Source organism: Castanea sativa, chromosome 10 (genome assembly GCF_040712315.1).
Source record: "Castanea sativa cultivar Marrone di Chiusa Pesio chromosome 10, ASM4071231v1".
Lineage (NCBI taxonomy): Eukaryota > Viridiplantae > Streptophyta > Magnoliopsida > Fagales > Fagaceae > Castanea > Castanea sativa.
The window spans coordinates 39,909,868-39,981,192 of NC_134022.1; the positions used below are offsets into that span (position 1 = coordinate 39,909,868).

At 34.9% G+C, this 71,325-nt stretch overlaps 6 protein-coding genes across 8 annotated transcripts; 3 read left to right on the top strand and 3 right to left on the bottom strand.

Moving 5' to 3' along the window:
• Window positions 1-2,689: 2,689 nt before the first annotated feature.
• On the top strand, window positions 2,690-9,477 carry LOC142613575 (transcription factor UNE12). Of its 3 annotated transcripts, none has more exons than XR_012840288.1 (7): window positions 2,690-3,266; window positions 4,571-4,690; window positions 4,888-4,953; window positions 6,634-6,699; window positions 7,769-7,846; window positions 7,946-8,431; window positions 9,050-9,477. XR_012840288.1 is itself a non-coding variant. In XM_075785969.1 (6 exons), exons 1-6 carry the CDS (start codon window positions 2,934-2,936, stop codon window positions 8,174-8,176), a joined length of 894 nt encoding a protein of 297 aa, XP_075642084.1. In that variant the 5' UTR covers window positions 2,690-2,933; the 3' UTR covers window positions 8,177-8,645. The 3 variants fall into 3 exon arrangements, 1 of the variants encoding a protein (XP_075642084.1); XR_012840289.1 differs by having other exon boundaries at window positions 9,114-9,477; XM_075785969.1 differs by lacking the exon at window positions 9,050-9,477 and having other exon boundaries at window positions 7,946-8,645.
• A 4,535-nt stretch (window positions 9,478-14,012) lies between these two features.
• Window positions 14,013-17,841, top strand: LOC142612766 (protein OSB1, mitochondrial-like). The gene is made up of 5 exons (XM_075784917.1): window positions 14,013-14,556; window positions 16,638-16,776; window positions 16,887-16,971; window positions 17,050-17,153; window positions 17,384-17,841. The coding sequence occupies exons 1-5, from the start codon at window positions 14,177-14,179 to the stop codon at window positions 17,570-17,572; spliced, it is 897 nt and encodes a 298-aa protein (XP_075641032.1). The 5' UTR covers window positions 14,013-14,176; the 3' UTR covers window positions 17,573-17,841.
• A 489-nt stretch (window positions 17,842-18,330) lies between these two features.
• Window positions 18,331-20,308, bottom strand: LOC142613897 (putative carbohydrate esterase At4g34215). The gene is made up of 2 exons (XM_075786418.1): window positions 19,618-20,308; window positions 18,331-18,797 (listed from the first exon to the last, which is right to left on the bottom strand). Exons 1-2 carry the CDS (start codon window positions 20,221-20,223, stop codon window positions 18,483-18,485), a joined length of 921 nt encoding a protein of 306 aa, XP_075642533.1. The 5' UTR covers window positions 20,224-20,308; the 3' UTR covers window positions 18,331-18,482.
• Window positions 20,309-28,326: 8,018 nt separating this feature from the next.
• LOC142613767 (putative carbohydrate esterase At4g34215) lies at window positions 28,327-30,208 on the bottom strand. Its single transcript, XM_075786258.1, has 2 exons — window positions 29,528-30,208; window positions 28,327-28,811 (listed from the first exon to the last, which is right to left on the bottom strand). Exons 1-2 carry the CDS (start codon window positions 30,131-30,133, stop codon window positions 28,491-28,493), a joined length of 927 nt encoding a protein of 308 aa, XP_075642373.1. The 5' UTR covers window positions 30,134-30,208; the 3' UTR covers window positions 28,327-28,490.
• Window positions 30,209-42,622: 12,414 nt separating this feature from the next.
• On the bottom strand, window positions 42,623-44,164 carry LOC142613463 (auxin-induced protein 22D-like). The gene is made up of 4 exons (XM_075785826.1): window positions 43,733-44,164; window positions 43,386-43,594; window positions 43,183-43,282; window positions 42,623-43,099 (listed from the first exon to the last, which is right to left on the bottom strand). The coding sequence occupies exons 1-4, from the start codon at window positions 43,954-43,956 to the stop codon at window positions 43,027-43,029; spliced, it is 606 nt and encodes a 201-aa protein (XP_075641941.1). The 5' UTR covers window positions 43,957-44,164; the 3' UTR covers window positions 42,623-43,026.
• A 21,973-nt stretch (window positions 44,165-66,137) lies between these two features.
• Window positions 66,138-69,053, top strand: LOC142613393 (auxin-induced protein AUX28-like). The gene is made up of 5 exons (XM_075785735.1): window positions 66,138-66,615; window positions 67,675-67,898; window positions 68,072-68,207; window positions 68,432-68,493; window positions 68,687-69,053. The coding sequence occupies exons 1-5, from the start codon at window positions 66,332-66,334 to the stop codon at window positions 68,722-68,724; spliced, it is 744 nt and encodes a 247-aa protein (XP_075641850.1). The 5' UTR covers window positions 66,138-66,331; the 3' UTR covers window positions 68,725-69,053.
• The last annotated feature ends 2,272 nt before the right edge of the window (window positions 69,054-71,325 follow it).

Here is a 71,325-nt window from a genome sequence, read left to right on the forward strand (position 1 = left end):
GATGATTGATCTCCTTCCTTTTCCAATGGGACCCCTTATCTGAACCTAGATTGAACTATAAGCAAATCACCCATCAATAATTGTGTAGGGGTCAGGTTCAGGTCCACCTGTAACTAAGCACCTGGACTCTACTTGGAATATATATATATATAAATGTTAAAAAACATTCTGTGAATGAATCTCAGGAAGGCAAGGATTTTCTCTGCAATTGATGGAAGACTTAATTACCAAGGTAGGGTTAGTATGGCATATATATATGTTTTCATTGAATCGTTCTTGAAGTGGATTCACTACTGGTACGTATTTTCATATATGTGATTATAGCAACCTCTTTGGTCACAGCACTCATAGCAGTGTAGTTAAATAGCTATTTTAGCTATACCAAAACACAAAAATTCATACTACAGCAGTGGAGCTAAAGGTAACATTTTTACCTTCATTGCTACAGTGCACAGCTATATATGGTTGTGCACTGTAGTTGAAAGCTAAAAAAAAAAAAAAAAATTATTTTGCATTCACATTACTTTTTTTTTTTTTTTAATTCTTTCTGCATTTCATTTCATTCTCCTTTCTCCGTGTCTCTCTCCTCACTGCCTCTCTATCTCTTCTTTCTTCCTCCACAGACTCGCCTCAAATCAAAGCATTTCATTTCGCTTTGCACTCATCATCACTGTCTATGATCATTAATCGATGATATATATGCAGTGGAATTTTCGGTAGCGTTTTTCTTTGTTTTGAGCGATTGAGTTGAGATTAATTCACTGTGCTGCATTGCTCTGGTTTCGATTGAGAAGGACCGAGCCACGCTGTTGGCGGCAAAATCGGGTGGTCAGTATCAGTTAGGGCTTGATTCGTCGGTGAAGACCGTGAAACCGTGCCCCTCGACGCAAGTCTCGTCGGCCGGTACCGAATCGAACAGAGTATCGGGCATGGGTTTCGGTTTGGCTATGTTGATTTTTATGGGTTTTTGTTTTGTTCTTCTTCATTGGTTTTGATGGGCACGGCGGGGTTGTGGTTGTGCAGTGATTTTTATGGGTTTGATGGTGGTTGTGGTTGTGTGTTGGTGGTTGAATGAAATATTATTTTATTGTAGTGTTTATATTATTTTATTGAGTTAAAAGCTAAAATAGCTCCACTGCTGTAGGATGTGAGAATGTAAAATAGATAAAGTAATTTTGTGTGTAGCTAAAAAGCTAAAAATTTAGCTCCACTATTGTGAATGCTTTCAAAAACTAGTGGGTTGAGGTGTTTTACACTCTTACACGTACCAAAAAACGAATACCATGTATAGAGTGAGGACTAGAGCCTAGAGGTACGTTTTGTCATCCTCAATTTGTTTCTGCAATCCATCACTTTTTTGGGATGACATACATTAGGAAATCCTACGTATGTGTATAGATCAATCCATTGCTTGTATAAAGTTACATGTAAATAAGGAATTTTATTTTTTTTCATATATGTAATATTTATGTACACATTTACATGAGTAATGTACAATATTGTATACTATTCATGCAAATGTGTACAATTATGTGCACTTTATATGCACAGTAAACATAAACATATAATTGTCCAATAGAAAAAATAGGTCATTTGACTTAATAGTCATAATAAAATATACTCTGTGCTTGGTTTGTAAACCCCAGTATACGGGAGGAAGGTATTTTAGCTAACCAAAAATTCTCTCATTGAACCAGGTTTATACTCCCGACCAAACAAATATAAAAATAAGAAACAAAGAAGCCAGTCAATGTTGGAATACAAGTAGCTTAAATGTATATGGTGAAGTCTTCAAATATTCATTATGCTTGCGTTGAAAAGTTAAAATCTCCATTTTTTTTTTCCTTTTATGAAGTATTATAGAAAAGAAAGGAGTAAATATATAATTATTTGAAAAAAGAAAAAAAGAGAGAAAAGAAGCTCTAAAATACCTCTGCCTCAAGTTCAAATCATTATTACATAATTTAAATTAACCAATCTTCATATAAGTCTCTTGCTCAATCCATTGCTAACTTTGAATACTTTGGTTTGTGTCACTTTCCCACCTAGCTAATACCTATTTTTTTGCTAAACAACAAGCTAAAGCTAATACCTAAATATACTAGAATGCTATTATGTTTATATGTGTTAGGAAATTAATCATGTCCTTCGATAATGTTGAACATGTTGTTAGTTAAAAAAACAAAAATGTTGTCGCAAAGTAACGCAAAAGAAATAATGCTAGACATACAAAAATTTTCACTTTTTTTTTTTTTCCACAACAACGAAGATGACAAGTTTTGGTTAAAACAATATTATTTTCATGCACTAAATCACTTTCATTATGTACAAAATTAATCATAACAAAACAAGAAAATTTTTGTATGACAGGGATTATAATAGAGAGCGCACAAGTCTAAAGTTTATTTATTAAATGAATACTTTTAACTCCCTAAGAATAATTAACAATATTAAAAGTAATCCATAATAATAATTAATAAATAAAATAATTAAGAGAGCATTTCTATCTGAGAGTGGTGGTTGGCAAGTAGGGTTCCCCAAAACGACACCGTATTCAGTGAGCCAATGCAATAATAATGGCAAATTGGCAATAAAGAGAAAACGGGTAGAAGTGTAATAATGAAGAAAGACGGGCCCATTTAGATAAAGTGCAACATTTTAAACAAGGATAAAGCCACCCATTCTTTTCGTCTTTCTATGCCCTCTCTCTCTCTCAGTACTCTCTCTGTACTAAAAAAAAATTATAAACAAAAGCAAACCAAAACCAAACCAAAGCAAAGCAGAGAAAAGCAAAGCAAAACTCTCTCTCTCTTACTCTTTCTCTTTCTCTTTCTCTTTCTTTGTTATTTGCATGTAGATGCTCTTTGAAACTCGTAACTCGTCGACGCGACTCACCACGACTCGGCCGAGTCCAACTCAGGCTGTTCCTCCTCATGGCTAATAATCCGTCGGAGGCCACTAACGACGATTTTTTCGAGCAAATTCTCGCCCTGCCAAGCTTCGCTTCAGCTGAGGCCGGCTTGACCGGCGCCGATGGAGGCTTGGGCGGTTCGGGGACTGGTCCTCCTCCGATGATGCTTCAGCTCAGCTCCGGTGACCTTGGCGGTGGAGGAGGTGGCTCTGGTGGTTTTCATGGACAGGTGTTTCCGTTAGGGCTGAGCTTGGAGCAAGGGAAAGGAGGGTTCCTGAAGCCCGAGGAGGCCTCCGGCAGCGGCAAACGCTTTCGAGACGACGTCGTTGATGGTAGAGCTTCGTCTATGAAAAATGTAAGCTGGAAACTTTTTCTCTGTTCTCTGTTTGGTTAGTTAGAAAGTGACGGAGTTTGAAGGAAAATGATAGTTTTTTTTTTTTCCAAAAAAAAAAGGTTATTTTAAAATTGAGTCAAGTCTCGAGCTTGTTTTAAGGACTCTGGTTGAAAATTTAAATTTTTTATTTTTATTTTAAATTTCCTCGAATTTTCTCAGCAACCAAACGGATCACTATTTATGTGTGTTTTGTCTTTATGTGAGTGTCTGTGTTTGTGGTTTTGTAGAGTGAGTGATACAGACAAGGATATATAATAATTGATAAATTTTGTTGTAGTAAGAGAAGAGGAGAAGGACTAGTGGGGGTAAATATGTCAATTTGATTATGGTTGTTGTTTAGTTTAATAGCTGAGAAGAAAAGGAACTGTGTGAGATTGAAGTTTCTTTCTATATAAGGTCATGAGGGGTATCTGTTGGTTTTGTTTGAAAAAGAAGTAGGAACTAAAAAAAGATGGTTGTCATAATGCTTTCTGAAATACAGTAACAAGTGGATGAAGGTTGAATTTGTGGGTTCAAAACCCACTGGGTGCATGCACAACTTACCAGTCAAACACAGAAATGTAGAAGCTCTCGGGAAAAAAAATAGTGGTTGTGCTTTGCGGTTTCTAAAGTGAGGTTTTTGTTATGGTGTCTATGAATGATTAAGTAGCAATCCAAGAGGAGAATATGCTTTTCCTTGTAAGGAGTAAGACCATATTTACAAGATCTGCGAACTACCTTGTGGCTTCTTAGTTAGGTATTATTTCTAGTTGATGCCATGGTGTTTGGAGTGATTGGCCTATTTTCCTGTAGGAAATGACTTTGAGAGCTATACAACAAAATGTTTGACTTAGAAGTTTGGTTATCTTGGAAGTGTAATGCACTTACCCTAAAAAGAGGGAAACAAGTAAAAGGTTTAAAAGCTTAAATTTACTATAGAAGAAATCACTATTTAACTTATAAAAAGATAATCATCTCAGTTCCATGGAAAATGATTGGAACTTGTGTTGTTGTTTTTATTTTATTTTATTTTTCTAGGTTTGTTCATTCATGAGATAATGTAGACCTGGTTCAGACCTAAGCATTTTTTTTTTAATAAATAAAAAAAGAAAAAGAAGAAGCTGAATAAATGCTTCTTCAGTCTTTTAATACATTTTCATGATGTAGTTAACCTTCAGGCTTTCTGTTTCATCTCTCTGTTTCTTTGTGGGCGGGGGGGGGGGGGGTTATCTCTGTTTTCTCTTGTAAGTCTTGTATTTGTTGATGAAATTATGATTCTTCTGCAGGTTTTCCATGGCCAACCAATGAACAATGCTGTTGCTGGTGCACCACATCCACCAGCAATGCGCCCAAGGGTGCGGGCTAGACGAGGACAGGCCACAGATCCACACAGCATAGCTGAGCGGGTGAGCTTGATATTCATATGAATCATGCAAGAGAGCAAATTGTGTCTAATTTATAAAAATGCAAACCATGCTACTAATTAAAACTTATTTTGGGGTCATTACTTGGAATCTTTTGTTTAATTTACTTAAAGGTCCTTCTTTTATTGATCCTTAGTTTAATTTTGAGTTGGCTTTGATTTTTGACCATTTTACTACAGTTGCGGAGAGAAAGAATAGCAGAAAGAATCAGAGCATTGCAGGAACTGGTTCCTAGCGTCAACAAGGTCATTTTCTTTCTTTCATGTCAATTTTAAGTGCAAGAATGTGATAAGTCTTAGACCTTGTAATTTAGAAAAAGGCATTCTATGCTTATCACTCATGTTGAAATTCTATCCTTTTGGAAGAGAAGGGGAGTTGTTCTCATTTTCTTAAAATTAAATAAAAAGAAAGAATATAAAGGGAAAGAAGCCTGGATTTTTTTTTAACAGTTTTAATTCTTCTTGAGAGAGATAAGGAAATCAAATTGCTCTCTAGGAATTAATTAAACATATTTAACTATTGTAAGATCTTCCTATTTGGAACCTTGGTGCCTTTCCAATTGAAAAAAAAGAAAGAAAGAAAGAAAGAAAAAGAGAAGAAAGGGATAGTTAATTACTAGGAGCCACACTATTAAGTCGAGAGTCAAGAAGTAAACCTGGTGCTCTGTACACATAAGATGCCTTAATGTGAAATTGTACGTTACACTTCCTTTTTCCTTCAAGTATTTCTGTCCTTTTTGTCCCCCTGTAAACAACTGCTGTACAGTTTGTCCATGCATGACAAATACTGAGAGTTTCACTTATTTTTTACAAAAGAGGAACCAATTTCATTTGAAAACAGGGAAAGTTAATTAAGGTTGGCTATCTTATTAACAGTAAAAAGTATGGATGTTTGCCGGTGACATGTGATGTCAAATTGCTTGAAGTCTTGTTGATATTTATTTTTACAAGGTATATAGTGAGTCAAAAACATTCAAAATTCTTGTTCCATGCTGAATTCATGTCTCTATTCCCTATCAGAAATCAGCACCATCTAGTTCTGATATGATATGTTGCTGTATGAGATTGAGTTTTATATTTTATTATATGTGGATTAAAACATGAAAATATGCAATATTTTTCACCTTTTATTTTTTACTGTTTGGCCTTCTGTCGTAGCTGTTTTTTATTAATTTAAATAAAAAAGTACTTTTGGGCTTCTCATGATGGGTCAGATTAGAAGTGATTTTGTATTTTGTTTGAAACATTTCTTAAAATTGTTCAATCTACTGTATATAATTAATTCATTCACGATTAATGCAACAAAACTTTATTGGCCAAGATGGCAGGGGGAATGAGTTATTGAAATTCATGTATTTAAAGCTATTATGATTTACTCTAAATGTCCCAATATGCATTAATGTCTTACTGAAACTCAAAAATAGAGGTTTTTATTCGTTCTTAATTCTAGAGCAACATTCTTTTCTGTGTTATCATTTCTTCATATATTCTCTTTGCAACTTCAAGGCTGTTAAGAAAACACAAAGTGGAACATATTGCTGCTATTTTATTTTTCTTGATGGTTAAATATGGATAAATGAAATGGCATAAAGAGAACGTATCACAGGAACAGCAACAGCAACTGCAGAGTATAAGAAGATACTCTTGGAAATTCTAGCTTTACCTGATTGATTTTTTCATTCAACTTGTGCATTAGACTTTGGGGTACTGGTCTGTTAAGTTTGTATGACCAGTAAGTTTATAAGTAATATAATGCATTGGAATTTCTCCTTGTAATAATTGGGTGGAGTGAAGGTGTGGATTCTTATGTGACTTATCAAAGAAAAGAAAGGGCTTTACCCTGATGATGTTATACCAATTTAATTCAAGGACTTGTTTCATTGAATTTAATTGAGTCTGAGTAGTGATATATATTTGTTTCTGTAGACGGATAGAGCCGCCATGCTTGATGAAATTGTGGATTATGTGAAGTTCCTAAGGCTTCAAGTAAAGGTAAAGTAATCTATGCTCATAAATTCAATTTTTCTTAGGTAGCTATCTGATTGAATAATATAACAGGTCCCAGGAATGTTAATGTCCTAAAGTGTATCTCTTTATACATGCAAAAGAAGCTCCAGACATTATGTTATGACTTCCTTTTAACTACTCTGGTGAAATTGTATGAATTTTCATTTATCTGTTGCCTTGGGCTTATTTTGATTCAATCATCAACCGAAAATTATGCCATGTTAATATTTTTGTCAATTGCCCGACCAAAACCGGTTATTTCTAACAGTATATATTATCTAATCTGCACCCTTAACAATGCTTATCTATTTGGTGCCATCATTATAATATTCTATTTGATGCCCATTATTATAAGGTGGCTTTTCACACTAATAATGGATGGGAGATGATACTATTTTGTCCCCCATGCTTTGACCCATTCCTTCTTGCCATCTTGTCGTTTGGATCATGTCATTTTGCTTACTGTGAGGTTTCCTTTGTTGATCTCCTGTAAGATAGACAGAATATGCTTGTGAAAGACACATCTTAGACAGCCAAAATTAAACATTCTATTCATCTTGACTTTAGAACTTTTCTTTCAGGGGGTGTGGGAGGCGCACTCCAAATTGTAGGGTGGTAAATTGAAATCTTACCAAACTACAGGCACCAGTGTTAATTTCCCTAAAGGATATTTGATCTCTTGCCTATATTTACTGTTGCTCACATGCATCGTTGGCTACAAGAAAGGGCACATTGTTTGAGTCCTTGGGCTTCTAAGTCACAGAAATATTGATTGTCACTGTTGTATAATGCACACCCAGGCAGTTACAACTTCAAAGGTCATATTTGGATAGCCTCAATATGCCTGTAATGTAAACCTTCAATGATTAATAGTAGCCTTTGAGTCAATTATGTTTAAACAATGTAATTGATTTTGAGATTTCAATGATTAATCAAGTATTGTATACCCCTGTACTTGTAAAGGGGAGAGTGTCCAAGCAGTTGACTGTGTGTGATCATATAGATTTGTATTCATTTTATTTATTTATTAATTTACTCTTTATCTGCTTTACAGGTTTTGAGCATGAGTAGATTGGGCGGAGCTGGTGCTGTGGCACCACTTGTAACAGACATTCCACTATCATCAGTTGAGGTTATAAATATGAACATTATTTGGTATTTAAACATATCTTTATTAATTTTCTTGTCCCTTTAACGACACTGGGTCTGTCTTTATTTTTTTTAATCTTAGGAAGAAGGTAGTGAAGGTGGAAGAAACCAACCAGCATGGGAGAAGTGGTCAAATGATGGGACCGAACGTCAGGTGGCTAAGCTTATGGAAGAAAATGTTGGTGCCGCCATGCAGTTCCTTCAATCGAAGGATCTTTGCATCATGCCTATCTCATTGGCATCAGCCATATACCAGACACAGCCACCAGACACCTCTAGCATTGTCAAGCCTGAAAACAATCCACCTTCATAGACCTTAGGAAAAAGGTGACATATTTCTACGGTCCCATCGGAAACTCATTATATGCTCCTTGACCCCACACCTTATATATCCTTTTCAACCCCCACAAATTTAGTTGTTCCCCTTGGTTCAAATTGCAATCAAAGTCAGATGCCATAATTCTTGCTTTTCCCCCCTTTTTTTTAACTTTTGTCAAAACAGGGATTGATGTCAATGCCCTAAAAAATGCAAGCAGGCCTTTCATGTCTTGCCAAGTTCCAAGTAAAGGTGAAGAATTGTCAAAACTCACTTGATATGCTCTTCTTTTTTGTATCAATGGTGGGGATAGTGGAAAATGATGGAAGCACCTTTGTAGTGGGGCTCTCATTTTTTTTTTTTTTTTGGTAGTAGTGGGTTGTGGGACCTTCTTAAAGGGATAGAGTATGTGTCATTTTGTATATCTGTAACTTTTAATATAAAGCGCGGAATTGCGTTTATATTTTATGTGTTCCACACTTTTCCTCCCTTCTTTTTCCATTGTCCAAAATGGCCCCCTTATTTTCCAAGAAACGTGCCTTGGATAATAATATAAAAGCAATAGTTTGATACCAAAAAAAAAAACCATTCTAGTTTAGGTGGCTAAGCTTTTAATGGAACAACCGAACGTGGCTGTTTAAAGAGGATTGTAATTTGTACTTCTGAATGAGAAGCCTTAACGGCTTCTTGAGGAACACTCAAAAAGCCTTAAAAGGGGTGGAGATGTGGTTATAACTAGGCAAGATTCTATGGCTTCTCATGAAGCCAATACATCCTTATTAAAATGATTTTTTTGTGCATCTTTTTATTTATTTATTTAAAGCTTTTGCTCCTTTTTTCTCTCTCACAAGTAACATCATATAATTGCAGAATCCTTCTTGCTGGTTATTTACTTCGGAGTTTGGACTTACCCAAAAAAGGATTTTGTACTTAGGTTCCAATTGGCACATGCGTGTTTATCCTGGCCACAACATCATAAATATTCCTACAAGAAGTTTTACTGCAAAACGCAGGAAATAAAGGTCATACCTCACGGAGGGGCCGGAGTAAGATAATACATGGTGGTACACTTTCTTTTGTAATGAGTAGGAGATGCAAAGCTTCTTGGTCAAGAAGAAATCCAGTACTCTAGTACTTTCTCTTCCTTTAGTTCAGCTTTTGTGCTCGTATAATTGATTAGTTTACAAAAACACTGGTTGTGGGTTTTGTTTAACGGCTATGAAATATGTCTGCGGGGGTTGACTTAGTAATTTTTAACATCTCAAGATATTAATGAGATTCTAGGCTTAAAATCTCAATCTCATCTTGCTTAAAATCTCAATCCCATCTTGGGGCCACCCCAAGGAATTTGCCCTTGTGCTAATATGCGGTGTTTGGAATAAAAGGACTACAAATACTCGAGAGGGAATAATTAGGTACTCAAAGAGCTATAAATGCTTCATTTTATAAAAGAAGAAAAATATGACGTTTAAAATATGACGTTACTAGAGCCTAAAATTATGTGAACATAAAAAAAGACGTGCACACAAGCACAAACAATCTTCAATCATAAAAAAAGACGTGCACAAGCACAAACAATCCTCAATTACAAGAGACTACCATAAAAAATGAAGTGTGCACAAGCATAAGTAATCCTTAATCACAAGAGACTAGCTATCACAGTCTCAACTATGTGAACATCATTTTCTTTGCCACAATAGATTATTGGGAGAAAGTTTTCCCTCCTGGGCTCACTTTTTTTATCCTCCCAAATTGGGAGGAAAATGAGAAGGGAAAAGCAGTAAGAAATTCATTTTACACAAATACCCTCTCACCTACCCCTCACTCTATTATGTAACAAAGGTATAATAGTCAATTTATATAAATTACATTTTTCATCCTTCCATTTTTCTCTCCAACCAAACAAAAAAGTTTTCCACCCTCCCATTTTTCCACCACTCCAACCAAACACACAAGAGGAAAAATCATATATTTTCTATCATTCCACTTTTCCAGCCTCCCACAATTTTTCATTCTCTCACTTTTCTACTCCTCCAACCAAATGGACCCTTAGTCTCCACTCACGTGTGTCCTCACAATCCAAGCCCCATCAAATCATACGCAATTTGAAATCCAAAGCACATGAACCCAAGTCAAGATATGAGAATTTATTAGAACTGGTTTTTTTTTTTTTTTTCCATAGTTTAAAGCTGGGAAAAAAAAAACAACGTTGTTTTTAGGATCGAATTGAAATAAATGAAAGTCAAGGGACATAATTGAAATAAAAAATGAAACTTTAAGGACAAAATTGAAAACATATCAAATTTAGTGGGTGAAATTTGCAATTTAGCCATAAAACAATTTGCTTATTTGAGTTCAGGTGTAATGTAAATGTAAAATATCACATTATTTAAAGATTGTTTTATATGATTATTCCAAAAATCAAAGAATCAAATCCAGTGATTATCCGTGTTTACTTATAAAAAATATGATCTTTTTCTATACTTTCTAAGGAATAGTGCCCAATTTCTTGCTAAAGAAGCCAACCCAAGCCCCATGGGTCTAACTTGGGCTCGTGGTGGCCTGGTGGGTCGGCATCTATAAACTATGAATGCCAAACAAATAAAATAAAAGAAAAAAGCTGAAATATATTTGTCTCCACCAAACTTGGTTTATGTTTTTCTACAAATTTTTAATAAGGGGGGTTTTGTCTAAAATTTATCTGTATGACTGTATCCTTTTGTCCAACTCTGGTTTGATTTATTTTATTTCAACTATTTAACATGTGATGTTAGCACTCTATCTATAGCATATATAATTTCTTTAATATATATTTTTAATTTAAGAATAAAACTGTAATTTAAGGAAATTAAATTGCAGCATATATCTTAGTTAGAGACAAAATATTTTGGAGAAATATTGATGATTTAATTTACTTTCAATCATGTAACTTATTTAACAATTGGGATAATTACAGATTACCCACATGTGGTTTGCCTTTAATTTGACTTATCTATCTGTGGTTTCAATTTTGACACTTTACTCACCTGTGATTCCCTCTGTTACTAATCCGTAACCCACCTCTCCTTCAGCCGCTACTCTAACACATAATATGTCAAAAACAAAAGCCCAAATAGATCAAAACACTCCTCACTCCCATCCAACTTGCTCACCAAACTAAGATCCTAGATGCTACAATGCAATGCGCTTGAGATTTTCCATACTACAGACCAAAAAGTCAATTCCCTTTACACAACTGAGCCTAATCATACACCTGCTTACTTAGTTTCAGTTTCCACAGTTTTCTCAACAACCAAACAGATCTGACCTTCCCATAAATCTTGAACATGAAGAATATGAAGAACATACCAAAAAATCTGAAAAATTATAGGAAGTTGAACCCAAAAACAATATCCAACACAGGCCCAAACACTGAGCTGACGACCAGCCCAAAGCTTTTCCAAGAGCAAAATTCCTCTGCAAATGTAAAAGTGTTTTTGGGAAGTAAAAATAGTCAAAACCCCAAACACATTTGTAGCAAAACCTAGAGCACAGAAAACAAAATCCCAATTCAATGGCAAATTCACTGATTATCAAAACCTTAAACTCCATCAAAAGAAACCCAAAATTTTTCAGAACATTCTCATCCCAATCCCAAATCCAAACTCGTCTCTTCACTTCCATTGCCAACGCCTAAGAGCCCCAATCCGAGGACCCATCTTCCTCGACCTTCACATTCTCATCCGATGGTAAAACCCACAAAGACGACAATAACAACAGCATTTACATTAAGGCGCTGAGCTCCAATTCCCAAACAACGTCTTCGTTGTCCGTGACAATGACGATGTCATTTATGACTGGTTCGATAGTGGGGGAAGAGGTTCTACAATGAGGTGAAGGTCAAAGAGTCCGAAGATAGGGTTGGGTGGTCGGTGATGCTTGATTACCGAACTCTCAAGAACATACCCAAAAAGTGGTATGTTCTTCATGATCTGGGTTTTATTTTTTTGGGTATGTGGCTAGGTTTACTTCGAATATTTCTATTTCAGAGGGCTAGTTAGATTGAATTGGCTTTTTGGCTTAAGGGGTTTATTGGTTTTGTCTGTATGATGGGTTTCTTAGTTTGAGGAAATCTGGGTTTATTTCTTAGTTTGAGGAAATTTGGGTTTATTTTTTAGTTTGATCTTGTTTTCTTTTGCTTTTTTTTTTTCTTCTTGTTTTGGGATGAGAGAGACATAAAATGAGAGTAAAAAGACTCATTTACCCCTCTTTATTAACAGAGGTGTGTAACAGAGACTAAACGGAAGTAATCTTAGATGGGTAAAGTGTCAAAAATAAAACCACAGGTAGGCAAGTCAAATTAGAGGCAAACCATAGATGGATAATATGTAATTATCCCTTAATAATTTTATCACTTATTTAGATTGATGTTATAACTGTTGCAAATTTTATTACATACACAAGAATAATTGTTCTTTACCATTAGGTTAGTTAGTTGTATTCAGTATTTATTTTTTATTTTTTTGAGAAGATGTTAATTTTATTAAGTAGAATCCACCACAAATTTTATCATATATACCTTACAAACATGTAAGCTTTAAAATAAAAATTACTTCCATTAATAAAATTTATTATCTCCAGAATAAGGGATTTGAGCTGAATCACTAATTGACCATCAAAATAGTGCATATATTTTGTATCGGTTTTTCTCAAACATCAATAACAATCAATTTAACCCAGTGGGGTTGGCCAAGTGGTTGAGCACTTGGTCTCAAAGTGGCTGTCTGGGGTTTAACTAGGAGCTCCCTAGTTCAAGTCCCGGCAACAGCACTTTGAAACAAACTCCCTGGGCCAGCGATTTACCCCGTTATGGGCTCACCCGTCGCGAACAGTGATTAGTCTCTGGTTGAAAGCTTTGAGGATACACTGTGGGCAACCAAAAAAAATAACAATCAATTCTAACGTAAAAGATAATGTGATAGATTGCATAGCTTTAAACTGTAAATTTTTTTTTGTAAACAAAAATTGTGTTGGGAGGACGACCCGCTTGTTACCATAACAATACTCAACTCGCCTAGGGCGCAAATGGATAGGGCACCCACAAAGTACTAATGGGTATTCTCGAATTCATGCAATGTGTATAAAAGCATGAGTCGTTTTTCATCAGGCACCAACTGTGTGGGTTAAACTGTAAAGTTTAATATGCACATTTTTGAAATTGAGAGGATACTTGGATTCCTTGTCCTAACATCTTCAGTTTTTTTTTTTTTTTTGGGGGGGGGGGGGGGGGTGGGTATTTATTTCTATAAAAAAAAAATCATTAAAAAAAAGTGTAAATGGCGACGTTTATAAATGGACTTCTTAATTCTGATTGGGTGGGGGTAAATAAATAGAGTTGAGCTTACAAAAGAATAGGGGTGTGCAACCAACCCGTCAAAATTGACCCGACCCAACCCAACCCACTGAGTTAAATCGGTTTTTAGGGCTTGATGGATTGGATTGGGTTACAAATATTTTTTGATAGCAGATTAGGTTGAGTTTGGGTCATAAAATTCTAATATATATTAGTTCATATATTAATATATAACTGAGTTGGAATATTAGTTCATATATTAATGTATATTTAATTAATCAACTCAGGTGGCGTGTGATATATTTTTTTCTACTCAATTTAATAATAATAGTAATAAAAAAAATTGTCAAACTGATAAGTTCAACTTGATCCAACTTAACCCATGTGGGTTGAACTTGTATGACAAATTGAATTGGGCTAAATTTTTTTTAACCTACCTACTCTAATAAGTTGGGTAAAAAATTCTTCTTAACCCGACCCTGCCCGACTGATGCACACCCCCTGCAAAATAAGCCCTTAGATTTGAGGCAGCTTGGCGCGCAGACACAGACAAGAAGAGTGGTCACAGTCACAGTGAGATAGGCAGCAGGCATAGCCCATTTAAAATACATAAGAACAATTGCCACAGCCAACACTCGCAAAGATAAGATATTACCGAATCAAAAATGGCATTGAACCAAACACTGCCAACACCACCTACAACAACAACAACAACAGCCCACATTCTCTGCAAAGCCCCACTCACAAATCTCCAAATCCCCTCTCTATCTCTATCCCCATCATCAGCATCAATATCATTCAGCAATCGGTGCTTAAAGCCGCTAAAGTTGAAATGCTCGGTGGATTATAATTACAATTACAATCAGACCCAGGTGGAGTACCCTAGGCCCACTGAGATTCCCTGGACCAAGGAGCACAGTAACTCTGTGCACCTCATCGGCATCGTGGGCACCCCTGTCGAAATCAAACACTTGCCCTCTGGCAATGGCAAAGCTCTCGCTTGGACCCGCCTCGCCGTCAAGAAATCCTCCACCCTCACCTCCTGGTAACTTTTTCATCCCCTTCTACGTGTTACTTTCTGATGGTTTTTATGACATTTTGGTTTGATTGTGCAACTGGGCTTTAGTGGGAAATAGCATTAAAGTTGGGTACTTTTGTGTATGCCTCCACATTATCAACTTATTTTGGTTGCTTGGTTTAGAAACCAATTTGTTATTGTATATTTTGTGACTTATGGTTTGATATTGCAACTGGCTTTTAGTGGGAAATGGCATTAAAGTTGGGTGCTTTTAATTGGGTTTGTGTATGTGTGTGTTCATGCATGTACATCATCAACTTCTTTTGGTTGCTTGGTTTAGAAACCAAGTTATTGTAAATTTTGTGACTTTTTTGTTTGATAATACAATAGGGGTTTAGTGTGAATTGGATAATACAATTGTGATTGGTTTAGTTTGAGACATTCTAGCCTCAAAAGTTGGGTGCTTTTAAATTGGTGTGATTTTTGTTGTGTGTTTTGCTGTAGTTATGGACTCTGAGTTGTAGTTGTTATTGGTGGTTTATGGGTTTCTTGACAAGGTGGATTTTTACTTGGCATTCTATGAAAAAATTCAAACTTTATAGTTTGGGACACAAGGAAAGAGAGAGAAAGAGTTTTCAATTGAGTATCGAGGGGTTATAAACTAGGTAATTGAATGAAGGAGAAGGGAATGGAAAAAAAAGTGGGAAATTTGGATGATAAGAAATGTTTTTTGCTTGGTAAGTAACATAGAACTTGATGTATTTTGTACCCATAACCACAGGGAGAAGATGTCCCATTTGAACTACAGCTTTGTGGTCTCTTCTTCTCTGTACGTGTGGGGTTTGTTGGGTGTTGCTTAAGACTGTTGTGGAGTTATTCTTTAGTTGGAGGAATGGCTCTATATGGTATGGAATATGGCCCCCCCCCTATGCCTAATGTGGACACTTTGGAGGGGGAAGAATAATAGAACCTTTAACGGGATGCAGTGCAGTTTTTAATTATTGAGTTGAACTCTTTGTTTATGAGATCTCTGTTTGAGTGATCACATTGCACAGGTGTCGCTGATAGATGTTCACTAGTAGATTTCACAGAATCTCTTTCCCTAAACACATAAAAGTCTCTTCATTTTTTCAGTAAAAGGATTTATTTACATATATATAAAATAATATTAAAATAAAATTAATGAAGCAAACAAAGAAAAGGGGAAGACAATAGAAGTAAAGGGAGACAGTGAAAGAGATAAATAATTGCAGACTGTATTTGGCGCTTTCATATGATATTGTCATCCTATATTTGCGGTTATCTTGTACTGAGGAATTCTAGACATTTGAAGGTGATAACTGAGTGCTTTGTTAGTGTTATTAAGCACGACAAAGATGGTGAGCATCTTTAAGAATTTTGTGATTATTTTGGATTGATAATGCATATGTAAGAATTATGGTGAGATAGTAGATCATATTCTTTTACCTTGCGCAATGTGGCTAGAGAATTGTGCTTGCTATCCTTTGGCTGATGCCTCATATTGTGATAGAAGTGTTTGCTTGTTGGAAAAAGAGACTTAGTCATCATGACTAAGGATAGATTTTGGGAGCAATTCCAGCCATACCAATGGGTGGACAATTTGGAGGGAGAGGAACAAGCATTCTTTCAGGGATATAGAGCTCAATGGGCACTCTTTTAAAAGTAATTTCTTATGTTTCTTTTTGACTAGCTGCACAATTTAAGATGTACACATTCTGATTTTTTTTGGATTTCATTGTTCTTTTGAATTTGTAATTGTAACTTGATTAGAGGATGCATTATAATCATCCTGTGTATTAATTTTTTTTTACATCTAATAAATTTTTTTATTGCTGATTTCCAAAAAAAAGTTCCTGGTTTTAAAGAGAAATATAGACCAGCAAGGCAGCAATTCAAGTCAGAAAAGGACTTTGTTATACATCTTTGTCATTTGTGTGTGTGTTTGGCTAGCGTATATACTTCTTTTAAGTTAATATCCTATTCATCTGGTTAAGATGTAGCAAAATTCATCCACACATGTATACCATATCAGTGGCTCAGTGCTTATGGCATTCATCTTTCTTGAAAATGACATTAATGTTATTCAGGATCAGTTTAACATTCTGGGATGAGCTGGCACATATTGCTTTTCAACATGTAGAGAAAGGCCAACAGATATATGTCTCTGGCCGGTTGGTCTCAGATACAGTTGAAAGTGAAGATGGAAAACAGCAGACCTACTACAAGGTTATTTATTTATTTAGGTTTTCTTATATATATATATTAATCAAACTTGATCTCCTGTTTTACATATAGTTTGTCCCAAGCCAATTATGATTGTTTTAGATCTTTTGCAGGTAGTTGTTCAGCAACTTAATTTTGTCGAAAGGAGCATCTCATCCTTGCCCTCGTATGATCGTGATTCTAATTCCATGATGCCAGGCAAGACACATTCTAAAATTGAGAAGAGTTTTCTTGTGTTTGAGTGTTCCTGAAATTTGTTATCTATATTTTTTGCAGGTAAAAAGCTTGGTAATAATGCTGCAAGTAATATGTCCATAGAAGAATTATGGCAAGCCTTCTTTGCCAATCCTGTGGATTGGTGGGATAATAGGAAGAGCAAGGTGTGCAATTATGAAACTTAACTGACTTCATTGAAATGTCATGTTAATGTTGTTCCTTCTACCAAATAATAATGATATAGTTCTTTCTACTAAATAAGAATAACAGGAAAAAAGAAAAAACAGGAACCTAAACTTTTAGTATCATCCAACTAATTTCTTGTTCATGCTTGCTGCAAAAGCATATGATGAAGCCTTAAATGTTGGTGTGTTTTTGCTTTCATAAATTACAGAAGAACCCAAAGTATCCAGATTTTAAGCACAAAGATACTGGAGAAGCTCTATGGGTCGAAGGCAGGTACAATCCACCATGGGTGAAGTCCCAACTAGCAATACTGGATACAAGAATGGGGTCTCTTTATGATCAAGATGCTAGGTTGGACGCAAATTTAGTGCCCGGTGATAAATTTTTGCCTTTCTAAGTGCTCATTATGTTGAACTTTAAGTAACGGTGCCAATGGGGCAGTTTCTGTGTAGATTTCCCTCATTTTGACTGGTTCTCTGGAAGATCTTTGGAGACTTTGTTATAGAGTTTGCAGTCTATAATATGGATGTCACATGATGTGCCAATTATTAGTCACTATATATTCATTTGGCTTCAAGTTTATCTGGATCTTGAGCAACTATTGTTGGGTATATAATAGGAAAATTTGTCTTGAGATCTAAATCATTCTTATTCTTTTATGATTTATTCATCAGTCTAGAATGCTCTATCATAATTCATATGGTTCTGGCCATTATAACTTGGGCCCAAATCCAGCCAGGCTAAACTTGATGTAACTTTTTGTTTTTTTGTTTTTGTTTTTTGTGTCTAAATACTGTCTTGTACAGTTGTACTACTGGTGGATTCTAATTTCCTGGTTTCAGTAATATTTGTAACAACTTAGAACTTGTTATGTATCTAGGGCGTTGGGTATACATATACCACGCATCTGTCACATTTGATTATCTTTAGGACAAGATACTTGAAGAACATAAAAAATGGTATAGCGGGTCTGATATGATATGTCAATCAAATGCATGCACTTGGAAGTTTTGTCATGTTGTAACTGATGTGCTAATATATCAATCATTAGTAAGATCTCAATCGATTGTTTTCAATCATGTTATTTTCATTGCTAGATTTATCATGATGTTAATGAAATTGAAAATCCCATTCAAGTAGATACTTTCACTTGAATAACATCAACACATTTCAAGGGAGAAGAGTCTTTGAGCACAAATGACATTGTAACCACAATAAAAATGTACAATCTTTTTCCCTTCTCATATTTCATAAAGATCTATTTCACAATTTAGTATCTTCCCATATTTGCAAAAGCTATCTGATTGTTAGACAATGTTAGTTAGGATCATTCTGATACAAAGTAATAATGGAGCTATCAAAATGTTAAAAATAAAATTGGAAGAATTCCTTGGTGCACTACTGCGAATAGGACTCACAATAGGACCACTGGGTAGAAATTTAAGGAATGTATCAGCGAACATCTTCCCAAGTTGAACCTGCGCTGCCGTGGTTAGATGCAGGTTATCCGGTTCAAGTGGCAGACCCTTGGCATCAATGGTTCGCAGGTTCATTAGGTCAATTCCCATCTGAGCTTCTCTAACAATCTCTATAAAAGGTCCTGAACCTGATGCTAGAGCCACCTACCAAGAAACAACCTACCAACATTATTGAAGAAAGTTGAAAATGGAAGTATAACTTATTAATTGTTAATATGTCTGGTGACTGTTGTTGACATGACTTGTTTTAAACTTCGAATTAGTATATAAATACAAGTGATATGAATTAGTATATAATACATGTGATATTAGTGATTTATGCCTATGCGAAATTGACATTGCTTTATTTGAAAATAATAATAAATAAATAAAATTGACTTTAAGCCATTCATTATTTACGAAACAGATGTACTGTACTGCCTGTTGGTTGTTACCCAAAAGTCTGAACTCCTAGTCTTCCACCATATGCATTTTCTGCACTATCTATTATTTCTACCATGATTAAAAATATATAAAGTGGAGTATATTAAAAAAAATTATTTATGTTACATCAGAGGTAGGCCATCTAGCTTGCAATACAATAACTCAACCCATTACGTAGATTCTTGGAAACCACAATAGACCATTTTACATTATTATCAATTATTTCTCAGTAAACCAAACCTCGTTAGCAGATCATACAAAACTAGGTACAGTTTCTCTGAAACCAAACCTCGTCAGCAGATCATACAAAACCAGGTACAGTTTCTCTGAAATTGTCAATGTATGAGGTTTGGTAGTAATTCTATGCATAAAATGATCTATAAAATAACTAATGTACTAAACTAGAAGAAACCCCAACCAATTGGACGAAAATAAGATTTAAGTTTGGAACAAAAAAGATAGAAACCTGATCAAAAGAGAAGAAACAGTATACATGTATATTGAAAATTAATACTAAATCTAAGTGAAATCGTGTACATACCTGGATTATAGGGAGCATAGGAGACTGCAAATCATCTCGGACGTCCAAGAAAAACTTCTGCAATTTTGCTTTATAGGATTTGGCATCTTCTTGACTCTCTGTGTCACTTTCTCCCTGATACCATAGAAGCGCCTGGATTGTCCCACCATTTTGCACAGAAGCTTGAGCCCTCTTCATCATCTGTTTGTAAAGGAAAGTCCCTTTTTCCCACAGACTTATCTTAGTCCCTCCTACGGCACAAGGGACCAGACCAATGATCCCAAAATTGGGATCTTTACCCAACACATAGTTAGCAAAAGCCATGCCTGGTCCAATCCCATTAATATTTTTGAAATCAATATCCGAATGGAGAGGCTCATGGGCTAAAACCCACGTCAGGTTTGCACTGAGTTTGAGAATGGAGGGGTTTGGAGAGCACTGGGGTGGGACAATGCCATCCCATGTGGCTATGCCGGTAATGGTGTTGCTGACCACGCCTCCACGTCCGGCCATGTTGCTTTGTCCAGCTAAGATGAATATGTTTTTGCTTTGTTGTTGGAGTTGTTGGGGTCTCACTGACCCGGATTGACTTACAATGAGGAGTAAGAAGAAAATAGGAAGAACCATCCCTTTGCTCTCTCACTTTGCCGCTCAATGTGGCAAACAATGTGAGGGTCCCCTCTGAAAGTAAGATGCTTGCTTCTTATGGGTCTGTTGAAAAAGAATTTTGGTGCAATACAGAGTGTGAATCAATTACTTATTAGTCTTTTCACTATTTTTGACTTGTAAAGAAATGCCACGTCAGTATACAAGGAATAAATATTAGTATCACTGAACAGTAAATAAAAGGGAAAGAAAAGAATATTCAATAATTGGTAAAGTTTTACCGCCGCATATTTTGTGCAATGGTCACTTTATCAGTATAAGTACTTGTGGAGTATGAGAAGTAAGGACCGAGATTTAAATCTCTAAGAAAAAATTTCACACATTAGGCGGGTGGGATAGAATTTTTATCTTATATCCAAAATAATAATAATAATTGGTAAAGTCTCTTGTTTGTTGGCGTATGAGCTACATTGTTGAAGCAATTTTGTTTAACTTGGGTGGAATGTGGATAGGGCTATATATAGAGACTGTGTTGAAGCAATTTTCTCTGTATGCATGTGTACAACATTAGGCTTTTCACCTCCCTTTTTATAGAGATCGTGTTCTTTGTATCTTTTTATAGAGATTGTATTCTATGCATCAGAACGTAGTCTTCAATCCATTCAAAGTATACTTCACTTCAATTCAAAATTTCAAAGTCTTCAAGCCGATGTAAAGTAGGTTTTGTGAGAAAGTTGTTCAATAAGACCATATTAACGCTTACCCTTCCTAAAGGGTAGAGAAAACGCTTGGCCTTCAATAGGGCATTGAACAAACATATGCACATTGGTCATTTATTTATTTGCTCAATCTTTTTTCTTTTGCATCCGTAATTAATTCTGGTCTTTGTTAGCATATGCATATTGCTCATAAGGAAAATTAATATAACAAATAATGAATTGGATCCTGTATGGAATATAGGAATCTGTATATAGTAAATACAGAGAGTTAACTTGTCAATGCATTTCTGGGGTGGCCCTTCAAGTATTGCTTGCCATGGTGTTAAATAATTCATTGGATCCGTATATATCGCATGCAACTTTACTCTATTTTTTAAAGTTATATTACATTTTTCTACTTTTCTTGGTCATTGGTCATGTAACTTTTACTTGATCTTATATAATAGAAAATTGTTCTCTCTTTTTCAATCATGGTAATTTCGGTAGGTTTTGTGATAATGATAATTCAATTTGACGATAACACTTAGCCATCCAAGAGGGTGTAGAGGTATTGACCAAACATGCCCTCGGTCCTTCGTTTATTCATTTGCTGAATCTTTTTTTATAATTGCATTCATAATAGGATTTTAATTTATTGTACATCTTAAGTAGGGGGATTCAAACTCTATACATCTCCTTTAATAACATTAAAAAAAAATTGTCCATTGACCTAAAGACAAATGGTGTAACAGGATTAAGACAAAATACACTATTAGCGTGCTTTTGTGCGCTGCGTTTTGCATTTTAAGCATGAGACCCGGCACTGTTCATGCGTTAGGTAGATTATTTGCTATACAGTGCGTTTTAAGTTTCCAGTTTTAATTCTTTATTTGCTACAGTATTTTTAGTTTTTAATTTTCAAGAAAATAAGCGGTATCTAAAAAGACCCTTAGTCTCTCAAACTTACGAGCACTTTTAGTCACTATTAGTCATTTTGTCTAGTTCCACCAAGAATTGCCAATTTGGTCTTTCAATGCAATGCATGCACAGTGCGAATAAGGAAAACTAATAATATATTATTAGTTTATTGTTTATAAAAAAAAGGAAAGGGAAACCAATAACATATTATTTTTGTAAGTGCACAATTGCACCTAGACCGAAAGACAATTATGGGCTCCAGGCCCAACGAGCCTTAAACAATGAAATTTGTAGAGTGTGGGTTTGAAATCTGCTTTAGAGGCACTGAGAACTTAATAACGGGCTAAGGTGTGAAGATACTTGTAAATAATAGATGATAATTGCAAAGGGACCTCCTCGGACGTAAGCCGAGAACCACTTCTCTCTTATTTCTCTTTCTTTCTTAAAGGTTACAATTCTTCATTTCTCTTTCCTTTTTTCTCCTCCTCTACCTCCTCTTAAATATTTCTTCCCTTAGTGCTTTATCCACGTGTTGCTCCAATCTCTTCCCCCCTAGATATTTCTTCTCTTAGTACTTTGAATAGTAACCAGAAGTTTCGGTTCTACTGTGCAGGGGTCACTTCCTCATTAATGCGGCCAGGGAGGTAGGTGCAGAGTCTTTAATGTGGAGGTGGCAGCCTTTGCTTATGATATTTTTCTAACACCGGTGTATCTAAAAGGTTCAGGGGTTCCCCCTCTTAACTAACAGTCTTTCCGGAATTCTGCCTTGACCTTCGTAGTGAATCTCCGAGTTCTCTTGGGTCTGTCCGAGGAGAAACTCACCCTTGGATGTGTCCTCGGACCCTCGGCGTATGGGCCGAGTTGCAGTACTAACAAGTTCTTAACTCAAGAACAGGTCGGCCCTCCTTGCTAGAGCCCAAAGGCCTAAATGCCTGCTTGGGTCCTTTTACTCCCCACAATTTTGCACTAAAAAAAATCATGAATTGATCTCGTATAGAATATTTGAATATGTAATTAGCTTGTCTATGCATTTTTGGACTGGCACTCTAAGTTGTTTGCCTTGCTATTAATGATATATATAAATTTCGTTAATACAAATAGTTTCTTTTATAGAATTTATACAATAAATCATATAATTTTATTTAAAATAAATAAGTAATGCACAACTATAGTTAATTAATATATGCATTTGCTCTATTGAGATGAAATTCTAAATAAAGAGGATCTCAAAGAATGCTTCACATGGTAGAAACTGTAGAATTTCATGCTCTTCCGCATTGATTTAAAGGTTTTGTGTACATCATATGTTGGTTTGGATAGGCTACATTTTTTTTTGGTAGCTCATTTACTTAAAATGAGATTCAAAAAACAAATCACTTTAAGCAAATAAACAAATAAACAAATAGGTTAACTTATTTCTAATTCACAAGCAAAGAAGTTAATTTATTCAAACTCAAAGGATTATAAAAATAAATAAATAAAAATATTACATTTTTGTGGGTTTTGAATTGAAAATTTTAGGCGTAAATGCACTTTTAGTCCCTACATTTTAACGTTTTTTCATTTTAGTCCCTATATTTTATTTTTCCCCCTTTTAGTCCCTAAACCAATTTACGCGTGTTATTTTCGTCCTTTTCGTCAGTCAACCGACGGAAATTGCTAAGATGGTAGCCGGAAACATTAAAATATTATTAAAAATGCCACGTCAGCATCTATATTTAAAAAAAAAAATTTTGTCAATTTTAACTAAAAAAAAAAAAGCAGAATTAAAAACAATAAAATCAAATGCCTATGAACACAATAACACAAACCCAAAAAATCAAAGAACACAAACTCAGAAAATCAAACCCAAGAACACGAATCAAATGCCGAGGAAACCCAGAACACAAAGAACACAAACCCAACCCTTAATCTCTAGCAAACCCAGAACACCACATGAAAAATCAAACCCTTCATACAAACATCAAACCCAGAAACCATCACAGCCGCCACAACCCACCATCCCAACCGCCACAACCAAACCCAACTCGGTCTCAATCCCAGCCCCCCCGATCTCTATCCACCCCAACCACCCCGACTCAAGCCACCCCAGCAGGTCTCAACCCACCTACCCTAGCCTGACCTAAACCCAAGCCGACCTCTACCCACCCCAGCCGACTCACAATCCACCCACCTCAACCCAACCTTAAACCCAGCCACCTCGAGCTCAACCCCAGCCACCCCAGTCGGTCTCAACCCACCCACCCCAGACCAACCTCAACCCACCCCACCCCGATCTCAACCCACCCAACCCAGACTAACCTCAACCCAACCCAGACTAACCTCAACCCACCCCAACCAATCTCAACCCATCCACCCCACCCCAACCCACCCCGATCTCAACCCATCCCAACCTCAACCCACCGACCCCAGGCCAACCTCAACCCACTCCACCCTGATCTCAACCCACCACAGCCATCACGAGCCACTGCACCACCAGGTACCATGAGTGATAAACACGAATGAGAGAGAGAGAGAGAGAGAGAGAGAGAGAGAGAGAGAGAAGAGAATGAGAAAGTGAGACACGGATGAGAGAGAGAGAGAGAAGAAAAACTAATTTAAGAAAATGAGATGAAGAGAAAACACCAGAGAGAGTTTTTTTTATCTCAATTTTAGTGATTTTTTTTTATTTCTGTTTCTTATTTAATTAAAATTGACAATTTAAAAAAAAAAAAAGATGTTGATGTGGCATTTTTAATAATATTTTAATGTCTCCGATTGACACCTCAGCAATTTCCGTCGGTTGACTGACGGAAAGGACGAAAATAATACACGTAAATTGGTTTAGGAACTAAAAGTAGTAAAAATAAAATGTAGAGACTAAAATGAAAAAACGTCAAAATATAGGGACTAAAAGTGCATTTACGCCAAAAATTTAAAGCCCTTAGTTTTGACTCAACAAATTAATACTACATGTGAGAATTGAGAAAGAATAGATTCTTTTTTTTTTTTCATATATATATATAAAATTCAATAATTACATTGAGAAAGAGGAGATTTCAATTCTAGATGTTTTTATTGGAGAAATCAAGAGATGCCAGTTAAGTAAAGCTTTTGGCAAACTCTTTAACAATTTATATCAAATTATAAAAGAGATTGTCTTTATATACACACATATGAGTGGTATGTAAGTAAAATAGAGTTTGCTACATGTACAATAGGCTTTACGTCCTTCGGCCTTTTATTACAACAATACAAATGACATTCTCTTAATGGATTTAAGACAATTTGATATGAACTGATGTGCTCCCTAAGTGTACCAAATAATTTCTTGTAGTTTCGTATAGGTATGGTTCATATGTATTGTGTTGGATTTGACGAAAAAGTGTACAAAAAAAACAAATCCTTGAAAGCTTTTTTGATTATTTATAACAAATTAAGAGGAAAAAAAAAATGTATTGTTGCGTACCAAGCTCAGAAGCATAAAGAGAATAATCCTAAATACAATCCTAGTCGCATGTAGTAAAAGGTAGAAATCCTGGTATGCTATATTTGAAACAGTATATATGCTTCTGAATAAGAAAACAAAGAAAAATTGAAACAATGTAATGTAGTGGGCTTTTGGACCATGGACCCAATAACATAAAATGGTGGGGTTTGACAAGCTCCAATAGCGTTTGAAAAGAAGTGAAAAAGATGGGGTTTATTTTGAATGCGTATTCTTTATAATGGGAGCATTTGCTACTTCAATCAGGGTTTCGTAAGGAAGCCTTGAGGGTTTTTAAAGAAATGATCTCAGAAGGAATTAAGTCTAGCCCAAAAACTTTGAAGTTTTTTGGGAAGAGAAGAGATGTGGGTTATGTGTAATCTACAGGCCCAGTTTGAGTTATTGAAGTTCAAGTCAGTAAAAGTTAGTGGCTTCTATATGTTGATATTTCCTCAACTGGTAGTGGATGATTACTGAAGACCTTTGTCCCATCAAGCACAGTTTATTTGGAAGTGGAAGGAAGAAATTATGTTCATAAGTTTAGGGCACAACAAATTACGTAATTTTTTTCATGATTGTTGCATGTGCAAGTTAGATTTTTGGGATTATTTTGTAAAAGATCTCTAAAACCTTAACAGTACATTTAAACATCATCTTTATTAAAAATAATGTTTTGTATTTGTAAGAAAATGAAGAACATGAGAGTAAAATTGCAAGAGAAATATACATAGAATTTTTTAACGGGGAAACTCTCTAAGTTGGGAGAGGGAGAAAACCACAAGTATAAGCCAATTGAATATTCCAATATTTTCTGAAAATGGTTACAATAGAGGTATTATGTTACAATGGAGAAAGAGAAATGAAAAACAATGGAGAACAGAGTGTCTCCTTCATTTATTGAGTCCTTTCCTTCTTTAATAATGGTGGAAATGGGTATATGTCACTTTCCCAATGGATAAAGTGTCACATTCCCATTGGAGAAGGACAAGGTAGAGTCTTGACAAAGTGGGACCACATGCATTTGGTGCTTCTTTGACAAGTGTGCTTATGCTTGTACTACAAGCAATAATGCTTCTTCAACAAGCTGGTCCTCTACTGTAATATTCCCAAAACTCGTAGCATTTGGTTGTGATTTGTTGCTGTAGCTATAATGGTCCTTGACTAATTTTGATATTACTTTTACCTAGTATCTTGGACACGTGGACCACAACTAATGGCTATATGCTTTCTTTCTTACACATTTTTTTATCTTTCTTTTCTTATTATTTTGCTATGTCTTGGACATGTGGTGATGGCGGATTGAGTCATTATAAAGCAAATCCAATATGCCTCACATTTGGGCTTGGTGACCGTACAATGGTTGAGGTGATAGATTGTGATTACTGCATGATAAAAATGATGTTGCTCTGATCGCAATTTGTGACCTCATATATTGTGAACCAAATTGTGAAATTTGTATCGACAGGAAATTAATCTAGTTCATGTGAAATTTGTATTGTGAAATTAATCTATCTTGCTCTTATCGAGTTTGTTTGCCTTTCTTTGTTGGAGTGTTGTGGTATAGATTTGTTTAGGATATTGGTAGTGCATAGTTAAATATGTAATTTGCTAGTTTGTTGCGTTATGGTTCTTTCCACTTAGAGCATTTTTAGCAAATGTGTCAAATGCTATAATTTAATATCAAATTAAAAAAAAAAAAAAAAACAAGTCAGTTTTACATCTACCTACAGTGGGCTAGATGTTAAAAAAAAAATTGTTTGTTTAATGAAAGCTGTAAAGGGTCTACTGAACGGACTGAGGGTTGTTACTGATCGGACTGAGGGAGGGAGGGAGACAAACTATTTTGGAGACGTTATATTCAAAATTCCATTTTATTCTGCATATAACTCGGTTTTCCCATTGCCGAGTTCTAAACAATGACGCGAGAATATTTTATTGCGGAAAAGTCACGATGGTGATCTAGCGTGGCAACAGCCTGCCCAAAACTCGGCTTTCTAATAGTCGAGTTCCTTAAGTAACTCAGCTTTACAGTGATTGAGTATCAAAATAGGAGCATGCCCCTATATAGTTTTGAAACAGGAACATATTGCCAAATATTTTGCTCAATGGGGGCAAAAGCCTAGAATCTCCCCAGATTTTAAGCACAAAGATACTGGAGAAGCTCTATGGATCGAAGGCAGGTAGAATCCACCGTGGGTGAAGTCCCAACTTGCAATACTGGATACAAGAATGGGGTCTCTTTTGATCAAGATGCTAGGTTGGACGCAAAGTCAGTGCCCGGTGATAAATTTTTGCCTTTCTAAGCGCTCATTTTGTTGAACTTTAAGTAACGGTGCCAATGGGGCAGTTTCTGTGTAGATTTCCCTCATTTTGATTGATTCTCTAGAAGATCTTTGGAGACTTTGTTATAGAGTTTGCAGTCTATAATATGGATGTCACATGATGTGTCAATTATTAGTCACTATATATTCATTTGGCTTCAAGGTTATCTGGAACTTGAGCAATTGTTGTTGGGTATATAATAGGAAATTTTGTCTTGAAATCTAAATCATTCTTATAAAGATTATGATCTATTCATCAGTCTAGAATGCTTTACCATAATTCATATGGTTCTGGCCATTATAACTTGGGCCCAAATCCAGCCAGCCTAAACTTGTAACGTAACTTTTTGTTTTTTTTGTCTAAATACTGTCTTGTACAGTTGTACTACTGATGGATTTTTTTCCCTGGTTTCAGTCCACTAATATTTGTAACAACTTGGAACTTGTGATGTATCTAGGGCCTTGGATATACATATACCATGCATCTGTCACATTTGATTATCTTTAGGGCAAGACACTTTAAGAACATAAAAAATGGTATAGCGGGTCTGATATGATATGTCAATCAAATGCATGCACTTGAAGCTTTGTCATGTTATTATGGATGTACTAATATGTCAATCATTAGTAAGATCTCAATCGATTGTTTTCAATCACCTTATTTTCATTGCTAGATTTATCACCATAATAATGAAATTGAAAATCCCATTCAAGTAGATACTTTCACTTGTATAACATCAACACATTTCAAGGGAGAAGAGTCTTTGAGCACAACTGATATTGTAACCACAATAAAAATGTGCAATCTTTTTCCCTTCTCATATTTCATAGAGATCTATTTCACAATTTAGTATTTTTTCAATATTTGAAAAAGCTATCTGATTGTTAGACAATGTTAGTTAGGAATAGGATCATTCTGATACATAGAAATAATGGAGCTATCAAAATGTTAACAACAAAATTAGAAGAATTCCTAGGTGCACTACTGCGAATAGGACTCACAATAGGACCACTGGGTAGAAATTTAAGGAATGTATCAGCGAACATCTTCCCAAGTTGAACCTGCGCTGCCGTGGTTAGATGCAGGTTATCCGGTTCAAGTGGCAGACCCTTGGCATCAATGGTCCGCAGGTTCATTAGGTCAATTCCCATCTGAGCTTCTCTAACAATCTCTATAAAAGGTCCTGAACCTGGTGCTAGAGCCACCTACCAAGATTATTGAAGAAAGTTGTAAAATGCAAGTCTACTTATTAATTATTAATATTTCTAGTGACTCTTGTTGTCATGACTTGTTTGAAACTTCGAATTAGATTCATGCCTATGTAAAAGTGATAATGTTTTATTTGGAAATAATAATAAATAAATAAAATTGACTTTTAAGTCATTCATTATTTATGAAACAGATGTACTGACTGCCTGTTGGTTGTTACCCAAAGGTCTAAACTTCAAGTCTCCCACTAATTGCGCAAATATGCATTTTCTGCACCATCTATTATTTCTCCCATGCTTTAAAATATATATTAAGTGGAGTATATTAAAAAAAATTTATTTATGTTACATCAGAGTTAGGCCATCTAGCTTGTAATACAATAACTCAATCCATTACGTAGATTCTTGGAAACCACAATAGACCATTTTACATTATTATCAATTATTTCTCAGTAAACCAAACCTCGTTAGCAGATCGTACAAGACTAGGTTCAGTGTTTCTGAAATTGTCAATGTAAGAGGTTTGGTAGTAATTCTATGCATAAAATGATTTATAAAATAACTAATGTACTAAACTAGAAGAAACCCCAACCAATTGGACGAAACTAAGATTAAAGTTAGGAACAAAAAAGATAGAAACTTGATCAAAAGAGAAGAAAGTGTACATGTATATTGAAAACTAATACTAAATCTAAGTGAAATCGTGTACATACCTGGATTATAGGGAGCATAGGAGACTGCAAATCATCTCGGACGTCCAAGAAAAACTTCTCCAATTTTGCTTTATAGGATTTGGCATCTTCTTGACTCTCTGTATCACTTTCTCCTTGATACCATAGAAGCGCCTGGATTGTCCCACCATTTTGCACAGAAGCTTGAGTCCTCTTCATCATCTGTTTGTAAAGGAAAGTCCCTTTTTCCCACAGACTTATCTTAGTCCCTCCTACGGCACAAGGGACCAGACCAATGATCCCAAAATTGGGATCTTTACCCAACACATAGTTAGCAAAAGCCATGCCTGGTCCAACCCCATTAATCTTGTTGAAATCAATATCCGAATGGAGAGGCTCTTGGGCTAAAACCCACGTCAGGTTTGCACTGAGTTTGAGAATGGACGGGTTAGGAGAGCACTGGGGTGGGACAATGCCATCCCATGTGGCTATGCCGGTAATGGTGTTGCTGACCACGCCTCCACGTCCGGCCATGTTGCTTTGTCCAGCTAAGATGAATATGTTTTTGCCTTGTTGTTGGAGTTGTTGGGGTCTCACTGACCAGGCTTGAGTCACAATGAGGAGTAAGAAGAAAATAGGAAGAACCATCCCTTTGCTCTCTCACTTTGCGGCTCAATGTGGCAAACAATGTGAGGGTCCCCTCTGAAAGTAAGATGCTTGCTTCTTATTATGGGTCTGTTGAATAAGAATTTGGGTGTAATACAGAGTGTGAATCAATTACTTATCATTCTTTTCACTATTTTTTACTTGTAAAGAAATGCCACGTCAGTATACAAGAATAAATATTAGTATCAATGAACCATAAATAAAAAGGGAAAGAAAAGAATATTCAATAATCAATAAAATTTCTTATTTGTTACATAAGAAACTTTAAGCGGTAAGCTCTCATTACGAGCAGAGATTAGTTGAGTTGCACGTAAACTGACTTGGACATTCGTGAGAAACCAAAAAGAAAAGAAAAAGAATAAGAGATTAGACTAGATTAGACTAGCATATGAGCTATATTGTTGAAGCAATTTTGTCTAACTTGGGTGTACTGTGGATAGGGCTATATATAGAGACTGTGTTGAAGCAATTTTCTCTGTATGCATGTATACAACATTAGGCCTTCCACCTCCCATTTTGTAGAGACTGTTCTTTGTAGTATCTTTTTATAGAGACTATGTTCTATGCATCAGAACGTAGTCTTCAATCCATTCAAAGTATACTTCACTTCAATTCAAAATTTCAAAGTCTTCAAGCCGATGTAAAGTAGGTTTTGTGAGAAAGTAGTTAAATAAGACCATATTAACGCTTACCGTTCCTAAAGGGTAGAGATGACGCTTGGCCTTCGAAAGGGCGTTGACCAAACGTGCACATTAATTGGTCATTTATGTATTTGCTCAATCTTTTTTCTTTTGCAACCGTCGTAATTAATTCTGATCTTTGTTAGCATGCATTTTGCTCATGAGTGTTATCAAAAAAAAAAAAAATGCTCATAAGGAGAACTTTTTTTTTTCGTGGAGAAAATCATAAGGAGAACTAATATAACAAATAACGAATTGGATCCTATATAGAAAAATATGAATCTGTAAATACATTTTCCTAAAAAAAAAAAAAAAGAATCTGTAAATACAGGTAGTTAACTTGTCTATGCATTTTTGGGGTGGCCCTCCAAGTTGCTTGCCAATGCCATGGTGTTAAATAATTCATTGGATCCGTATATATCGCACGCAACTTTACTCTATTTTTTAAAGTTATATTACATTTGCTACTTTTCTTGGTCATTGGTCATGTAACTTTTACTTGATCTTATATAATAGAAATTTGTTCTCTCTTTTTCAATCATAGTAATCTCTGTAGGTTTTGTGATAAAGATGGTTCAATTTGACGATAACACTTACCATCCAAGAGGGTGTCGAGGTATTGACCAAACATGCCCTTGGTCCTTCATTTATTCATTTGTTTAATTTTTTTTATAATTGCATTTGTGAGGATAAATGAGCTGAGCAGGAGTGTTGGGCCGTGGATCATGCCCGAGGACACATATGAGCCTGAGGATGGTCAAAAGGTTTAATGAGTATTGAGGTCAATGAGCCGATGAGAAGGAAAAATAATAGAGAGCTGGTGGTGTCTCCTGAGGAGCCAAGCTTCATCGGGAAAGTATTGTGGAAGGTTAGAGCCCAGTCACCTAGAGACTGCTATGCAAGAGGTAATAATTCTTTTGAGGATAAGTTTTAGGGAAAGAAACCAACAATAAAGGAAGAAATATATGAGAAGAATGCTGTTACTACTACATTAAATGCTCTGCACTTAATCAACTAATCCCATTTATGTGGAAATGACACCTAAACAGTGATATTTTAGTTTACAGCTGCTCACAAAGCTTCCAGGAGGTTTCTGAGATGGGACAAGCATCTATAAGATCACTTACAGGATCAACAAGTGGAAGGTTGGGATGAAGGATGGAAGAACTATATGAGAAAAAGGTCTCCATAAAAAAGGGGCATGTAATCTTTGGAAAAAAGAAGAAGAAAAGAACACCTTGTACTTAGACAAAACTTGAGTAAATATAAGAACTCATCCTCGGACTTAACCGAGAAGTGTCATTCTCAAATTGTGTTTTCTAACCGGTTTAATCCCTCTTAATTAAGGCCCGTATTTGATTTATTGAAACGCTCTTTCTTGTAAAATTCACTCTCTAACAAATACATTGTGTTGGGCTTATTGAGCCATCATTAATTGTTAGCAGGCTGAAGGTACAATTCGGGTCCTTACAGCATTCATAAGAGGATTTTAATTTATTGTACGTCTTAAATAAGGGGATTCAAAATCTATACATCTCCTTTAAAAACATTATAAAAAAAAAATTGTCCATTGACCTAAAGACCAATGGTGAAATAGGATTAAGACAAAATACACTATTAGTCTCTCAAATTACATATTGAACACTTTGAGTCACTATTGATCATTTTGTCCAATTCCACCAAGAATTGCGAATTTGGTCTTTCAATGCATGCATAGTGCGCATAAGGAAAGCTAATAATTGTTTAATGTTTATCAAAAAAAGAAAGGGAAACTAATAATATATTATTTTCATTAAAAAAAATCAAGAATTGATCTCGTATAGAATATTTGAATATGTAATTAGCTTGTCTATGCATTTTTGAACTGGCCCTGGCTTCGTTTGTTTCAGCGATAAATGAAATCAGGAAAATATTTTACACCATGCCTGCTGTTTAGGATGGTCAGAAAATTCGGTCAAAGGAAAAATTAAATAATTTGACTGTAAAATAAGAGAGCTTCAGGTGTAAAATAATTTACACTTTCAAATTACCTTCAAATAGAATTTTATAGACTGAAAACATAAAAGGAGAGAGAGAGCAACGGTAGTCCAGCCATCGATCCACCCAAACCCATCACCAATCAAATCGCACTGCTCAAATCCATCGCTGGTTTGATCGCACCGCCCAAACCATCGTCGATCTGATCGCGCCACCTCAACTCCTCCGTCATGCTCAAACCCATCTCTGATGAACTCAACTAAACCCACCCCGATTTCACCACATCCCAGTCCCCGACCCATTGCCTCGCCGTCGTGCCTGCAAGCCCCTCTGCCGGTGAAGGTAGTTTCTCATCTACTTTACCTTCATCCTCTCTCTCACTCATCAGACCCATCCTTCTTCCACCCACGCCGTTGCTGCCTTAATTTTTCTTTTTTTGATTGTAAAATAACATTTTTGCTTGGATTTTGGAGGATTGGTGGTTGGGGTGATTCATGGGTTTCAGTGGTGGTAGGTTGGGGGTGAGTTTAAGCGTTGATGGTGGTCGATTGGGGGTGGTGGATCGTTAGCTAGGGTGGTTTGTGGGTTTCAATTGTGGTGGATTATGGGTTTTGGTAAATGGTTTTGATATTGATTTTGAGATTAATGGGTTTGATTTTGATTATGAATTTTCAGATTAATTGGTTATGTGGTGGTTAATGGTGGCTGGATTTGTAGTGGCCAGTGGTGGCTGGGTTGATGGTGGTGATTGTGGTTGTTAGGCACTCTGAAAATAGGTTTTTACATGCAATACCAAACACTAAAAATACTTTTCCAGCAAATTTTTCAAAACACAAACAAACAATTGAAAGTATTTTCCTTTTCGTAAAATATTTTCACCTGAAAATATTTTACACTCGGAAAATATTTTACATTCAACTAAACGCAGCCTAAGTTGTTTGCCTTGGTATTAATGATAAAGGTAAAATGCAAAACTGACTTTCTAAGTTTCTTCAGATTTCTTTTCAGTCCTTTAACTTTATTTTTTTCATTTCAAACCTCTAAATTTCAAGTTTATTCAATTAAGGCTTTTCCATTAACTTTTGTTATATGTTATGGTTAACTTTTCAATTTTATAAATTTTTCTTCAAATTTTTTAAATTAAAAAAATTCAATTAATGATTGAAAAATATTTTCTAGATATTTTTTTTTTCAAAAAATTTTTACAACAGTTAACGGAAATGCCTTAATTGAATAAATCTGAAACTTAGAAGACTGAAATGAACAAAAACAAAGTTAAAGGAGTGAAATGAAATATGAAGAAAGTTAGAGGGTCAATTTTGAATTTTAGCCTTAATGATATATATAAATTTCGTTAATAAAAATAGTTTCTTTTATATATTTTTTTGAGAAAACAGTTTCTTTTATAGAATTTATAAAATTAATCATATAATTTTATTTAAATTAATTAATTAATTCACAACTATAACTAATCAATATATGCATTTACTCTATTGAGATGAAATTCTAAATAAAGAGAATCTCAAATAATGATTCACATGGTAGAATTTCATGCTTTCCCACAATGATTTAAAAGTTTTGCATACATCGTGTGTTGGTTTGGATAAGCTACATTATTTTTTGGTAGCTCATTACTTAAAATGAGATTCAATATACAAGTTGCTTTAAGAAAATAAACAAATAAATTAACTTATTTCTAATTCACATGCAAATAAGTTAAATTTATCTAGACTCAAAGCATTATAAAAATAAACAAATTAATAAATAAAAACTAGTACATTTTTTTTGGGTTTTGAAATGAAAACCTGAAAGCCTTTAGTTTTGACTCAACAAATTAATACTACATGTGAGAATTGAGAAGGAATAGACATTATTTATATAATTTAATAATTATATTGAGAAAAAGGAAATTTGAATTCTAGATATTTTTATTGGAAAAATCAAGAGATGCCATTTGAGGAAAGCTTTTGGCAAACTCTTTAACAATTTATATCAAATTATAAAGGAGATTATCTTTATATACACACATATAAGTGGTATATAAGTAAAATAGAGTTTGATCAAATTATAAAGGAGATTATCTTTATATACACACATGTGAGTGGTTTATAAGTAAAATAGAGTTTGCTACAAGTAAGTACAATAGGCTTTACGCCCTCCGGCCTTCTATTCCAACAATACAAATGGCATTCTCTTAATGGATTAAAGAAAATTTGATATGAACTGATGTGATCCCTAATTAGTGTACCAAATAATTTCTTGTAGTTAATTTCCTATAGGTATGGTTCATATGTATTGTGTTGGATTTGATGAAAAAGTGTACAAAAAAACAGATCCTTGAAAAACTTTTTTGATTATTTATAACAAAAGAAGAGAAAAAATATTGTATTGTTGCATACCAAGCTTAGAAGTATAAGACGAGTAATCCTAAATACAATCCTAATCACATGTAGTGGGCTTTTGAAACAGTACCGGCTTAATGGGTGAGCCAAATAGACAACCGCCTAAAACCCTCAATGAAAAAAGGCCCTTAAAATTTTACCAATGGAAATGTTTTTGTACCAATGGAAGTATTAATAAAGCCCAAAATATTTACTAATAAATAAAAAGTAGTTTTTTATTAAAGAAAAACTAGTTAAAGAAAAATGTGTTCATTGGATGAGTCAATCATTTAATCTCCCACACATAAATGTTAAAAAAACTTATTAATCTTACACTAGTAAACAAATTTATACTCAAATTTTATTTAGAGATATTAATTATATAACTTTATTAAAATTTTCAATCATAATTTGTTAGTATTTGGTTACTTCATTCAATAAATAGTGTTTATTTTAGTTATATTGTTATTAAGTAATGTGATGGGTTGGTTTTAATTTGTAATTTTTTTCTTAAAAAACTAGATTTTAAATAAAAAATTAAAAGTTAAATAAATATTTTATTAATATTTAAAGTATAAGAATAGAACTGAAGTGACACCACAATATCCTGGGCCGGCATGCATGGACCCAATCACGTAAAATGGTGGGGTTGGACAAGCTCCAATAGCACTTGAAAAGAAGTGAAAAGGTTGGGGTTTATTCTGAATGCATATTCTTTTTAATGGGACCATTTGCTACTTCAATCAGGGTTTCGTAAGGAAGCCTTGAAAGTTTATAAAGAAATGATCTCAGAAGGGATTAAGCCCAACCCAAAAATTTTGAAGTTTTTTGGGAAGAGAAGAGATGTGGGTTATGTGTAATCTACAGGCCCAGTTTGAGTTATTGAAATTCAAGTCAAGTTAGTGACTTCTATTGTTACTGAAGACTTTTGTCCCATTAAGCACAGTTTCGTAACTTGCTTCGTGATTGTTGTAGGTGCAAGTTAGATTTTTGAGATTATTTTGAAAATGATCTCTAAAATCTTAACAATATATTTAAACAGCATGTTTGTTAAAAATGATGTTTTTGTGTTTGTAAGAAATTGAAGAACATAAGAGTAAAATTGCAAGAGAAATATACATAGGTTTTTTTAATGTAGAAATCCTCTATGCTGGGAGAGGGAGAAAAACCTGACACAAGCCATATCGAATGTTTCACTATTTTCTGAAAATGGTTATAATGGAGGTATTGTGTTACAATAGAGAAAGAGAAAAGGAAAACAGTGGAGATCAGAGAAAGAAGAGGTGGGAAGAAGGCTTCCACCGGAGTATTAAAGTGTCTTCTTCCTTCATTGAGTCATTTCCTTATTTAATAATGGTGGAAATGAGCATGTGTCACTTTCCCAATAGATAAGGTGTCGCCTTCCCAATGGAGAAGGACAAGGTAGAGTCTTGACAAAGTGGGACCACATGCATTTGGTGCTTCTTTGACAAGTGTGTTTATGCTTGTACCACACGCAATAATGCTTCTTCAACAAGCTAGCCCTCTACTATAGTATCCCCAAAACCTATAGCATGTGGTTGCGATTTGTTGTTGCAGTTGTAATGGTCCTTGACTAATCTTGCTATAACTTTTACCCACTATCTTGGACATATGGACCATAACTAATAGCTACATACTTTCTCTCTTATGCATCTTTTTTTTTTCTTCTTTTCTTATTATTTTGCTATGCCTTGGACATGTGGTGATGGTGGATTGGCTCATTATGAAACAAATCCAATATGCTCCACTTTTGGGCTTGTTGACCATACAATTGTTGAGGTGATAAATTGTGGTTATTGTATGATAAAAATAATGTTTGTGATGGTTTTATGTATGTTAACGTGTATTAGGGTATGTGAGTTTTAAGCCCACCATGTTTACTTGTATAGCACACTTACTTGTACTGTACACTCTGCCTCCTATATAAAGACACTCATGTATATTCTATTATTTTTATGAGATACAATACTATTGAATTCATTATTTTTAACATGGTATCAAAGTCACTACTCGGACCTTTTCTTAGCAGTCTTGTCTTTATTGGTGTTACTCTATTCGCAATATCGCTTCCGCTGTCACAGCAGCCGCCGCAGCCTCTTGCGTTGAATCTCCGACGTCTTCCAACCGTCGTCCTTGGGTTCCGAACTTGCAGTCGTCGTCGTTGAGGAGTTTCACACCACAAAGACCACTGCTCCTTACATCACCGCCACGAATATTGCTTCAATTAATTTTTTGCAGGTACCACTGAGATCGTCTTACGCCGATCTACACACTCGTGGAAGCCTTGAAGCCATCAAAGATCGCACGCGCCCCCATGTGCCACTCAAAGGTTCTGCACTGCAGCTCATGCGCCCCACGCACCACTGCACATCTGGGTTGTATCTCCATGCGCTCCCACGCACTGCACCTTCAAGTCACGCGCCCTTGCACACCTCAACACTTCTATTGACATCATTCTGCCACGTCAGCCCTAGTTGCATCATCGTTGACGTCACTTGCTTGCGTCAGCCGTTGATGTCATCGTTTAACTTCTAGTAGTGGACCGTTGACTTTCAGCAGGTTTAACCGTTGACTATTTCTTAGTGTCGATTTTTTGCAGTCCAGGTACTTCTTACTTAGTTTTTCGCATAAATTTCATTTTTGCAACCCATTTTTGCATATTTTGCTTCAAAAGGAAGAAGAAAGAATAAGGGCAAGTCTTCTTCCTTATGCAACAATCGTCACCGACAATCCGACAAACGTTTTTGTAATTTTTGCAAACATTTTGGCCATAATATTGAGACTTTCTATTAACGCAACAAATCATGGCTCCCGTCTCTGCACAGTCTCAGTCTTCTGGATCTACTTTCACCATTTCTAGAGATGACCTTATAAACATCATTACTAATATCATTCATATGGTTGGTAATGCATCTTATTCATTTTCTCTCTCAGCTTTATCTGGTATGTCTCCTACCTCTTGGCTTATGGATTCTGCTTGTTGCAATCACATGACACCTCACTCGTCCTTATTTTCTAACCTTAAAACTGCCCCACACCCTCTTAATATTCGCACAACAAATAGTTCCACAATGTCTAGACATAATATAGGTTCTGTTTCAACCCCCAACCTGTCATTCTTGGGGTCTTTGCTGCTCCTGACCTTTCTTACAATTTATTTTCTGTGGGACAATTAGCTGAGTTGGGTTATCGCATTATATTTTATTATTATGGGTGTTTTGTGCAGGATCTGAGGACGAGACAGAAACTTGGGACTAATCCCAGAGTTAGCCGTATGTTTCCCATGGACAACCTTCGTCTTTCACTTGTTACTTTTGTTTTTGTTGCTGCAGCTGCTGCAGTTTCTTCTATTCCTTCCCTTGAACTTTGGCATGCCTGACTTGGTCACTCATCTTCCTCTCAGGTGCAACACTTAGCTTCTAAAGGTTTATTAGGTTCAGTGTCCACAGAAAATTTTGATTGTGTTTCATGTCAGTTAGGAAAATAACCAGCTTTGCCTTTCAATACTAATGAATTAATGTCCGCTGATATCTTTGACCTAATTCATTCTAATGTCTGGGGGCCTTCCTCTATCTCTACTATTGGTAGATCTCGATATTTTGTTGTCTTTGTTGATGATTATTTCTGCTATAGTTGGATTTTTCATATGAAACATCATTCTGAATTATTGCAAGTATATTTTAATTTTGCAAAAATGGTTGAAACTTAATTTTACAAATGTATCAAAATTTTTCGATCTGATAATGCTCTTGAGTACACTCAATATGCTTTCCAAGCTGTTTTGCATTCCTATGGCATTGTTCATCAACTAACTTGTCCAGGTAACTCTTAGCAAAATGGTAGAGCCAAATGAAAACTTCGTCATATTCTTGACATTGTTCGTGCTCTCCTTCTCTCTACCAAAGTTCCTGCTCCTTTTTGGGGCAAAGCTGCACTTCATACTGTTTATACTATTAATCGCATTCCAAGTCCTGTTATCCAAAATTAAACTCCATATGAGCGCCTTTTTGGGTCACTTCCAGACTATCACCACCTTCGCTCTTTCGGTTCTACTTATTTTGTTCTTCTTCAACCACATGAGCATAACAAACTTGAGCCTTGGTCAAGGTTTTGTTGTTTTCTTTGCTATGGCGAAACTCAAAAGGGGTATTAGTGTTATGATCTCATCTCTCATTGTCTTCGTATCTCCCACAATGTTGTCTTTTGGGAACATCGCTCCTTTGTCGAGCTCTCTCACTTCCGTGCCTCCCTATCTTCCTCCTTTGTCTTAGATCTTTTTTCAGATGAGACACATATTCCTTCTTTAGCTGCTCTTGATCCTCCTATAGTTACTCCTGATTCTCCTATAGACTTCTCTGTCCAACCACTAGATATCTTTGATTTTTTTTCCTAGTTCACCCTTTAATGAATAGGTGGAAGATAAACAGGTCGAAAACGAGCTACCCGACCCTGAGCTTGGATCCCCTACTCTTGCTCTGCCTAAAGATCTTGCACAAGACATTCCACCTCGTCACTCAACTCGGGTAAGATCCATTCCTACACATTTACTTGACTATCATTGTTAAACTGCCCTTACTACACTGTACGAGCCTCACACCTATCGTGAGGCTTCCACTGACTCTTTATGGCAGATTGCAATGAAAGAGAAACTTGATGCATTATCCAAAAACTATACTTGGGATTTGGTGATTTGTGGTTGGTTGTAAGTAGATCTACAAGATTAAGACTCGCTCTGATGGGTCCATTGAGCGCTACAAAACTCGTCTTGTTACAAAAGGTTTTACACAGGAGTATGAGATTGATTATGAAGAGACCTTTACTTCGGTTGCTCGTATCTCATCTGTTCATGCTCTCTTAGTTGTTGCTGCTGCCAGTAAATAGGACATTTTTCAGATGGATGTCAAAAATACATTCCTTAATAGGGATTTAAGTGAAGAAGTTTATACGCAACTTCCTCCTAGTCTCTCTGTTAAATCAAACAAGGTTTGTCACCTTCAACGTGCACTTTATGGCCTTAAACAAGCTCCACAAGCTTGATTTTCCAAATTCGGCTCTACCATCTCTTGCTTAGGTTACATTTGATTCTGCTTTATTTCTTCATCGCACTGACAAAGACATTATTTTACTTATCCTATATGTAGATGATATGATCATAACTGGTAATGACCTCAGTGGCATTCAAGAACTCAAGGATTTTCTCAGTCAACAGTTTAAGATGAAGGATCTTGAACATCTCAACTACTTCTTGGGTCTTGAAATCACTCATTCTACAGATGGACTTTATATTACTTAAGTCAAGTATGCCTCTGAACTCTTATCTCGAACTGGACTCACTGAACTCTCATCTGAAGCCAAGTACACCTTCAACGTGCACTTTATGGCCTTAAACAAGCTCCACAAGCTTGATTTACCAAATTCAACTCTACCATCTCTCGCTTGGGTTACATTTGATTCTGCCTTATTTCTTCATCGCACTGACAAAAACACTATTTTACTTCTCCTATATGTGGATGATATGATCATAATTGGTGATGATCATAATTGGTGATGACCTCAGTAGTATTCAAGAACTCAAGGATTTTCTCAATCAACAGTTTGAGATGAAGGATCTTGGACATCTCAACTACTTCTTGGGTCTTGAAATCACTCATTCTATAGATGAACTTTATATTACTTAAGCCAAGTATGCCTCTGAACTTTTATCTGGAGCTGGACTCACTGATAGCAAGACTGTTGACACTCCAGTTGAGCTTAATGCGCATCTAACTTCCTCATGGGGGAAACCATTGTCTAATCCCTCTCTTTATAGAGGCTTGGTTGGCAGCCTAGTTTATCTCACTATCACTCGTCCAGACATTTCCTATGCTGTTCATCAGGTGAGCCAGTATCTATCTGCTCCACGATCAACTCACTATGCTATTGTTCTGTGCATTCTTCGATACCTAAAATGCACTTTCTTCCATGATCTCTTCTACTCTGCCCAGTCTCCTCTTGTTCTCCATGCATTTTTTTTTGGCTGATTGGACAAGAGATCCCACTGATCGCAGGTCCACCATTGGTTATTGCTTTCTTCTTAGTTCTTCTCTGATTTCTTGACGAAGCAAGAAACAAACTCATGTGGCCTTGCTGAAGCAGAATATCGTGCCTTTGCTGATATCATATCTGAGCTCTTTTGGCTACGATAGCTTCTCAAAGACTTAGGTGTATCCACATCCTCTGCTACTCCTCTTCATTGTGACAACTAGAGTGCCATTCATATTGCTCATAATGATATCTTACATGAACGGACTAAACACATCAAGATCAATTATCATTTTATCCGTTATCATTTTGTTCATGGTGCTCTCAAGCTGATCTTCGTCTCCTCTAAAGATCAACTTGCAGATATCTTCACCAAGTCACATTTTAAAGGACGCCTTCATACTTTGGTTGACAACCTCAAGTTGCTCTTACATCCACCTTGAGTTTTGAGGGGGGCTGTTAACGTGTATTAGGGTATGTGGGCTTTAGGCCCATCATGTTTACTTGTATAGCACTTACTTGTACTGCACACTCTGCCTCCTATATAAAGACACTCATGTATATTCTATTATTTTTTTATGAAATACAATACTATTGAATTCATTATTTCTAACAATGTAAAAATAATGTTTCTTTGATCACTATTTGTGACCTCATATATTGTGAAACAAATTGTGAAATTTGTGTTGACAAGAAATTAATCTAGTTCACGGGAGAGTTTCAGCCTTTCAGGTACTATCTATCTTGCTCTTCTTGAGTTTGTTTGTCTTTATTTGTTGGAGTCTCTGGTGTAGATTTGTTTAGGATATTGGTAGTGCATAGTTAAATATGTAATTAGCTAGTCTGTTGCGTGGTGGTTCTTTCCTCTTATGATTTTAAGTCTACTGCTTGTATTTGACCATGTGTTCGGTGCATAACTCAAAATTACCTACATAGAACAGAAATTAAAAAAAAAAAAAAAAAAATCAGTTCTCAGGCTGCAGGTATTGATCATGGGAAGTGACTCATTTGATAATCCCATATTTAACATTTGTGTCAAATTATTTAGATCTGAGGATTGTGAGGCCTATTTCGCTTATAACAACCAAACAGGTTTTGTGAATTTCAACAAAAAAAAAAAACTTCCCAATGTTAAAAACACAAAACAAAACTTTTTTCCAAGTATGCTTCTAATTGTCCTCACAGAGAGCTTAGTTTATCAAATCTTTGTTGAATTTTGCTAAATTATTACACAAATGATCACACAAATTTCATAATTCAAGAAGGATGATGATAGTTGGATATATATATATATATATATAAGTACTGTCATTTGCTTGATTTGATGCCAACAATTTATGTTGAAGGTATGAGGCTAGCATCTTTTCCACATTACGTATATGGTAAGAATATTAATAAACAACAACATGTAATTTGTTTCTAAATTTTAGTTTTCACTAGTACACATAAAAAAGAAAATTTACGTATTTTAGCCTTTCTATAATCATATTGATACATAACCATATTGTGGAACAAAATGAACTAATGAAGCATTTAATCCTCTATACAGTTGGAGCTCAATTGCTGTATTTTCTTTTCCTTTTTTCTTTTCTTTTTTTCCTAGCTTTGCTTTTATGCGAGTACTGTTTTGGAAAGCAAACAAAAGACTAAAACCGCTGAGGCTGATCCCAGCACTAAATAAGTCGGACCAATTTTGTGCCTTTCTGTCAGATACCAAACTTCTTGGAGATCCCTGGCCAATCAATTTCACTTCCAAGACACATTTCTCTTTTTGGGTGGTTTTCTTTTGTGGGTTTCATAAACAACCCAAGCCTCTAGCTTCTAACCCCTTCATGATTCTCAGTCTCTTGCAGGTGGAAATGAACATACTGCAGTAAAAAGAAAGAGCAGATTAGACGTGAAAATTTTTGTGTCCTGGCATTACTCAAGGGCTAATAGAGAGAGAACTTACTCCCATGGAACATCTCCAACCAGCATCCAATCGCCATCTTTATCTTCATAAGTAGGAGCAAATTCAGATCCATTGTAGCCTTCCCTTTCTGAATACTCACCTAAAAAATTTAGATCCAAAACACAGTCAGAATTTATAACACGTAATAGTAATACTGCAAAAAGCATTATCCTTGTGGTACAAGAATGTGCATAAATTCTTACCTATTGTGAGCTTGAACAAGTTTTCCAAGGCCTTGAGGAGCATTGGATAGCTCTTGTAAACCTTGAGATCAACCTTCCTTAGATAAGGAGCCCCATCCATGCTTACTTTCACATACATCCCAGCACCAGCACCATCAGCCTCAGTTTTCTTTTGTTGGAAGCTATTTCTCCTGTAAGATCTAATTGGCGGCCACCCCACTACTTGTGCCCTGCCATCATTAACCAACACATATCAAGTTATTTACACATAAAAACTAACTTATACTATTTGTTTGATCAAAACTAACATTTATTTATTTTTGCATATTGTTCTGTAATAAATTTATTTCAGTCTCATGATTACTTACTTGGCTGGAGGGGCACTATCTTGGTCACCATTTCTAGCATCAGATACGTTTGAATTGCTCAAAGAACTTGACTCCTCGGCCACCTCAGGTGAAGCTCTCTTATTACTAATCCTTACACTAAGATATGATTGTTTCTCATGCTCATCACTCCCGGGCAAGCCTAATCTTAGCTCAGTTGCCTCAAGATTAAGATCATTACCCCCATAATTCACTGACCTTTCCATTTTTGCTACAAAAAAATTATGGTTCCACCTTGACTAGCTTGGTCTATAAGAGATTGAATGAGAGAAATGATGGTGAATATTCCAATTGAGAAACCTTGGGTTGATGAAGAAAGATAGGGCTAGCATAACAATTATATAGAGGGTCATTATTAGTGAGGGACAACACATCTAGGTGACTTATTCTTTTGGTGCATGAACTTTCCCAAATGAGAAAAGATTGCATGACTTTGCCATCTCACACGATCGAGCAGAAACAATGACCAATGAGAGGAGGACACGTAGTAGAAGGCGTTGAGACAAGGAGTGGAGAGAGATTGGGGCAAGTATAGAACAGGTAGAGATATGGTTGTTGGAGACATGAGGAGCAGCATGGAGTTTGATGCTGAATGAGAAGGGGACACGGAGGGGACAAGCACAGCCGATTGTATTGAAGACCGTGGACCAGGATTGGACGGCTGAGATTGGGGTTTCAAGATGGGGTTTGAGGAGTGATTCCAGGAGCGTTGGATCACGAGGATGGAAAGGGAGAGACCACGCATGTGACAGAAGGGGGTCCCCCCGTGGATGTGGTTGATTGGTAAGGCATGGCCATGTGGGTTTAGATTAGTAGGACCTTTGTGTTAATTCGTTGGCCTGTGGATGCATGACATGTGGGATTTCATGTTCAATGGTGACCCAATCATCCTAAAAAAAATATCAAAAAATATCATCCATTTTTCTCTTAGTGATCCGATATATATTCTATGTATATGTGTGTGTCTTAATGCTATTTTATATTTTGATATTAAAAAAATAAAATAAAGCAACATATTTCTAGATGGGATTGGTTTGAATATAAAATGAAATATAAATAATGAACAAAAGATTTTTATTTATATATCTCGTTTATAAATAATGTCTCATAATATATGGGACTCACACAATGTGAGATTCACATGTTATAAGAGAAAAATTCATATACTAAATTTATAAGATAATTATTACGTCACTTTAGCCATCATTTCTCTCTGCATCATAAAATTTTCTTAATAATAAATATATATTAATACATTTTTTAGGGTTTAATAGGGGACTTAACCATAAGTGTCATATATATACTCGTATTTGGGTAGTTGACTATAAGTAATAATTATTTAAGATATTATATTTGAAAGGAAAAGATAAAGGATCCAAAAGATTGTAAGTGGATTTCATCATCAACATGTGGGCACTTTAGAAAGCACATGAATCTGTGAGCGCAGATTTGGTAAAGCCAAACCGAATTAAAAAGTGCTTGTAGTGCTTCTAGAGAAAATATTATTGTTTATCTCAAAAAAAAAAAAGAAAAAAAAAAGAAAGAAAGAGTATTTGGAGTGGATAATTAATTTTAACAATATTAATGTATCTTTGAACTTTGAAGGCATCTCAAAAAATTGGAATGGAATAATAAGTGGATAAGTAGGTGCTTGGATTGAATTATTTCAAACTTTCCTTTATGTTCTCTCCATAGTTAGCGTTAGGATTGGCTTGTTTTCGTTAGAAAAAAAAGAGTATAAATTGTAAATAAAAAAAGTAAAGCTTCAAAAATATACATAAACAAAGAAGTTTTTTTTAAAAAAAAAAAAAACTAATTCAAGAAACACTAAATTACTTACAAGAGTTGGAAATTTTATTGAGGAAAGTCACACAACTGGCTCCCTAGGAAAGGTTTGATTATATATCATTATATTGAAAAGCTTTTATCCTTGTCTAGGTAGTACCGTTAAGCAGGCATGTCTATCAAATTTCACCAACTTGTAGGGACATAGACATAAGTTTCAGAATAGAACTAGTAGCTAGTAAGCCTATGCGATGTACAATTTAATTGAAATTTACATGTAAATTTTTTTATAAAAAAATCATAAATATAATAGAAATTGAACAATAACATAGTTGATAAGAAATGTAAGAAAAAATTCCTTAAGTTATATGATAGAAACCTATAAACTCTCAAACATAGTGTAAGGTTTCAAAACTATTCTTCTAAGGTTTTTTTTTTTTTTTTTTTGAAAACTATTCTTCTAATTTAACTAGTACAAGGGATCTTAGCTTTTTAAATAAAGTAAATTCAAACCTAAGAAAGTTATCAATATTGTATGCATCAAATTTTTAAAAAGGATTATATTTTAAAATATTCCAAAATGAAATAGAGAATCAATAATATGGGACAGATGGAATAAACGAGAGTTTAAGTCTTGATTTATGCTTTTAGGGGCATAATATGCTTAGGAAGACATCAATTTCTTTTCATTTTCCTTAAGAGGTGGTTGGGCCACATTAATATTTATGGCTAGCTAGCATACATCAAAAGCTCCATCACCAACAATTTTGTTGCAAAACATATGAGGATTTGTTCATTCTTTTAGTATGTAATCCATGGTGGGTGCAAAGAAATGAAGAATGAAGAGAATTGGTTAACAAAATTGTGGTCCAAGAGTGTACATTAAGGCTCAATGGATTTATGTGTTAACAATGCAAATTAAAATAAGCTTTGGTACAAATTTGTGGTAGGGAAATTTGATTGTAACTTCCGAGAGTTTCATCCACAAATCGTGTATTTGGCTGTGACATCTATTAATCAATGAGATTCAAAGTTGGCATGGGCAGTTGTAATGTATTTATCAAACCTTGTGCAATGGCAGGCTGTGCATCTCTGTTAGAATGCACTGATTGTTACTTGGTGGATCAACACAGAAAACATATATATCGCCTTTAATGTGGAAAGATAATAGTTGTTGTAGTAAAAATATCATTAATTTTCTTTGTAATCTGCAGTTGTAACTTGTACGACAATAAATGAAACATCTAACTTCTTATTTTTAATTCTCCCAAATTGAAGAGATTTGGAGGGAGAGTAGAGTAGATAAATTATTAACAAAATAAATTCTCTAATTTACCCTTTCTAAATTAACAAAATTACAAACTGATTATATAAATAATCTTTGTTTGTTTCTTGGGAAAATTTAAGGTGAATGAAAAAAAAATTGAATCGGGCTATTTCACTGAGACTGAAGCTAAACAACCCCCTTTTTATTGTACTTTTTTTCTTTGGTGGTGTCCTTTGACTTAGTCAGAAGAGCTCTGAAGCTTGTCTCGTTGTTCTTGTTGCTCACAAAAGTTGGGATAGACCCATTAGCGAGTTGTACGGAGCTGGGGAAAAGGCTATGAGAGTGAATGGGTCGTAGAAAAAAGATTTCAGTGATTTTAGTTTTTGTTTAGATGATAAGAAAATCGACGAAAAGGACGGAAGAGTGAATTTCGTCTTCAGTTTATTCAACTAAGCTGGACTCTTGCTTTATGTTTTTTTTTTTTTTTTAACGTTGAGAATAATGAAATTACTGGCTGCTTTTTTTTCCCTGTGATTTCTTGGGAACCAAACGGAGTGTTTTATGATTTTCATCGTTTTGAGCATGTTTGTTGTTGATTTGGTTGGTAGAGTTAAGCACTAGTGATTTTTGTTTCTGTTTGGTTGATGAGAAAATTGAGGGAAAAAAAGAGAGAGGAGAGAATTTCGTATTGAATTTATTTTGTTAGTCTCAGCTTAACTAAGGCTGGATTTTTTTCCCATAAAAAAAAAAAAAAGAAGCTGGATTGTTCCTTATAATCCTTTGTTATTTATTGAGAATAATGAAATTACTGGAAATTATATAGCTGTTTTTTTTTTCTTTCTTATTTTCCTGTGATTTCTCGGAATCCAAACAGAGTAGTATATGATTTTTATCATTTTTTAGCACTTTAATTGTTGATGATTGGACAGATTTCTACTATTCAAGTTGGCGATTTTTCCAAAGTCATAGTCCACTTGTCATAATTAACGTTGAAATAAGTGAAAAGTTCATATGTGGGAAAATCAGAATTATTTATTTATTTATTGGGTTTGATATGATATCTGATATGGTCTAGGCTTATTTTCATAAGTATGGATTATTTTTCATAATTTATTATTATTTTTTTGATAGATTCATAAATTATTAATGGTATTTGATGGAATGAGAATGTTGATTAAATAATTATTTAATCTAACAAATTAATTATAGATCAAATAAGGGTAAATTTGTCTATTTAAATCATTTCCTCTCTTCTCCCTCCTAATTTTTAAAACATCCAAATAAGAAGAAGGACTAATTACTCTCTTCTCCCTTACTAATTTTAAAAACATCCAAATAAGGTAAAGGATAACCATTCCCCTCTACTCTTCTCCCTCTCTAAACTTCCAAACAGACCATTAATTATCACATTAAAAGGTGTCATGACTCTCAAAAATGATCACATATAATTATCTCATATATAGGAATGTGGACTTCATATTAATCGTGTAGACTGTATATGTTGTAAGATGAAGGAAGCATATATATATATATATATAAAATGCATATATGACATACCTTCTTCTGATGTTAACTTGTTGGAGTGATCTTAACATATATACCTCTAGATCTCTAGCATTACCAATGCTCATTGGGTTAAAATGTTTGTTTTTGTCAAACTGAACAAATGAAATCTTGATGAATTCGGAATTGAAATTAACCAAACACGCACGCACGTTGTCAAATGAAAAAATTATTACTAGAAATTAGATGCTTGTCGCGGCCTGGGGGCAATTGTTTTCATGGATAGGATTGATTATGCCAAGCACTTATATTGGATGGGACTGGTTATAATTACTACTCTGAAAATTCAAAATTAGGTCTATTGCAAGGATTAGGATTTGAACCCGTTCTAGCATGATAAGCCCAAGACGTAATTTTCCTGAGAATTCTAAACAAGTCTGAGTTTGTTTAGGAGCACAGAACCTGGATGTGATTACATCATGAGTTCATAGCCCTACTTTTTCTCTTTGCTTTCTACAATTATATCTTTAAAAGCATTATTAGAAGCCATATATATACATATTAATATTCCCATCAAGGTTTGTAATTAAGATTTTTCAAATGATATTTATATATTTGCTATAGCTAGATTAATTGGTTCCAATCAACAAAAATATTAATGCGTAAAAAATAAAAATAAAAATTAAAAAAAAAGAAAGGGAAATCAACAATTTGCCAGCCCAACTTTTGGGTTTTCTTCACAGACCGTTTCGATAATGGGGCACTGGTTTTGCCGTTGCCGGTGCACCTATAGACTCGATCAAATTAAACAACTATATATTGTCTGTTTTATGAATCCCAAAACGTACATATCCACAAACCAAATACTACACAACAAAAAACAACTCATATATAGTTGATATGCATGCAAAAAGAAGAAATTAAGAGGAACAATGGACAAATTTAAGTGTCACCATTCTTGTAATTAAACCACGTACACAGTAGGCATTCTTTTATGAACCCAGCTCACTTATCTTGTATGGACCACAAGCACAAAGGGTCCAGCACCTTTTTTTCCCAACAAGATTGCATTAAAGCATTAATTTGACGGTCTTAATTAATTGTCTGTACGTGTATGCCAATTTCATTTATTGGGTGGGAATCCCGGCCTCCTTGTTCCAAATAGCTTTTGCATTACTTGAAGGAACCCCGCATTTATTTTGGAAATAAATATGAATAACGACAAGCTGGCTTTCAAATTTTTTACATACATTCTCCCCGTTAAATAAACGATCAAGGGATTTTTGCTTTTTTTTCAACAAATAAATTTAATTAAACTGCGCATAAACATAAAGAAAATATGTATAGCTATAATGAATTTGTGTGTACAAACCAATGAATTATTGATGAATGTATTTTTCTTTTCATAAAATAATACATTGGAGCTCATAATCTAGTATCTATTATTTCTTTAACTTATGTCCTTAAGCACTCTTTAAGAAAACCGATTGATAAAGACCCAATTGTTTGAGCTTGTTTAGTTCTTATGTAATGCAAGCCAAGTCCTAGATTCAGGTCAACTAATCAAGCATAAGCGTGATTACTACGTACTAGTAAATAGTTTTCAAACCCCAGTCAAAATTAACTTGTTCGATCGGGTGAGCTCGAGTAGGGCATGAGTACAGCTTCTAAACTAAACAAGTTCAAAAAACTTGGTCCAACTTCATTTGTTTTTAACAAAATCACTAAGTACTCGGGTTTTTTCTTCTAAAAAACCAAATTAAGAAGAAGGTGAAAATCCAAAAGGCAATCAAGAAGGAGTACAGTTGATTGGACTCAACTTTATGCATATTAAATGCAAGAGAGAAGTGAAGAAGACAGGAATACATGCACGTCGTACTCGTACCGACGTAATACACACGTGTGAGTGCTAAATTATGATGTGGAAATAATGTGGGGTTCGAAGACAAAGCACACGTGAGTGCAAATGTATTGGACTTTTGGACTGTAAAGCTAGTTGGGGATGGAGGAGAAGCCCCTAGATTGAACCAGAAGAGAACGAAGAGCAAGTCCTCAGGTCGCTTTCTTTCTTGTTTCCCCATGCATGGTTAATCATGGTTGGTGCCTTGTCTGATTGTTAACTCTGGCCGTGCATATATATATGCATGCCAGCCATGCTCATGCGGTGCACCTTCTTGTCCAATTCCTAAGTCATTAACAATAACATGCATCATATATACGTAGGTAAGTATCATACAGGGAATCTAAGGCAACATGCATATATATAGAATTTTTTTTGCATTTATTATTATTTTTTAAACATTTTTATTAGTTGTCAAGTTTGCAAAACTATATAACAAACTAACATTTCGAGAATCTAAAACTTAAGTTTAACGTAGAACTCGAGTTTTTAATACTTAAGATTCAAGGAATGATATGCTTACTTGGACAAAATATCCACATTTTTTCTTCTTCTTCGGCGTTCTACATGTTCTCCAGATTAGATCTTCTTCTTCCTCAGATCTAGTTTTGATCTTCTTCGGCGTTCTACATCATCTGTGTTCTCCATCTCCAAATTTTCTTCTTCAAATCCAATTTTCTCTAGGTTGTCTTCTTCTTCTTCTTCTTCTTTTGATCTAGATCTTCTTTTCCTTCGCTTCTTCTCCATTTCTCCTTCTCCATCTTCAAATCTGCTTCTATGAAACTTGAGTCTCTCCAACTCGAGTTCCACATGGCTAAATTGCTTTAAGCCAACAGTAGAACTTGAGTTTGAAAACTTCGATTTTGTCATCGATCTCGAGATGCTAATTTGTAAAATTCTTTTACACACATGTTAATTTATTATATTATTTTTCCTCACTGTGCTAGCCTACAAATTACCTCTATATATTATCATATTTTTCATAATATATGCATCATATTTCATAATAGGTAAAATGCGTCATATTGCAATGAAAAAGGTAATGCATTTTTAAAAAATGTATAAGATATATAGATAGCCTCTTGCTTGTGTTTTAGGGGGATTGAGGAGCTGGCTCAAAGTCGTTTACATACAATCAAGTTTTTTTTGCTAAATACATCCAATCAAGTTGATAGGACATCACCTTTGACAGTTACATTTGCGCACTAAAAAGATTTGAATTCTTGTAGTGGCATATCAGACACCAATGGGCCAATATAATTCAATACACGTAGCTTTCATTGAATTATAGCACAGATATACGGATTCATATTCTAGTAGTTTTTTGTTTTTACTCATATATAGCTGGTTAGGTTGTATGACTATTTAAGTGTTATAATGCAACCAGATTGAGTTAGGAGCCCCAAATGAAATTCATTTTAATTTTGAATGTCCTCAATCTACGTGAACATCATGAGCAGTTGATCTCTCATTTGAGATTGAGCACGTAGACGTAGGGGGGCCCTATCTCTCTCTTTCAAGGGGTTGGGGGTCATGATCAGTGATCAAATATATATAGCTGTCCTCTTCGTACGGGTAATAATTTTGGATATAGGCCCCCCTGAGATGCTATGATCAAGCCCAAAGTTCACACGTAGATAATGTACAATATGGGCTACGTACTTGGGCCCGTTGCTTCTTGGGTGAAAGGGCAAGTCTTGCCACAATTTTTGTTTTTAATCTTTATCTTGGATCTTTTTCTATTGCTAGAAAAATTGTCGACCCAAAAATACTCGGCTGCTTGAAAGGGATGTTCATTTATTACAGTTGAATGTTCATTCAAAATGAGATTTGATGATTTGCTTTGTTAATTAATCAGACAACTTTTAGGGCTATTTAGTTAAAATTTCATTGATGAATCACTTTGTTAATTAATCAGACATAACTTAAGGACTTTGTCCCCATAGCCAGATGACATAATTTCTGGTGGAAGCAACAGAATGCTTCCTGGCTACATTCCTATGAATTTAATTGATCATCATATTTATGGTAGTTGTTTTTTAAGTATTGTTAAAATTTTGTACAAGTGGCTTGCAAATCATATATTTTGAGACCAAAATATGATTGGCCCAACAATATGTCTAGGAAATTATTCAAAAGACTAGACTGATTGATCATCTAGTTTATGGACAGTAATCTTTGCAAGGATATTGGAGAAGATTTTACATTTGGAAAAGATTTAATTCCCATGATCATCGTGAATTATTAGCTTTGGGATTCTGCAAAATGCGACAAGGGGGATCCAATATTCCAATAATTGCTATAATTGTACATGTTCGCATGTGTAACGTGCTAGAGAACCCAATCACCTAAGTTGCTTCATGCTTCTCAAGTTTGAACTTGCTGCAGATGGAGGAAAAATGAATGGAAATTCTAAATACATGTGAAGAAATGTTAACACGAAACTAGTTTATAATTCCTTAATTAAATATGTATGAACAAATTTAAACATAAATTCAATCGTATATACAATTAAACATCTTTACTTAAATTTATTGCTACTAGCTAGAGGTTCCTTTTTGAATTTTTGTCAGCTCTAAAAAAAAACTTATAAATTTGGTCTAGTTAAGAGCATGCTAATTATGTTTATTTGTTCATTAATAAGAATCTTATGTATGAACTTTCACCTGTAATGTGAAATTGGCGATATCTTTTCTTTGTTTTACTGATTTTCTCATTATATATAATAATATAAATATCCCCTTCTTGATTTATGGTATCATTTATAATTTCTTTATTGTCTTTCTCACACTTTTTATGCATGAAATCCCTAACTTTCTGATAAAGTGGATGGATTTTGCACTTTGTCATCGAGCACAATGAAAGTGCCCTACCAATTGACTATACAATGCGATTCACCAAAAGGATCTATCCGCGCGCTCTCGAAGCATTAAAATGAGATATGGGCAGAAATTAGCGTCAGATTAATTTCCAGCTTAGAAGGTTTACACCTTTATATAGAGCACAAAGAATCTACAACTTTCTATTTGAGTTCTCTTAAGCCCTAAATTTGAGACCATTTGTCCTATAGTCTTTACATTTATTAATAATCTATATGACCACCGTTCAATAATACAATAGCAATATCTCTGATCAATAATCATTGAACTATTATTTTCTAACACAGAAAAAAAAAATTGATCATTGGATATTAATCATGATCTCTGACAATTTTGGCTTATTATTTTGTAGTTCTCATTATATCGTTGGGAAGGGAGTTTGAGATGGGCATGATGGTAGCTAGAGACCAAAACTCTGATTTTCTTGTATGGAAACCAAATGTCAAAATGTTTACATACATAAGTAATCTTAGTACTTAATCAAAAAAAGTTGTAGATCTTCATTTGAGAAGATCTCTGAGCCTCTGACTAAGTCAGCTAGTACAGAATACAATACTAGTACTACTGTGGGAGGTTTTGAAGGAACTTTGTTAATTTTTCTTTTGAAACGTTAGAAGGATAAATTAATATAATGAATGTGTTTACATATATATATATATATATATATATATATATAGAGAGAGAGAGAGAGAGAGAGATTCATATATATAGACTTAAGAAAGGGGAGGGTCAGTGGGATGCCCTGCAGCGGCGCACATGGGGTAGGGTTGGAGACCTGGGTGACACACCCAACAATTTCACATGGCCACTTCTTGGGCCCCCACAGGCCACAACCCCCTTACCCATTGAATCTTATCACATGCCTTCTTGCAGTCATGAGGTCCCACTCATTCTCCACCCCCCCCCCTCTAAAAACCAACTAGCTAGCTAGCTGCTCAGGTCCCTAGAGATCGATCACAAGTTCAACTCCTCATAGCTACCACTTTCAGTGTGGGTATATGCGTCTTAGCAACTTATTCTAATTGCTAGAACTTGTAAGAAGTGAAAAAATAGAGAAAATAGCATTCAAGCAATTTTCATTGTGTTAGACAAAATAGTACAGAGGTGTTATATGTTACAATACATCAAACCCTAATTCTGAAACAACAATATAAATAATCCTAAATGGAGTCTAAAATGGGTCAAAAAAAATTTCCGGGGCAGCTTCGGCCAGCCAAGTCTTCACTCTATTGACTAAGTCTCATAAAACATAACTCATTTAAAACCATAATGCTACCAAGTCGGGTTGGGTCCAAATTAGATCAAGTATAAAACTAGGCTCCACATAGCCCAACAATGAGATGCCTCACACAAGTTATTCCGGGATTAGCCTTAATCGAATGCTTAAAATACCCTTAATCATTAATGAGAGGGAGAGAGAGAACCCCAGCTCGAATGAGTTTTGATAACATGGCAAATTTAGTATGGTTTTATTTTTTTATTTTTTTTTTTTACAAACAAGGGTGTTTAGACCTTTTCGAGCACTTGACTATTCCCTCGGGTGTATGCAATTCCCTTGTCCCACATGCACCAAGTTATTACAGGAAAAAATCCCATAAGGGTAGCCTCAAGATGCTGGCAAGTAGTTTCGAACTCAAAATCTCATAAATACAATGAGACCTTAAGAACCACTAAGTCAACTCATAATATATATTGTCAACAAATTTTTGATATCATAGTTTTATTGACAATATACATTTATATTGTCAAGGATTTGTTGACAATATACATTTATTTCATAGTTTTAACTATATGAGTAAATAATTAAATAATTAAATAGCTCATCAATAAGTTCAAGCTTGTTCAATAATAAGTTGAATCAAAATTGAACGTTTCAATCTAGTTTGATGATAAACTTGAACTCAACTCAAGTTGAAAATAAAATTAAATAAACAATTTTTAATACGTAATTTGACTCTTCTCCGCAATATACCTATCTCTTTGATCCTCAATTCCACTGCAACAAAAATCTATAATGGCTTAAAGAAGGCTGAGAGAATCAAAGGGCGCTGCGCCTAGGGACTTATACGAGAAATTGGTGACTGACAAATGAAGAGGAAGGATCCGGAATCTATAGAGCACCCAAATCATGGGTCACGCATGCTTCTGTGCATGATGGGATACCAAAATATGCTTGAGCTAGCGTCCGATCAAAACGTATGAACTTTCTTCTTCTTCTTCTTCCTTTTATTTTTTACCTATAAGATTCGTTATGGGAATGGGCAGGCCAACTTGAAAACAACACTCAAATGTAGTAACATATATGACCATAAAAAACGTCTTTCACCTTCATAGACAGCAAAATATGCCTTTTATTCTTGTGTAGGAATAAATGTCACTTCACAGTGTTCGAACGCACTAAATACAAGCTCTTCAAATTTGAGTTTGATTGTATCTTGGATTTATTCGATTGTCAAAGACCAAAATAGTATTGAATCCACCCCACAATGGTCGATTCACTAAACATAAGTTATTGTCTTCAATCTCTTTTTCCATTTGCGTATCGTCTTTGCATTGACAAGTGCTTAGCTTAGAAATCCTTGGACGCAATGCTCAATTTTATTATTATTTTTTTTCTGATCCTCCAAATTGGTTTTAATGGGGGCATTTTGCAAAGTGTTGAACGCGGCAACCATGTGTACGTGCAAATTAATATGGGGGCAACGTCGCATGGATCAACACCACACATCATGTTTGCATGTCCTAATAACCAACAGTTAAGTGTGGCTGTCAAATAATTGCACATCATTCTGCTTTTGTTCCCACTTCCCACAAACTCCTTTGGGGTGCAATTTGTAGCATATAGCTAGCATGCAATATATGGGAAACAAGCCAACATACACTTTTAGCATGTTTCTTTAGCACTATGGTGTAAGTCATCCTTGTAATAATTATTTCCTGTATGTCTAATAAGCTTGCATGTAAAAGAGCAAAAAGGCAAAAAAGAAAAAGAAAAAGGAAAAAGAAAAAGGGCATAATAATCACATTGATATGTGATGATGCTGAAATCGTCAATCGAAATGATCGTCCAGAGGGAGAGCCATCCAAGATTGTCAAAAGCCTTGCAAGAATAAATGAAGAATGGAAGAAGTAGAGATCACCGGTGTGGTGCCTGTCATAAAGTCTTCAATGGTAAAGTCAAACAGCTGAGAGAGGAAAAAGAGTTCAATATCAAAGTATCAAAGTATTTTAGTTAGAACTTAGTACCTCCTCAGGTCCTGAGGTGCTGGTATATATACACTTGCTTCTTCCTAGCCGTTGGAGGTGTTTTAATGGTGGCTTCAATGTGGTATTTGTAACGCCTCTGTGAGGTGTTAATGAGAGGATCTCCGTCTCTCCAATGGTAAGGGGACTTAATGTTGTTGTGTAACACCTTACAATTGATTGAGAGTGAATGACTTTTTCTTTGTCCAACGGATACTATATTGGACGACGACTGATGTTTCCCTCGTCCAATGACCCCTATTCTGGACAAGGATATTGTCGGGCTTATCAATATGTATGTAATTCAGGTTACAAAGATAAAGGCACAACAGTACTAGTCTTTATAGCAAAAACGGTGTTAGATTTTTTTTTTTAGTGTTGCCTAATTCTATGAAAAACATATATTGTAATTTTGGGGTATGAGCATTGTAATTGGTATTGTGTTAAAGACAAAGACAGTACAAGTATTTTAAACGACAGAGGCAAGCAAAACGACAAAAGGAAAATAAAATCAAATGGTGAAACGACAAAAACAAGAGGAAGATTAAAACGGAGTGTTTTGATTAATGAAGCCACACAGGTCACACGTGAGAAGGATCACAAATGCAGTTAGAATCAGCGCCACTTGTCATGATGTAATTGGTTATTAGTTTAAACAGTTAGTTAGTTAGTTTTGGTGCCTGGAGCAACGTGTTGCTCTGTTTTCTGGGCTAGTATATAAGTAGCTTAGTTAGTAATTATTTTCATTGATTCAGTTTGTAAAAATCAATTCAGTTAATGAGAGCTTTAGCATTCCTCATTTCTCTGTTATTTTACATGGTATCAGAGCTAATTTTCTCTCATTTTCTCTCTTGCCAAACAAAAATTTTCTATTGTTTTTCTTAGTTTTCTTCGTTTTCTTGATTGCTCATGGCTTCAGCTTCCTCAAGCGCACCTTCTTCTTCATCTGCACCTAATGCAAGTGCAGCTATTGCAGATGAATCTGCTAACAATCCTTTTTTCTTACCAGCGAATGAAAATATTGGTTTGATTCTCACATCTCAGCCTCTCACAGGTCCTGAGAATTATGTGACTTGGGCGAGATCTGTGTTTCTAGCTTTGAGTTCCAGAAATAAATTTGGATTTGTCAATGGTTCAATCTCAGAACCAGATCCAACTTCACCTTTGTTCAATTATTGGAACAAGTGCAACACTACGATCCTTTCATGGCTGACTAATTCACTTAGTCCTAATCTCAAGGCTAGTGTGATTTACATCAATTCTACGAAAGATTTGTGGATTGATCTCAAGAACAGGTTGTCACAGGACAATACTCCAAGATTGTTCGAGCTTCAAAAGGAAATTTCTCACTTGGTTCAAGGGTCAATGTCAGTAAGTTCCTATTTTAATAAATTCAAGACTTTGTGGGATGAATTTGTGAATAATCAACCTTTCACTATTTGCAATTGTCCTTGTGCTTGTGGTTCCAAGGCATCTCAGATAGATGCACAGCATAAAGAGCATGTGTTTAGGTTTTTGATGGGGTTGAATGACAGTTATGGCACTCTGATTGGGCAAATATTACTAAATGAGTCTTTTCCTCCTCTTAGCAAGGTGTGTTCATTGATCTTGCAAGAAGAGAAAAGGAGAAGTATAGGCAATACTGTGAATGTAATCCAGCAAATTCAACAATTGGATCCTGTGGCCATGCATGTGAATGGTCCTAGGTCTTTTCAAGGCACTCAAGGTTATGCTCGAAACAATGGAGGAAAGGGAAATTCTAAGAAGGAAAGGCCAGTGTGTACTTACTGTGGTTTCACTGGTCATGTAGCAAACAAATGCTACAAACTTCATGGATACCCCCCGGGGTACAAGCCAAAAGGGGGAACTAAAGCTATGGCTAATCTGATCATAGGTGGATTTGATGGCTCTTCTACTGCACAACTTGGTGGTGTTACACAGCCTAATTTTGGGTTACAAACTTCTTTCGATGCTTCACAGTCTGTTTTTGGTGGTTTTCCTACTGGTTTTGGTCCTCAGACTTGTCAATAGTCCTCTCAACCTCAATGTCCAATTTCTCAGGTTCAATGTGAACAGCTACTCAATTATCTGAAAGCTTACAATGCATCAGGTTCAGGTTTTGGTACTCCAAATGGCTCTAGTGCTCAGACTGCATCACAGGTTGCATCAGTCATGGCACCTATTCTTCCTTGTACCCCAGCCACTTCTGCTTCTTCATCTTCTTCCAACTTTTCAAGTAATCCCTTTTGGATTCCTCCCAATCTTACTCACTCTTTTTTTTTCTGCTCAAGTCATTGATAGGCAATGTTTTAAGTCTAATTGTTGGATCATTGACACTGGTGCCACTGATCACATGGTGCATTCAGTTTCACAATTGACCACAATAACTTCTGCTGTTTATTCTTGTGTCTATTTGCCAAATGGGGATAAAGCTATTGTTACACACATAGGCACTGTGCAACTCTCTTCCACACTTACTCTCACAAATGTCTTGTGTGTTCCTACTTTTAGTTTCAATCTTATCTCTGTCAGTAAGCTTATTCAGACCAAACTTTGTTGTCTCATTTTTCTTGGTCATTGGTGTTTTATCCAGGACCTTGCTCAATGGAGCATGATTGGTCTGGGTAAGGAAAGCAATGGTTTACACCTTTTTCAAGCTGCTGTTTCTTCCTCCAGTGCAACTGCTCTTGCAACTACTGTCAGTCAACCTTCTTCTTCAGATTTATGGCATTCTAGATTAGGCCATCCTTCTTTAGCTAAACTTCAATTGTTGAAGTCATTTGTAAATATTGACCTTACCAATAAGACTTCCTGTTGTGATGTTTGCCATTTTGCAAAACAGAAAAGGCTTTCTTTTCCATCTAGCATTCATGTAACTACTACTCCTTTTGAATTGATTCATTGTGATCTATGGGGTCCCTTTTCTATTCCTACTGTTGATGGTTATAGGTTTTTTCTAACCATTGTGGATGATTTTACTAGATGCACATGGGTTTATTTGCTTAAACACAAATCTAATACTCAGTCTATATTTCCCAAGTTTGCATCAATGGTTTACACTCAATTCAATTGCAAAATTAAGACCATTAGAAGTGACAATGGTACCGAATTTTTCTTAAAAGAATTTTTTCATTCTAATGGTATTTTACATCAACTTTCTTGTGTTGATACTCCTCAACAAAATGGGATTGCTAAAAGGAAGCATCAGCATATCCTTAATGTTGCAAGGGCTTTACAAATTCAATCCAACATTCCTATCTGTTATTGGGGTGACTGCATTTTAACAGCAGTACACATTCTTAACAAAATTCCTTCAAAAGCTTTAGGCAATAAATGTCCTTATGAAATGCTTTTCAATTCAGCTCCTTCTTATCATCATCTCAGGAATTTTGGCTGCTTGTGTTTTATTTCTACTCTCTCTCATCTTAGGCACAAGTTTGCACCTAGGGCTAGGAAGTGTGTGTTTCTTGGCTATCCTCATGGCATTAAGGGCTACAAAGTACTTGATCTTTAATCTAATTCTGTTTATATTTCCAGAGACATTGTTTTTTATGAGTCAATTTTTTCTTATGCTCAGTGTTCTCCATCTTCACCATCATTTTTGGATGCCTTTGTTTTTCCTCATGCTTCTCCCTCCAATATTGATTCTGACATTCTTCAATGCCCTTCTTCTTCTTCACCACCTATTTCTACTTCTGTCAATCCTAGTTCTTCCACTGATGATGTTTCTACAGAACCTCTTGTTGTTGATCCCACTGTTGATCCAGCCTCCACTTTAGATTTAGCTCATCTAAGGAGATCTTCTAGAAGCCATAAACCTCCTTCCTATCTGTCTGATTACTCTTGTCACTTTGCCAGTACCAAACCTAGTTCTGGTATGCCTTATGCTATTTCAAATCATTTGAATTACTCTCACCTTGGTCCTAGTTTTCAATCCTTTGTCATGGCTGTTTCTTCCACTCCTTCAGACCCTGTCTCTTTCCAACAAGCAGTTCAATTTCCTGAGTGGAGAGCTGCCATGGACAAGGAAATTAAGGCTTTGGAAGTGAATGACACTTGGACTTTAACCCCTTTGCCACCTGGTAAGTCTGCTATTGGCTGTAAATGGATTTATAGAGTGAAGTACTTACCTAATGGAACTATAGAGAGGTATAAAGCTAGGCTTGTTGCTAAGGGATTTACTCAAAAACTTGAGCTGGACTACTCAGAAACCTTCCCACCAGTTGCTAAGTCTGTGTCAGTTAGAATTGTTTTGTCTTTGGCTGCTGTGAAAGGGTAGTCTCTCCATCAAATGGATGTCAACAATGCATTTCTTCATGGTGAGTTGCTTGAGGATGTTTATATGTGCCTACCACCTGGCTTTCACAGCAAGGGGGAGCCTCATTCAGTTTGCAAGTTAAATAAAAGTTTATATGGTCTTAAACAGGCTTCTAGAAAATGGTTTGAGAAGTTTTCCTCAACTGTTTTGGAAATGGGGTTTGTTCAGTCAAAATCTGACTATTCTTTGTTCACTCACACTCAAGGAAATTCATTCACAATTCTGTTGGTATATGTTGATGATATACTCTTGACAGGAAATGATATTACTTGTGTCAACAATTTGAAGAGGGTTCTTGATGATAAGTTTGGTTTAAAGGATCTAGGCTCACTGAGGTATTTTCTAGGATTGGAAGTAGCAAGGACTGATGAAGGGATAAGTCTTAATCAAAGGAAATACGTTTTGGAAATCCTTAAGGATACTGGTTTTCTTGGCAGCAAACCTGTGAGGTTTCCCATGGAGCAGAACTTGAGGTTATCAAAATATGAAGGGAAGTTGTTAAAGGAACCAGGTCAGTATAGGAGGTTAATTGGTAGACTCTTGTACTTGACTTATGCAGTGCATAGATTAAGTCAGTTTGTTTCACAACCAAGGGAACCACATTTGCAAGTAGCTCACAGGGTGCTTCAATTCATCAAAGGTTCACTAGGTAAAGGTATTTTCTTCCCAAGCAAAATTGAGTTGCATATCAAGTCCTTTTGTGATGCGGATTGGGCTGGATGCCCAGACACAAGAAGGTCTCTCACTGGTTATGCAGTGTATTCGAGAGATTCTTTGATTTCTTGGAGATCAAAGAAATAAGGGGTTGTGTCCAGGTCCTCAGCAGAAGCCGAGTACAGAGCTATGGCAAGTGTGGCATGTGAAATCACTTCGGTTTTGCAATTGTTGAAAGATTTAAGGATTGAACATTCAAGACCAGCAATGCTTCTCTGTGATAATCAGGCTGCTCTATACATAGCAGCGAACCCTGTCTTTCATGAAAGGACGAAGCATATAGAAGTTGACTGCCATTTAGTGAGAGATAAAATTTTAGAAGGAATGATTAAAACTTTCCATGTTGCTACAAATTCGCAAGTGGCAAACATTTTCACTAAGACTTTGGGTTTTGCATCTTTTGTAAGACTGTCAGATAAATTAGGAATGAAAGATATTTTTCAATTGAATTTATCAAAGTCAGATTCTCAGGTTGTTTCCTCAGTTCAAGTCTCAGAGTTCAATACTCTGAACTTGAGGGGGAGTGTTGAAGACAAAGGCAGTACAAGTATTGTAAACGACAGAGGCAAGCAAAAAAATAGAAGGAAAATAAAATCAAATGGTGAAACAAGAAAAACAAGAGAAAGATTAAAACAGAGTGTTTTGATTAATGAAGCCACACATGTCACACGTGAGAAGGATCACAAATGCAGTTAGAATCAGCGCCACTTGTCATGATGTAATTGGTTATTAGTTTAAACAGTTAGTTAGTTAGTTTTGGTGCCTGGAGCAATGTGATGCTCTGTTTTCTGAGCTTGTATATAAGTAGCTTAGTTAGTAATTATTTTTATTGATTCAGTTTGTAAAAATCAATTCAGTTAATGAGAGCTTTAGCATTCCTCATTTCTCTGTTATTTTACATATTGGTATCATTTGGGTTAAAGATTGAAATTTTTGTTCCTTGTACAAACTGAAGATCTCAATTGAGCAAAATCCTATGATCGGTCAAGTGAAATTGGAGTTCGGACAGAAAGTCTTGTTAGAGACTCACTTGTGACTTGATCGAGTGAACCCTATTATGGAACAAAAACCGATCTCGGTTTCCATGATTGTTTCCGTAGCTACCTCAACCCTAAACCCTACTTTTAATAAACTTAACCTTAATCACAACAAAGGAAGACAGCTGCAAAAATAGAGAGAACACCTAAAGAGAGAGTTCCATAGTATTCCAGCCTCTTCAATTGAACATCATGGGACGTAATTTTTGTTCCAACAGTAAGGTCATCTACTGTATGCTGGACCTTGATCACGGAATCACAAAGATGCCATCAAATCTTTAAGAAGCTTTTGGAGTAGCCGATGGATTAATATACTGTCAACATGCAACGATCATTTGAGAATTGGATCACATAAAATGCATTAAAACGGAAATTTGTTGTTGCTAGCACAAGAATGGATACTGTGTCTATCTACATTTATGAGGTATCATCAAATCTTTAAGAAACTTTTGTAGTAGCCAATAGATTGATCTATTGTCTACAAGCAACGATCATTTGAAAACTGGACCACATAAAATGCATCAAAGTGGAAATTTGTTGTTGCTAGCACGAGAATGGATACTGTGTCTATCTACATTTAAGAGGTATTATGTGAGTATAGTTTGTTCCGCAACAACATTTTTATAATAGATTTTCTTTTGGGGGCTTGGCTCTTGGAGTTTTTTTACCTTGGAAGTATCTTATACAATGGTTTTCACTTCATCTCTCGTGTGATTGTGATTGTGATTGTATTTATTTTATTATATGGACGTATCTTATACAAAGGTTTTCACTTCATAAGCAATTCTTATCTCTCGTGTGATTGTGATTGTATCAATTTATTAATCTGGAAGAATGGAACTTGTGTTATGTGACTACCTTGGATCACAATTAAATTAAGTTATTAAAATTAGTAAAGTCATCGGTCTAAACATAAATTTCAAATGGTACTTAGAGTGCATTTGGAATAGTTTTTTTTTCTATTAGTTTATTAACTTATTTGCTTGTGCACAATTTTTTAAGGTTTCATTTTTTTATAGGTACAACTTTATTAACTTCAAACAAGTAAGGAAATGATCCTTTTAATAAAAGGCTAATCCAAATGAATAAGTCAAAACATTATCCTACATTTTGCTCTTAAAGGAGGAGTGAACTTTGTGTGAATTAGAATTAGATATTTTATTTATATATGTATGTTTGAAGAAAAAAAAAACACGCAAATTAAGCATTGTGAGAGAGGAGATGGGCTGGGGAAAAATCATGATTTGACAATAATAAATATTAATTAGTTGAATTTTTTAATTATGGATATAATAGAATTTAAACTTATAGTGTCTACTATATGATGATTGTTTTTACCATCACATCAAAATACCAGTTGGTTTCTTTTTGTGTTGGTGGGATTCGTCGATTTGATCACCAAGTCCTTTATTCAAAAAAATAAAAAAAATCTTTACAAGTTTAACTATATATGGCCGGAACCCACGCACAATCAATTGAAAGTTATCAAAATCATATGTCCATAGCAATCAAACAAATGTAAATCAGATCAACATTGATCACAAAATGACATACGAATTATGTAGTTCACTGAAACCCTAATGTCAATCTGTTTCTCAATTTTCTTTGTCTATTTACCCTCTGCTTTCACTCCTCAAGTCCAATAGATTGATGATTTCACTAATAATATGCAAAATTTCCCTTTGCTTAATTTAATTCAACACTCCCCCCGGGGTGGATTTTCAACTAGCTAGCATGATTGATTGTAGACACATGGATAGGATGAGAACCAATAATTAAGCTACTTTTTTTTCCTAAGCACCAAAAAATAACCTTTTTTTTTCTCCTTTTGGCTGGGAAATTATTTGCTAAGTTGTTCTAACTCATCAGAGCCAAGTGTCTGAGTAGTTGATGAAATCATGGCATATGGCCCAAAAATAATGAAAAAGTACACACTTAGTAATGCAAATACCTAACAATATAGCTGCTTGTTTATGGACCACGCAATGTCTAGTTCAAAATTCATAGCGCGCGTGATCATCATTAGGTATAACTGATATGGTATCACAACATGAATTTGATATCACTGAATAAACGTGCCCATCTCCAAATGAATATAAATGATAAGTTTTGATTGTACTCTAACAACGATAAAAGAATAATTCTAAATATAGTTATTAGGGACTATATATATGATTGCTTATATTGCAAACAATCTTCAACAAACATTCTCATGTCTAACATGAAGAATTGCCACTTATCAATAATTATTGAGTGTTTTGATTGGATGGTAAAGAGCAATTACTATAAAAACAGATATTATAGATTTTAAATTCTATCGTATTAATCAAAATTATAATTATTAGGCTTCCTATGATGTGTGGTCCAATTTATAGTCGGTTAAATAACATTGATATGAAATTATGTGTCCAGGAAAACTAATTTTGATACATGTATTTGAACAATAAATGTAAATATAGGTTTTAGTTAGTTCAACTTATAAATGACTCAAATTTAAATTCCTCTTTCACCAACAAAAATTAATTGGTATCTTAATTTAATGGTAAATGTATCATCATGTAGTAGGCTTCATAGGTTTCAAATCTTATAGTATCTAAAAATAAAATAAAAAAACTTTTTCATAAATTCTGAAAAATAAGGACTAAAAAGCACATTAAAAAAAAAAAAAAAAAAAAGGAGAGAGATGGTACACCAGAGAGAATTTCCAAGGTGATTACGAAACTTTTTGAATCATTTTCTAAAGTCTCCAATGTCCACTTGCTAAGAGATCTTCTTGAGTTATATGAGACCTACAGATCCAATGTGGGTCATGGAATTCTAGGCAAATTATATTATATCTATTGGAAAAAAGTAGTGCCTCATATGTGCTTTCCTAATTAGCCCACATTACAAGAACTCCGAAGCACTCGATCTCGGTGCTTAGTGAAAAATCACATGTAGGATCTTAAAGTGTAAGTTAAAAACCAACTTTTACATAATGCTGGTCTATCATGGTTTGTTCTTATATATTGATTTATTTCACTTAAAAAAATATGTTGGAAAAAAATTTAATTCTATCTAAAAAAAATAAAGTTTTTAAAAGCTCTATACCAACCAAATAAGTTGAATAAGCTGCAAAAGAAAATTAATGAAAAAGAGTATAAAGTTTACCCTTTCCAAAAACTATTCCCTTTAACTTAAACTCAAAATTTTAATTAAAAAGAGTATTGAATTTTCAAATAAAATAAATAATAAGTTAAAATATATTAACATGGTCTCCATTGATTTCTCTCCTTCTTTTTTTTTTTTTTTCAAAATAGAATAAAAGAGCAATAATATGAGAAGGAGAAGGAGAGAGCATTTTAGTTAACATGTGCTGTTTTAAAACAGCCATTGATAATAATAGGCCTGCAGTATGGTTTGAGAACAAAATTGAAAACCATGCATGTGGATCTAATATTAAAGAAAAAAGAGAAAATGTGGTAGTAGCAGTGATAGTAAATTAAAATAAAATAAAAATGAGAGAGCAGCCAAGGCAAAAGGCAAGATGAGTGTGTTTGTGTGTGTCCTCATTCACACATCAATGAACAACCATATATATTATAGGAAACTAACATCACCCTGTCGTCACCTATCCCAGCAAGGTTGGAAAAATCCAGCTCACACATCCTGCCATGTGTCACCATCACAGTTTCCAAAATGCAAAAGACAGTGTAACCCACCCATGCTTCTATTAATACCCAACAATGCCCAAACACTACCCTTCCTTCCCTCTCTCACCTCCCCCCTATAAGCTAAGGGCTAACGTCCCCCACCCCCACCCCCACTATTATTATCACAAAGAAACAAAGCACTGAATATTGCTTAGAGAGAGAAATATAAGACACGCTCACACACACTGTTTCTACTTTCTTCTTCCTTTTTTTGTTTTTATACAGAGAGTGAAAAGAAAATTCATGGAAGTTGGGTCCAATAAGGAGAAGAAGATGGGTTTTGAAGAGACAGAGTTGAGGCTAGGGTTGCCAGGAAATATTGGAGGAAGTGAAGGTGAGGTGGCGAGGAAGAGAGGTTTTTCTCAGACTCAGACTCAGGCTGATACCACTACTACCCATGTGGATTTGAAGCTTAATCTTTCTTCAAAGGAACCTACTGCTGCTGGGATGAATTTGAATGAGAAAGCAAACACCCTTCAGAAAGAGAAGAACCTTCTTGCCACTGATCCAGCTAAGCCTCCAGCTAAGTAAGCTGTTTGCATACATTAATTCTTTCTTTGTGATTTTATTCTAAGCTTCTTTGTTTATTTGTTTGTTTGTTTTTTTTATTCATGTATTTATACATATATACATGTTAGTTCATATGTAGTTATGTCATGAATAGGATTAGGTTAAGCATATTTTTACATGTGAGTCTGGGATGAGTTAGAGAAGGAAGAGCTTATATATGATGGGCTTTGAATCTTGAGGAAGGTGGAAATACAAAAATGAAAATAAAATGAATTTTTCGAGCTCAACAAATTTTCGTGACTTTATTAGGAAGTGATGAATAACCTTTGCTAAAGGCTGTATATATATATATATATATATATATAAGTTGTTTCTTTTGATGTTAATTGAAATTCAAATTCTTTCTAGTATTTTTAAGAGTATCTCTAAGATTTAAATCTCTTTCCCACGTACCACAACTACCAGATTGTTAAAAGATGAGAAAATTTTGTTGTAAATAATTTTTTCATACAGCTTAATTATATATTTCATAATTTTCTTTATAAGTTTTATGTTTCCTCCCAATTCTCTTTTAAGTTAATATCTATCATTTTGGAGGTTATATTCTTTTTCTTCCTCCATAGATTTACATGAAAAACAAAATTAAGGAAAAAATATGTCTCTTTTTTTTTTTGAAATTTTAAAATCACAATTTTATTTATTTTTGGGAATATTTTAATTTTTAAAAGGTGAGTTACAAAGATTTCCATTGTGATCTCTACAATAAAATAGTTAAGGTGAGAGTAATGATTAATTATTGAGTAACTAATTCTTTTTTATGGGTTTAATGATAACAAAGTAATATACATCTTGTGCAAAGCACTTTTGAATCTTCTGTAATGGTACCAAGTATATAATCATTGATACCTCAATGTTCTATAAATCCCGAGAAAATGGAAGAAAAGAAAGAAATAGTTGCTTTCCCCCGTCTTCTTTATTCTTTGAACTCCATTAAAGACCTAACTAAAGTTTGTTAATTAAGCCGTAAAAGAAAGCACAAACAGTATTATATATAGTTTAACCACATGGAAATTTAGGGCACAAGTTGTGGGTTGGCCACCGGTTCGATCTTTCCGAAAGAATATACTGGCTGTCCAAAAGGGCAGCTCCGAGGAGAGTGAGAAGGCTAGTGGCAATGCAGCCTTTGTGAAGGTTAGCGTGGATGGTGCACCTTATCTTCGTAAAGTAGACTTAAAGATGTACCAGAGTTACCAAAAGCTCTCTGATGCCTTAGGAAAAATGTTCAGTTCCTTCACTATTGGTAAGCACATCAAATTCTTCTGTATGTATCATGTATGATATACAAATTAAATGTGAATTTTCATGATTTGAGAAAATTGAATTCTCAAGGCTTCTTTGTCATTAATTTCTTTTCTTTGTCTTTTATTAGAAAGTACCGCATTTATTGATATGTATGGTTTTTAATTGAATAAGGAAATTGTGGATCTCAAGGAATGAAAGATTTCATGAATGAGAGCAAGCTTATGGATCTTTTGAACAGTTCTGATTATGTTCCAACTTATGAAGACAAGGACGGTGACTGGATGCTTGTTGGCGATGTTCCATGGGAGTAAGTTTTTCATTCTTCATTAGATTATTTGCTTATGCATAGCTTCAAAAACATTACTTATTTTGCCAAGAGTTCTGTAATTCAATTAGTTGATATCTCTTGGTATTTCTAATGAAGACATCCAGAATTCAAATCATCCCTCCTCCAATTATCAAATTATCGAAAAATCAGTACTTTTAAATAACTATCATGTAATTATGTTAACTTTCCTCTACTTGAACCAGGATGTTTGTTGATTCATGCAAGCGTGTACGCATAATGAAAGGAACAGAGGCAATTGGACTCGGTTAGTATATATCTTTAAAACTAATGTCATGGAAAAGACATACACTAATTAATCTTAATTTCTTAAAGGGTAGCTCAATTAGTTCACCAAACTTCTTAATTAAATTTGGTCTTGTGTTTTTTTGTGTGCCACTAAATTGGTTTCTTCTTTTACTTAATTTCCTTGTCTCTGATTTGTCATGAAACTGTTTCAGCGCCAAGAGCCATGGAGAAATGCAAGAACAGAAGCTAAACGTACTATAGTAAACTCCACAACCTGCTCCTTTGATCTGGTAGCAGTCGTTGCAAAAACAAAGCAAGGACACCCAAAAGCGCGTAGATGGATTGAGCAGGATTTGTGAGTGTTTGTTTTCTGTATCATTATATATGGTCTGATTATATGTTAGTGTGGAAGATATTTGAGTAAGTATTTGTGAACACAAAACAATGATATAACTCTCTTATTAGTATGTGCCAAGGCTTGGCTTGACTTTGTCTTGCTTGTTTATTTAGTATTAATGGCTTGCTCTTATAATAAAAAAAGAATAAGAAGCAGCATAATAATGTGTCTGTTGCCTGTAAGTTCTTGTGTGTTATTTTATTCCTTCAATTATTTATGAAATTCTTTGTGCCATGCTCTTTTTCTTAAAAGTAATTTTTAATTTTAAGGGCTATTATTTAATGAGTGTGAGACCACGTATTAATTGGAAGATGTTTTATGGCTATGTTGAAAGAGGGAACAAGATCATGTGCATGTTAATGGAGCATTTATGCATGGCCAATTTTTTTGCTATCTAAATTTAATATTCCAGACCCATGAAAGAGATTGATGTTTAATTCTTAATAATATTCGGAAAATACTATAATGAATATGAAATACAAGTAGAAAGGAAATTAATTACCGTAAGCGGCGAAACAATTAGTGTGTGTGGGTGAATGGCACTATCGATATCATGTTATGAATTTATTCGATTGACCAGTGCCATTGGTCCCCTGTGTTTATGGCATTAATGGTTGGAACTTTGTGATAGTACACGCTGCTTGCTGGCACTTGCAATTTGATACTATTTTAATGCATGTATGATCAACTACTTCAAAATTTGGTCCTTTCTTTTTATTTCTTTCTCTCTCAAGCTTTGGATCTGATATTGCTGATCAACTATACATTTCTATTAGTGGAAACTGGTTATAAACTTTTTTTTTTCTTTTTGATAAAAACTGGTTATAATATTTTAAGTGCCTGTAGAGATATAAAAACAAAATTATTAAATAGACTGAGAGAATTTTCTTGTAGAGATCGGATAGTACTGTTGGCTCCGTTCTTGTAACTTATGAGATTAACGTGAACATATCCAGAAATAACCCGGGTCTTCTATCACTAACAAGTAATATGAAGAGAGAGAGAGACATAGAGGTGTTATATTATGAAATATACTAAGTATTTTTGGCGTGTCAAGGAGGAGTCCCTGCAACTACATATGAGCTCTGCTTTATGATAATTAAAATAATGAAAATAAATTCATCCAAGCACACACTCTAAGAAGAAAAAAGAAATAGGAATAAGGTTTTTTTTTTTTTTTTTTTTTAAATGGAGATTGCATTGCCAAGTTAGAAATCTAATGGAACGCACTAGAATCAAAAGGCTTTCTATTAAATAGGACTTAAATAAAGTATATAGAATGAAAGTTTAGTAAAAGTAAAAACATAGACGGAGGGATTGTTAGAATCAAAGGTTAAGGGATATCAAAGAGAAACAACTTTTAATATTTTCGATCAATAATTTATAAAGATTGAGATAATGAAAAGGATGTAAATCATCGAATTATTCGATCAAGGAGGATCAAGTAAAGAAACACATTAAAAATGTTATATAGTCATAGAATACCTATTAAATTAAAATGAAATTTTTTATAAAATTGCTATAAGAAATAACATATTTGCAAAATACACAGAAAGATGAGTGTGATTGAAATAAAAACATATGAAAAGATAAGATTCAATATGACAAAATTTGCTTCACGATAAATATGACCCTATTGATGACAAGACTGTCGTTAAGCAGTGTTTTACTGGCCAAAATTAAAACAAACCAAAGTCTGCCCCAACATCCAGGCTCCCAGGTTTGGGTCGAATGGCAACCCAAACCAGGCCAGCCCAGCACGCTAACAAATCTTCTTAACGTATTTGTTGGTCATTGCTTGAATTATCCCTAGCCGCCTAGAGCAATGCGGAGGACTATGTACAAATTAATGTCTTTCTATTTAACTTATTACCTCATAATCATATGCTTAAGTACAACTTTTTAAAAGCTCACTTTTTCCAGGTATATAGTTTGACCCACCATGCTGAGAATCTTAAGGTTTAGGGTGCGTTTGTGTAGACCTTATTGCGTTTGCGTTGGTATAAGTTGCATTTTTTGGCTGGTCCATGACCAGTGCTAAAAACGGGTGAACAGTAATTTGTAACAATAAAAAAATATTTTGCTATAGTGTTTTCAGTAATAAATATTCAATTTTTAGCAAAATAAGCGGTATCCAAACGAACACTTAAAGATATATCCAACATAAGAATGGAGCTAGTTGAGATTTATAGGATTAGATAGGTTAATGGCTCTTCTATCATTTAAAACAGACAACATAAAGAACAAAAGAAACTCACTCCCAACCAGTTTTGAGACTAGGAATTGCGCTAAAAGATGGAAAAGTTGGCATATTTACCAACTTTATGAAGGCAAAGAACACTAAAAAGAAAGCAATAATGATTAATGAAGGCCTCTAAAAGGAAGATTCTTTGCTAACAGTTGTGGAATATAATGGACACAGCCTACATTATTAATATTGATCATACGGCAGGC

Coding starts and splice junctions, on each gene's coding strand:
- LOC142613767 (XM_075786258.1), bottom strand. CDS start 30,133: ATGGTTCTTCCTATTTTCTTCTTACTCCTCATTGTGACTCAAGCCTGG. Junction 28,812..29,527: donor CTATGCTCCCTATAATCCAG/GTATGTACACGA, acceptor TAATCTTGGTAG/GTGGCTCTAGCACCAGGTTC.
- LOC142612766 (XM_075784917.1), top strand. CDS start 14,177: ATGGCATTGAACCAAACACTGCCAACACCACCTACAACAACAACAACA. Junction 16,777..16,886: donor AACAGCAGACCTACTACAAG/GTTATTTATTTA, acceptor GATCTTTTGCAG/GTAGTTGTTCAGCAACTTAA. Junction 17,154..17,383: donor GGGATAATAGGAAGAGCAAG/GTGTGCAATTAT, acceptor CATAAATTACAG/AAGAACCCAAAGTATCCAGA.
- LOC142613463 (XM_075785826.1), bottom strand. CDS start 43,956: ATGGAAAGGTCAGTGAATTATGGGGGTAATGATCTTAATCTTGAGGCA. Junction 43,283..43,385: donor CTTGTTCAAGCTCACAATAG/GTAAGAATTTAT, acceptor TAAATTTTTTAG/GTGAGTATTCAGAAAGGGAA. Junction 43,100..43,182: donor GTTGGAGATGTTCCATGGGA/GTAAGTTCTCTC, acceptor TTTTTACTGCAG/TATGTTCATTTCCACCTGCA.
- LOC142613393 (XM_075785735.1), top strand. CDS start 66,332: ATGGAAGTTGGGTCCAATAAGGAGAAGAAGATGGGTTTTGAAGAGACA. Junction 67,899..68,071: donor GTTCAGTTCCTTCACTATTG/GTAAGCACATCA, acceptor TAATTGAATAAG/GAAATTGTGGATCTCAAGGA. Junction 68,208..68,431: donor GTTGGCGATGTTCCATGGGA/GTAAGTTTTTCA, acceptor TACTTGAACCAG/GATGTTTGTTGATTCATGCA.
- LOC142613575 (XM_075785969.1), top strand. CDS start 2,934: ATGGCTAATAATCCGTCGGAGGCCACTAACGACGATTTTTTCGAGCAA. Junction 3,267..4,570: donor GAGCTTCGTCTATGAAAAAT/GTAAGCTGGAAA, acceptor ATTCTTCTGCAG/GTTTTCCATGGCCAACCAAT. Junction 4,954..6,633: donor TGGTTCCTAGCGTCAACAAG/GTCATTTTCTTT, acceptor TTGTTTCTGTAG/ACGGATAGAGCCGCCATGCT.
- LOC142613897 (XM_075786418.1), bottom strand. CDS start 20,223: ATGGTTCTTCCTATTTTCTTCTTACTCCTCATTGTAAGTCAATCCGGG. Junction 18,798..19,617: donor CTATGCTCCCTATAATCCAG/GTATGTACACGA, acceptor GTTTCTTGGTAG/GTGGCTCTAGCATCAGGTTC.